This window comes from Antechinus flavipes, chromosome 4 (assembly GCF_016432865.1).
Source record: "Antechinus flavipes isolate AdamAnt ecotype Samford, QLD, Australia chromosome 4, AdamAnt_v2, whole genome shotgun sequence".
Taxonomy (NCBI): Eukaryota; Metazoa; Chordata; class Mammalia; order Dasyuromorphia; family Dasyuridae; genus Antechinus; species Antechinus flavipes.
The window spans coordinates 152945641-153017729 of record NC_067401.1 but is presented as its reverse complement, the minus strand read 5'-3'; positions in this window follow the sequence as shown (position 1 = coordinate 153017729).

Here is a 72089-nt window from a genome sequence, read left to right as displayed (position 1 = left end):
ATAACAGTTTCCTCAGCTTTAGTGTTAATATTATCCTATCCAATCTTAACATAAGTGACAAAGCAGTTCTCCTAATACACAGATCTGACCACATCACCTCTCTGACCTAAACCTTAAATGATTCTCTATTGGCTTCTAAATAAAGTCACAGAGTCACAGAATGTTAGCACTAGAAAGGATCTTAGACTGTAATTACAAAACCAATAAGTATCAGATCCAAAACTTAGACTGAAACCTTCTTATTGCAAGTTCAATGTTTTTCCAAGTTCATTTTTTTATTGGGGCAATTAAGGTTCTTCCCAATCCTGCACCAATGTATCTTTTTAATTTGTTGTTTCATTTCTCACCAGACTACCTTCTGGATGTCTCCACCATACCTCTGGAACATTTCCATTCTGGAAGATCACTTCAACCCTAGAATTCACATTTCAGAAATACTCTCCAATTGGATAGTTCTTTCCATATTTAAGGAGAGGGCCATGCAGACTTAGCTAACTCTCTATCCTACTCTCTTTGATCTATTTTTAATGTATTTTCTTCCCTCTTTAGAATGTAAGTTCTGAATTTTCAGGTTTGGGGGTTTGTCCTCTGCATTTATCATTCTATTTTGTATAAAATGTATCTTCACACATCTTAGCTACCCCATTAGATCATAGACATTAGCAAAAAAAGATCATGTTTTCATCTTTCTCTTCCTCATTATATAGTCAGTATATAATAAATGATTGATGAATGAATTTTGTTTTTCTTATTCTACACTTTTATTTTTATTGCAGATAGAGAAATATCATTTATTCATATCATGATTTTTAACAAATAATTTTCATCAATTTTTATATCACTGAGAAGTCAAGGCATAACAATACAGTATTCTAATTTTAAAATAAAAATAATTAAGATGCATTGGAAAATGTCAAAGTATTTTTAACATATCATTTCAATTTTTATTTTTAAAAATAATGATAGAGGCAGCTAGGTGGTGCAGTGGATAGAGCATCAGCCCAGAAGTCAGAAGGACCTGAGTTCAAGTCTAGTCTCAACACTTAATACTTCCTAATACTCTGAGGGAATTGGAAGTCTGGACAAGTTATTTAATCCCAATTGCCTCAGCAAAAAAATAATAATTATGATAGCTTTTTTATTTTTCAAAATACATGCAGAGATAATTTTAAACATTCATTCTTGCAAAAGTCTGCTTAGCCCCCTCCTCAAGTGGAAGTTCTGGAAAGAACTGTCCAATTGGAGAATACTTCTGAAGTGTAAATTCTAGGATTGAAGTGATCTTCCAGAATGAAAAGGTTTCTGTGGCATGGGTGGAGACATCCAGAATGCTCCACCTCCTTCGGTGATCCAGTACAATGAGTAACCTATTTTATAAGTACACTAGAAATAACACTGGACTCAGGTTCAGGTGATGTGGGTTTTAGTCACAGGTCAAACAATTTCTTGCTTTCTACCTATGGACAAGTGATTCAAATTTTTTGAGTCTCCGTTTCCTTTTTGGTAAAATGGGAAACAACATTCCTTATATTATCTTCAATTGTTATAATAATGTGAGATATTATGAATGCTAACCTAAATTCCTCATTACACAATTTTATCTTTTGACTGGAATTAAAGAAGAATCAAGAAATATCAGTAAATTCTAGTTAATTGGCTGAGTGACTAAATTGGGAAACAAATTCCACAGTTATGATTAATATTACAAAATAATTCCTGATGTCAATAATTAATGATGATATCTAGCATTTATATGCTACTTTGAGGTTTATAATATATAGTATGTACATAATCTGATTTGATCATCAGAACCATTTAAGGAAGTAGGTATTATAGCTATTTTTTCCTCACTTAACAAATGGAAGAACTGAGGCACAAATAGATTAAAGTGATTAAATCAAGATGACAATGTGAATAAGTATGGGAGAAAGAAGCACTGATTTCAATGCCAGTGCTCTTTCTTCATTCCGGTTACCTCTTAACAAGCATTTTTTAACATCAACTTGTTCTAAGCATTAGGAACATTCCATTGACAAGAATTAACTCAGGTAAGAAAATTTCCTCTACCAATTCAGGTTGACTCTATGTAACCTATAATTTTCTTTTTTGGCATTTAAATTGGTTTCTTTTTTTCTTCTCTTATTGCTAAAATTAACATTTCTAGAACAATACTGAATCATAGTGGTGACAATAGGCAACCTTGTTTGCTTCCTGATTTTATTGGGAATGCTTCTATCTTGTCCCAATTACATATAATGCCAATTTTTTTTCTCACTTAGAAATTTAAAAATTAACATTTTTTTTTATTTTGAGTTTCAAATTCTTTCCTTCCCTCTCTCCTCTAACCTTTCTTGAGAAAAGCAAACAATTTGGATGTAGATTATACATGTACATTTCCATATTAGCAAAATATTTCCATATTAGCCATGTTGCAACAGACCAAAAAACAACAACAATAAAGAATAAAGGAAGTTTAATAAATACTCAATCCATATTTATACTCCATCAGTTTTTTCTCCAGAGTTGCATAAGTCATAATTTTCATCATAAATCCTTTGGAATTGTTTTGGATCATTGTATTGATCAGAATAGCTAAGTCATTCACAGTTGATCATCATACAGTATAGCTATTACTGTGTACTATGCTTTTCAGAATCTGCTCGTGTCCCTTTGTATCAATTCATGTAAGTCTTTCTAGATTTTTCTGAAAGTATCTTGTTAATCATTTCTTATAGCACAGTAGTATTCTGTTACATACATATACCACAACTTGTTCATCTATTTTCCAATTTATAGTTTTCTCCTTGATTTCCAATTATTTGCCCCCAGAAAAAGAGCTGCTTTAAATATATTTATACAGATAGGTTCCTTTCCTTTTTTATTTATTTATTTATTTATTTTTGATCTCTGATTTATTTGTAGTACTGCTGAATCAAATGGTATGCCCAATTTTATAGCCTTTGGACATAATTCTAAATTGTTTTTTCAGAATATTTGGATCAGTTCACAAGTTCACTAACAGGAACTGTCTCTATTTTTCCATATCTCTTCCCACATTTGCCATTTTTCTCTTCTAGTATATTAACCAATTTAATAAATGTGATGTGGGATTTGAGAATTGTTTTAGTTCACATTTCTCTAATCAATAGTGATTTGGAGCACTTTTTCTTAGGATTTCTTCTTCTGAAAAATGCCTTTTCATATCCTCTAATCATCTATTAATTGGAGAATGACTCATAGTCTGATAAATTTAATTCACTTCTTTATATATTTGAGAAATGAATTCTTCACAAAGAAATTTGATGTAATTTCCCTCCCTGCATCTGTTTCCTGATTTCCTTCGAATTTGGACTGCATTCATTTTATTCAGAAATTTTTACATTTGATGCAACCAAAAGTATCATGTTCTTTTCTTTCCTTATTCACAAATCTGACAGGTAAAAATTTCTGTGTTCCTCTTATTTACTGATGGCATCATATTTATATCTAAATTCATTTTGACTTTACTTGGTATACAGTTTGAGATGTTGGTCAATGTCTAGTTTTAGCCAAACTGCTTTCTAGTTTTCCCAGAAATTTTTGTCAAATTGTGAGTTCTTATCCCAAAAGCTTGGACTTTTGCATTTGTCAAACTCTAGATTACTATGGTCATTTACTTCTGTATCTAACCTAATCTATTCCATTGATACAACATTCTAATTTTTAGCCAGTACCAGATTATTTTGAGCACTGCCACTTTATAAGACATGCTAGTACTAAGCTACTTTCCTTCACATTTTTCTTCATGGCTTCCTTCAATGTTCTTGACTTTTTGCTCTTGCAGGTAGATTTTGTTACTAATTTTTCTAGCTCTATAATTTTTTTTTGCTAATTTGATTGTTTTGGCATTGAATAAATAAGCTTATTTAGGTAGAATTGTCATTTCTATTAAATTTACTTGATCTACCTATGAGCAATTAATATTTCTCCAATTGTTTTTGTAATTGTGTTCATATGGCTCCTGGTTTTGGCTTGTCTGGTAGACACCCAAGTATTTTATATAGTCTGAAGTTATTTTAAGTGAAATGTCTCTTTTTATTTATTCCTCTGGACTCTGATAACATAAAAAAAGCTGATAATTTATGTCAGTTTATTGTCTTGCATCTTTACTACTAATTATTTAACTATTTATTTATTTGACTCTCTGGGATTGTCTTAGTACACCATCATATCCAGCTTATAATTTTAAAGAGTTAGAACACTGAGAAGTGATTCTTTACTAGATGTACATAGTCAATACATGCTGTAGGCAAGACTTTGATCTTAGGTCTTCCTGGCTCAAAGGTCAGCTCTCTGTGTATTTGACCATACTTCCTCTTATGCTCTGCAGAGACAAAAACAGAAAGGGAAAAGTCTTTGCCCTCAAAAGTCTTATATTCAGTAAGGATAAGAGAAATTATTATTTTACTATCATATTAACAACAAATTATTAATTTGGGATCTAGGCTTTTCTCCTTTATTTCTTCATTTCAGATCCAGCTCCTACAAAGAAACTTTCCTTTTGGTTAGATTAAAAACAGAATTCAATCTGAGCAAGTTCTTACCCCGGAGAGAAGAATCTCCATTAAAATTTAGAGTGACTCAGATTGTGAAGGAATAAACCAGAAAGAATAATCTGGGTGGAGATGGATTATCCTGTTGAAATTGCTGGCAGTCCACGAATCTTATGATCAAGCCACACCTGAAGGAGCTGAAGTCTTCTAGCCCACCTCCTCCTTAAATGCTGATTAAGTTTGATTTTTCATTATCAGGAGCATTCATTTTTGCAAAAGTATTTAGGGCAGTCAGTGTCTCAATAAACTTATTTTGTTGTGGTTGTTGCTATGGAGAGAAACTATTAGTCATCAATTTGCTAATTATTGGCTAATCTAATAAATTGATGAGTGATTACTGAGAAACACTCTCTCGTTCTCTCTCTCTCTCTCTCTCTCTCTCTCTCTCTCTCTCTCTCTCTCCCCCTCTCTCTTTTTTTCTCTCCCACCCATATGTATGCTTTTTTTTTTTTTAATCACAACTCCTATACACAGATATGTAAATGAAGAATCATGAATAACTGACTAAAGGAAAAAAGGCTTCATGGAACTTATTGGACTCAAGCTGAATCTTGAAGGAACCTAGAGGTTCTGCAAGGTGGAGGAAGAAAAGCATTCTGGTTTTGAGAAAAGGGAAAGTAGCCTAAAAAAAAAAAAAAAAAAAAAAGGAAGAAATGTGATATGAAGAATCATCTACTAGAAACAGCATTTATGCAAATTTGACTAAAATGTAATGTATGTAAGTACGACTCAGATCTTAAAAGAATTTAAATATCAAGAAGAGGTCCTAGAGGCAAAAAGGAGCCACTGAAGCTTCTTGATCAGGACAGTGAACTTGTCAGATCTGTATTCTAGAAATATCAATTGGGTAACTGTGTGAAATATGGATTAGAGAAAAGTGTGATTAAGTGCTAAGGAAAGCAGTGGCAATCTTCTTTTACATATTTAAAGTATGCTTCCATTTCCAAGAATTCAATGACCACATTTTTTTTCTAATAGTCATATTGTGTAAAGGGAGATGCATTTGGATGCATGAATAACTAAAGCTATGCTTTCTAGATAGTCACTTCCTGTGTTATTGTTTGACCATAAGCAACAATAAAAATTTCTAGATATATATTAACATGTTCATGTCTCTGAATGTCTAGACATATGAGAATCTGTGCACGAATGCATCCATATATGAATATAAGACTGGCTATGTATGGAAAGATAAGTTTAGCAATTATGCGATTTGGTAGGGAGGAGGAGGGTTGTTGGTTTTTTTTTTTTTTTCCTCTGCTTAGCCAGTGAATTACTAATCTCCTGATTGGAACCAGATTTGAGTGAATTAGGAGCTGAAATTGGAACAGCCACTGCTGTGTGCAGGATGTAAAAGGAAGAAAATGAATGGGGTATTAACCTTCAACCACTGAATATTAAGCAGCTTTTCATAAGAAAGAAAATATAGAGCCTGCCACACTAAATATTTGGAGCACTTATTGACAGAATATGATTTCTGTCCTCCCTCAGTCACTGCTCTTCCACTCAGGAACTTGAACAGAGGATGGTGAGGAAACTCCAGAAAAGACTAATACAGAACCAAAAAAATATTAGCTCCTGTGGAGGGAAGAGGAGGAGGAGTGGGGCAGGACAAAGTGGTTGAACTGTACATGTGCATTGAATTTAATGAAAATATCATTGCTTCATCAAAGACTAGACTTTGCCCATGAGATTATTCTTACCAACATTTATCCTCATAATGACCCAGATAGAACACAGAGAAAGGCTTTGCATAGGAAGTCTTGATGACAAGAACATAAGCACATGGAAAGGCATATATTTCCAACATTCTTGTAAGGCTTTTACAATTACGGGATGCATCTGTTTGGAAAACACGTGTCCCTGGTCTAGCCATCAGGTGTTCCTGTGTAACTAAATTGGTGAAGTGTCACTCTTTTAATTGCTTCGGTTTCTGAGTATTGTGTGAATATGATTCTATTTTCAATTAGTCTGACCAACCTCCTTCCCTTTATCCCTCCCCAAATCCTTCCTCTATGCTTTTTTTCCCTCAGGCTTCTATACAATTCAGCGTGTACCTAGAACAAGACAAACTCCAGAACAGCAACCACTTTATTTGCAAATTAAAACAAAAACAAATAATTAAAAAAAAAAAAACAGGAAAAGAGAAAGGAGATGAATCCCCCACTAGGCCATACTTTTCTCTGCCCACTGGGCCACTCAGTGTCCTACTTTTTATTTGGTCACTGCCTTTACCAATCTTCTTCTTTGAAGGCTAGATTTTTTGCTATGGTCCCCATATTCCAAATGATGATTATTCAGTCTGCTATCTCTCAGAGACTAGCTCTCGACAGATTAACTTTTGTTCTGTCACAAAATGATTCACAATCACTCACTTAGTCCATAAGCATTTATTAAGTGCTTACTCTATACCAGAAAATGTGCTAATCATTAAGGATATAAATATAATGAAAAACAGTTCATTACCTCAAGGAGTTTACATAATAACTGAAAGACAACATATAAAATAAATCTGAAAAAAGTGATAGGTTAAGGAGGGTATCAAGAAAGGAGGAGTGACTGAGGAATTAGGATGACAACTTGCTTAGAAATGAAGAGATAACTAGTCCAGCGTCCCTTTAAATGGAAGTTCTGGGAGAAGTATGAATTCACAGAGACTGAGGATAATGCCAGGATATGAATTCCAAGGTTGAAGTGATATTCCAGGATGAATAGTTTTCTGGAGCATAATGCAGAACTTCAGGCTGGTGAGAAATGAAGAGACAGTTAGGTGGTGCAGTATGGGTAGAGTGGAATCAGAAAGACCTGAGTACAAATCTAGCTTCAGACACTTACTAGCGGTGTGACCATGGGAAAATCATATAAACTCTATCTGGCTCCATTTCTTCATCTGCAAAATGGGCTTAATAATAGCAGTAGAGTTGATGTGACAACAAAAATTAGATAATGCTTTAAGGCACCATATTCCTGTTAGCTATTATTAATTACAATTAATTAATTAATCACAAGCATATTTCCCATCATTCAAAATTAGCTCTAGCTTATAAATATCAGATTGTCATTTCAAGTTCTATCACATTTATTCTACTCACAGGGAAGGCAGAATACCCAGTTACAGTAAGATAACTACAAATGTCCCAAGTCCCCCAAAATAATCATAATCTCAGGAACAGATAGAGCACTGAGCATGGAGTAGGCAAGATCAAAATTCAAGTCTAGTCTCAGATATGTAGTAGCTGTGTGACCCTATGCTTTATTTGCTTCATTTTTCCTCAATTTTAAAATGAAATTAATAATAATTCCTACCTTCCAGTGTTGTTCTGAAGATCAGATAAAATAAAATCTGTAAAGTACTTAGAAAGTACCTAGCGCATAGTAGGTGCTTTATAAATACTGATACCTTCTCCTTGAGGAAATTAATAGGTTTTGATTTGGGGATCATTTAAATACAACATCTCCTCCCCACACCAATACCACCAATTAATATACATCTATCTATCTTCTATCTATTTATCTACCTAGTGCATATTTAATATATGTATGTGTATACAAATACATATACAAATATGTGTATAGAGATACAGATATCTAGATTTCAAGGATATAAAGGGACTTTCTCAGGATCACAGAAGCAACAAAAAGAAGAAACAGAAATAGAATTCATGATCTCTGTTTACACTATCTTTTCCTCTGCTTACCAGAAAATTGTACAATATAATTGGACAGAAAAATTTCAATATCCAACATTTCTCTATTTTGTAAATGACCAAAAAAAAAAAAAAAAAACCAAAGAGGTACTTGTTAATTTTAACATAATATCTTTTTTTTTTCCTGTTAGAAATCATCTCTATGGAAATATGTGGCTTTTCTATACTTTCTACATTAATAGAGATCTATTAACTTGTGGATTTTATACATATTTCTATTTGCATGTTTCTTGATCAGTCATGGGAAAAATGTGGGAAATAAAGAAGTTGAAAAAGATGATCTTAGATGTTCTTTCCAATTTTGGAAGAGATAGATATTAGAGCTTTTATTTTATTGGTATAAACAACCTCCAACAAAGGAAACTCACTCTATCAATGCAGGTTGGTAGTTGGGGTGTTTTTAATTGATGTTGTCATTGTTTTTTTTAATTGTTGTTATTTTCAGTAACATATTCTTAAATATTTTCTGCATGGGTCTTAAAAAATACAAGCAATCAGCAGCCACAATATTCTTAATTTCACTATCCATGAGCAAAACAATATGTTCAAAACTATGCTTTAGACATATTCCATTGGCAGAAGAGTAGAGGATAAATTTCTTTTTTTCTTTCTTTCTTTCTGTCTGTCTGTCTTTCTTTCTTTCCTTCCTTCTTTCTTTCTTACTCTTTCTTTTTCATGTTTTTTTCTATTTTAATTTTTTCTTCTTTTTTTATAGTTTTTTATTTACAAGATATGTGCATGGGTAATTTTTTGGCATCTATTTTAATTTTTATATAAAATAACGAGTATAAATATGTTTTGTTTGATTTCACATGTATGACCTATATTAAATTGGTTACCATCTGAGTGACAGGGAAGAGATGGAAGGGAGGGAGAAGTAGAATTTGGAACACAAAACTTATAAAAATTGTTTTAACGTGATTGGGAGGAAATAAAATATTATCTTAAAAATGATAGGACAAAATGAAGGTGTGGAAGACTTATGAACTCAGGAGATAGAGAAAGAACTAGTGGATATATGAATAAATTGAAGATTAGAGGGAGAAAGAATGTGGCCAAGGGAACAATACCCCTGAGAAGATGAAAGTAGACAGAAATCTAGGGTTAGAAATAGAAGGTGTGACCTTGCTGAGGGGCAGGTCACCCTCTTCATCATAAAAGAAGAAAGAGTGGGGATATGTCAAGTGATATTTAGGTGTGAAATAGGAGCAAAAGGAGAGTTCATGAAAAAAGACTCCTCAGTAAAATATGAGATGAAATGTTCTGTTGAGAAGGGGAGAGTAGTTGGACTACTATGCTTGAGGAAATAAGATTTGATTGAGAAATAATTAAGGAAGATTTAAAGAACTATCTTACAGTTGAGAATCCAGCTGAGATTAGATAGCATTCATTTTTAGTTAGCCCAGTAAAGATGGCTGTGTGCCTTCTTAAGCACTCATTAGCTTACAAGTAGTGGTATGAGGAGATTGATGATAGGGGTCATATGGGAATAGAACTTTGCAAAACATCCATGGTGATAGGACATGGGATGTCCTGTGTCCAATGGCAACAAGCCAAGGGATATGACAATATAAAATATTTAAAGTTGAATTGTTTGTCTGGAATTCTCAATATGAGGTCCATGAACTTTTTAAAAAATATTTTGATAACTATCTCAACACAATTGGTTTCCTTTGTAATCCTATGTATTATACTTTATGCTTTTATAAACATTACTCTGAGAAAGAGTCCAGAGGCTTCACTACACTGCCAAAGGGGTCCATGACCCAAAAAAGTTTAAGATCCTCTCATCTATAGCTGTCTAATACTTAATTTGCTCACACTACCTTGAGTGCTCATATATCTTCTGGGTATCCCTTTTACTCACATTTGGGGAAATATAGAGACAAGTTATAATATAAGTATATTGGAGGATTTTTCTGGAACAACTCCAAGTAGAAGCAATGAGCCACAAAGAAAATAACTTTTAGGGTCAGGTCCCTAGTAACAAACATGGTCTATATGAGTCTAGAATCTTGGGGGGCCTTAGGCCATTTGTTATAAATGTGAAAATATATTTTAACATTTGAAACCTGAAATCACAGCATGGGAAGGTCCTAAGTGACTATATAAATGCTGAGTAAAAGAACTTGTCAATTCAGAACAGTCAGAGAATGATGTTATGGAACCTTAGGTGGCTGAATGTTCTCTGAGACTGTCCTTTCCTAGTTGTGCTAGCTACTGATGCAGTTCTGAAATCATTCTTCCCTATTCTTTTATTCTATTTGGGAATATGATTCAGTGCACATAGTAGCAAATATGCTATGACTTTTTCATTTTTTCATTTTACATTTTATTTTCAGGGCAAGATAGAAAAATGTCCATAGCAAAAGATGACCAATGTGTTGTTGTTTGTGGGATGAGAGGAAAATATTTTATAAAGGAGAGAAGAATGCAAGTCCTTGAGGGTAAAAATTGGGCTGCTTCTTTTTATTCCTAGCAGCTACCACAGCTCCTTGGATGTTGCAGATGTTTAATAAAGACTTGCTGAATTGAATTACATTGAATTGAATTAAACTGGACAATGAATTGGACTATAAAGAGAAGTGGATTCCAGTCTTTTTTATATATGAATTTGAGTTAAATTTTATTTACCTTTTGGGGGCCTGATGTGATAAATAAAGAGATTGAACTAGATGACCTCAGATTTGTTTGGGTTTTTTTTTCTTATACATAATATTCTAAGATCAAGCTAAAAGAGTTTTTCCTTCCAAATTCAGGGTGACAACAGTTTTAATTCTCTCCTTTACATCTCTGGATAATTAGAATAAGGATAAGGAAATGGAAAGTAAAATGGAAAGATAATTGACAGTACATTGTAGAACCAGGAGAAGAAATCTACAATGACAAAAACATTATTTTTGTGGGGCAACTAGTTGGTACAATGGATAGAGCACCAGCCCTGAAGTCAGGAGGATGTGAGTTCAAATCTGGCCTCAGACACTTAACATCTCCTAGCTGTGTGACCCTGGGCAAGTCACTTAACCTCAATTGCCTAAGTAAAAAAAATATATATATATATATACATATATATATATATATGTATATATATTTTTGTGACTCTCAAATAAACATTATCTAAAATCGTAACCTTTGTTAAATATATACAAGCAAAGGGTAAAAAATACATATTTATCTCAGTTTATTTGGTTGTGTCTTGTGAACAACTTTTTGTTTTTGGTAGTTTTTGGTAGATACAAAATCATCCATAGCAAGTAGAAACTGACAAGTCCTCACTTAAGATATTTTGCCCATACTTCCCTGATTTATATAAGTAAAACAACAGATAACCAAACAAAAATGTTTTAGACTGATTAATAAAGATGAAAGGTCCTCACTGTGTAGCTTCCTATATCAGCCAGAATTCATGTTTTTATTGACTCCTAATTGAGTTATCTGAAGCTAATTACAAGCACACAATAGTAAGGAGAAAATGTATGAAGGTGGTATAATAATAAATATGATTGCCTGGCCCAAGGGAGTCTGGGTTCTTGCTATATCCCATGAGGGATTCCACCTCTGGACACAAGCACAAAACAGGCTCAGTTTAAAGAAAGCCTAATCTCTAAGGAGGGTACTCAGGCTCTTTTTCTTGCATTATCTGGTTTTTTAAGTTCCTACCCTTGAACACTAGGGGAAAATCACTTACTGCTTAGTTTTGGATGGTGAATAGGATTTCTCAAAAGGGGAGCAGAAAGGTTGTCAATGCACACTACATATATATATGTGTGTGCGTGTGTGTGTGTGTGTGTGTATGTATATGTATATATGTGTATATATGTATATGTATATATGTGTGTATATATACATGTATATATGTATATTTATATATATTATATGATAACACTACAAAAAACATACTTAAAACACAAAATACACATAAATACATATTGACAAATATTCTAGGAAGCTAGCACGTAAAACATTAAAACTGAGGCTTTGTTCTGTTTAAATAATTCTCTCCATGCCCTCCATGTTTTCTATCCAAGAAGGGTAGGAATTGATCTCATCATAATTTTGTGGTTGTCTTCTCTGAAAATTGTGAAGTTAGAGAAATCTTGCTGCTCAGTTATGACCCAGGAACTTCCAATTTCTCAAACTCACTAAACTGTCTTCAAGGTTACAAACATCCATTTCAGTATTATTCTTGGAAGAAACACAAACAAGGGCTTGAAGGCCAGGTTCAGTTTCACTCAGGCAGCACATTTACCTATTTCCATGAAGAAGCAGAGCCATCATGGCTGCTAAATGGAAAAAGAGACAGAGAAGCAAAGATAGAAACAGAGGAGACAGAAAAATGAAACAGACCAAGAAATACAGAGACAAAGACAGAGAGAGACAGATTAAAACAGAAAAACATTGAGGCAGACAAACAGAGCCAAAAGTTTTTGGTCCACAAGTTCCAGAGAGAGAAAAAAAGTGAAAGTCATCTCTCCTTTTAATGTCTGTTGAATGGGAGACGCTTTTTAACTTACTGATCAACTCTCTTTGACAAAGGGACTCCTTGGTATCATCATATGGACCAAGATATCCATAAGAATATTTGTCATCTCAAAATGTCAAGTCCTTCAGCAGAGAACCAGTACATGTGACCCACCAAAACTGGCCTTAGGGAGCCCTTAGGACAAGCCCTGCTTGTCCATGGTCCACAGGATGATTATTGTCTACTAGGTAAAACATTGGAACCCCAAACAAAAATGGGTTGGCTCAATTAGTGAAGTTGACAGTTCTTCTGCCCATCTCTTCAGTGCAGATGGAATTCATTTGTTTTTATTAACTTCATATGGAGTTATATGAGTTTGATTCCAATCATAAAATTTGTTTTTGTTTTTAGTCAGTGGTCAGTTTTGAGAAATATCAAGTACTTCTGGGCTAAACCAAAAATCAGTTTGGCAAGCTACAGCGAAAGTCTTTTAATTTCCATTAGAGGAGAAAAAAAGGTTAGGGGATGGATGCTAATAAAATACAAAATAGTGAAGGGTTTATTTGTTTATTAATTTTAAATCATACCTCATTTTTGAAAGCTCAGTTTTAGATGACTTTGAAAGAAATGTCATTGCTATTCTGAGGATTATGTCAAAGTTGGGCTTTTATTTGACTGAAAAATAAAGTGAGCAAGAAGTAATATGACATTGGATGCTAGACTCAGGAAGATCTGAATTCATATCCTGCCGCTGACACTTTAAAGTTATATGATTCTATATAAACCACTTAACTTCTCCCTGAGTCTCAGTTTCCTCATGTAAAATGAAGGAGGACTTATGTCTCTAAGGTTCTTTACAGGTTAAAGTCTAGTCTAAATTAAAGGGCTCAAGACCATTCTATTTGTTCTTTTACCCTTAGCTTTCCCATCTACCAATAGAGGTCTGGAGCTCCTTTTGCCAACATGGATAGAATGTGGCCAACAGGATAGAATCCATATAACCAAAGGTTCTTTCTCCAACTACTTTCTCCAACTAACCTGCTCATTCAAAGTCAAATTATCTCTACCATCTTCCTCCATGCAGTCCTCTGATCCATTTTCAGGCTGCTAATAAATTTAGAGGTGATTCAGTTTGGTATTGTGAAAAGGAAAGAGAATGAGAACGGAACGGGGGAAAAAATAAAAGGGAATGAAGGATTGTAGATAAGTCCTGGACTTGAAATCAAGAACACCTGACTTTGGATCTTCTTATTTACACTTACTAAAATAATTTTTATATATACATATATAATTATATATTATGTATAATATGTGATATATGATATAAACTAATACTAATAATCATAGGCAAATCTCTTTACCTCAGTGTGTCTCAATTAACTCATCTAAAAATTAAGGGAAATAATATTTGTCATCAATACTTATCTCCCAGAATTATTATAGAGTTTACACAAAATAATGGCAAACTCTAAAGTATTATTTTAATGTCAGTAATTTTTTCTTAAATAGGAAAAAACAAAGCAAAAAGCCTGAAAGATATATCTACTGGATAATCAGATCCTGGAGAGCTGCTCTGCTATTGTTTGGATGCCTTAACTGATTACAAAAATAAAGCATGTACAATATTTACACAGGGTAGCCAGATAGTGCAGAGGATAGAGCACTGACCCTTAAGTCAGGAAAACCCGAATTTAAATCCAAATTCAGACACTTAACACTTCCTGGATGCATCACTCTGGGGAAGTCACTTAACCTGATTGCCTTGCAAAAAAAGAATAATCATAAAAATCAGGAAATCCACCAGAGAATTATGTGACTGATTCCTTTAACTTTATGAAGTCAATATCTCAAATCCTCATCTCCCTTAGATGCCACATTATTGGGAGTAGAGGGAGGTGAAATAAGGATCTTTTTTTACCCTCAAAAGAACAGAGGGGAATATGTGGCAAACACAAAGCAACCAGCACCATTTGCATTTATCCAGGACATAGAACAGAATGAGCTGAACTGGAAACTGCCTGGTTACCTTATTAACAATGTGCTCCACCTACTTTGGGGAAAGTCCTTCAGAGAAGCATTATCTATGGTTATAAAGCTGGGTTGCCAGCAATCTGTTGCTGCCAGCAACCTATTGCTACAAGCAATAGATTCCAAATTGCTTCCAACATAGATGTGTTTAAGGTAAGTCATATCTGGATTTCCTGGTTGCCAGGTTTGGATTTTTTTCTTTCTTCCCTTTGCTGCAAACACATGGTTTCTATTAGAATTCACTGTTACTGACACACTGGAAGCTCCCCCAAAACAGTCATATTCCCTGAGGAATGAAAACTGCATGTCCAATAAGGTTCTATGGGCATAATTGGCATCTATGCCAGGAAAGGAGGGACATAGGAGCTGGTAAATCTAGGTAGGAAGGTAAATTTGGCTCTCGTTTTAATGATCATCCTATCTACACCTGAAAATAAACTAACCACACCTGGTAAAATTCCTAAATACTTCTAGAACCTTCTTCTGATGTCATTGTGAATATGTATCCCTCATTAATCAGAGTGAATGTCATGTGGGTGTGTATTGAGCAGAGACCAGGGAATATTTAATAATTCGCACTGTACACACACACAGACTAAGCTGAATGTTTTAGTCCTAAGTATAACTCAATTTAAATGCTCTTACTTTTACTCGGGGTTCTCAGGACACTCCTGTTTGGTTGCCTTCTTAGAAATAGGGTTGAATTCTAATTTGTATAATGTTAAGTGATACATAATGGTGATAACTTTCCTGGCATTTTAGTCACCTGGTTCTCATCTTTAAATGAAATCCACTATTTGCATCTCCTGTGCAACAGAGATGCTCCAAGCTTTTATGTCTCATTGGAACAAGTGTACAGTGGTGAAGTTTGGAGAGGAGGGAATTGTGACCTGAAATGTTATAAATAACTCTTACTTTTAAATTTTGTTCCCAAAGGGATGACTCAATGACAAGAGGTTTAGATTTGTTCAACAGAAAAGACAAATTGAACAGAATCATGACTGATATTTCTCAAATTTTTTTTAATTTCAAATATCTATAATTATAAGTGGCAAGGATGAGATAAATATATTTGGAGAACAACTCAAGAAATCCAAGTCATAGAGAGAAAGAAAAAAGGGCCAAAACTGGCATGGAGAAGTAGGGGCTTTATATCAGGTACTGGTATTTATATGGTAGCCTCAACCTATGATCACTTCTCATAATTTGGCTTTCCAGTTCCTTTTCTTCAATCTTCATGAGCTCTTCTCTAGTCTATCTCAATCATGAATAAGCCTGATCAAACCATGGGTCCTTCCTCAATCTCCAAGTAAATTTGCCTAAGTTACCAGAATTTCTAGTTATTATTAACATTTGAATATCAGAAACAAAGGAGGAAAAAAACAATGGAGATAAAAATGTCAATTGATAAGAAGAATTAGCCTGAGAGAAGTCTACATATATTATCATAGAATAATAGCATCTTAAAGATGGGAAGCACCTCATTTAAGAGACCTAAGCTTTGGTTTGATTCTGTCAATAACTAGAATTTAAGAAAAAGTGAGTAAACCACCTTCTTTAGCCTTCTGAGAAGGTCAGAAAATTGGAGAATGAAAGTAATTCAATCTAATAATTAATATGTGTTATCATGTCATGAAATCTAAAGAGCATATAGGATGTGTGATGTTTTAGGGAGGGAGTAGAAAGGGGAAACAGGTTAGTGGATCTCTCGGGGAGAATTGATAAGTGAGAATCATGCAAATTGGGTAAGGTTGGATGGATTGTGATATATATCTCTGTAAGAGAGACTTACGTTGTTGAAATCATAAATCCATTGGCACATCACAAAATCACAAAAATACAGAATTTGAGTTGAAAGGAACTTAATCACATGTGCAGGAGAACTCCTTCATGAAAGAAATTCTCATTCTACTTGTCCTATGTATAGTCATCCAAAATCTGCTTGAAGACCTTCAACAATGAGAATGTGCAAAGATCTATCCAGAGGTATCCTGAAGCTAGCTCTAACTAGTTTTTGAGGAGGGATTGTTTAATTTTCAGTGTGAATATTTACATTTAGGAATCAACAGTCAGGTAGTCATGTAACATCTTTTTTCTCATTTGAACTTTACAACATTCTTGGTTCTAGGTTATGTTCTATTAAATTATTTCTGAGGCTCCTTTAGCATTAAGACTAATCAGTAAGTCAATTAACTAGGGGGAATAAACATTTGATTTTGTCCTTTTTAGTTATAACTTTGGAAAGTATCTAAAGATAACAGCCTCCCATCCCTACACTACTATATCCTGTCTTATTTATGATATAGAATTTCAGACTTCCACCACTTTTAGTATCCTGTACTTCAAATTATCACCCATAGTGCTCTAATCATACACTTGGCAATTTTTTTACTGTGCAGTTCTGGAATGGAATCACCAAAGACATAATTTAAAATACTGGGAAAAAGAGAAAGAGAACATATTCTCTTCCACTAGAAACTTCAATTTTCCAACATCTTCCAGTGTGTGTGTATCTATGTGTATTTCTCTCTTCAGAGCCCATTCTCTATCTTTGCGGGAGATGAATGAATGAAAAAGCATTTAAGTCCCAATTATATAAAAAGCACTGTGCTAAGCACTGTGATTACAAATAGAAAAGCACCACAGTTCTAATATGAGGAGATAACAAAAGGAAAGGCCTAGTTCTCTTTAGTATTTAGCTACAAAGTAGATTATTTAATAATGCATCTTCTTTAATGCGATTTTCATAGATAAAAGTCATATCTCTTGAACTATTTGATGGTGTGAAGAAATTAGTGTCAATGAATTTTTTTTATGGCTACTGGGAGTTAGAGGTGGAGCAGGAACAACTTTAGACTTTGCCTGTCTAGGGGAAACAATTGTTGGTAATTGTAGCTAGATTAACAGAAAGGCTACATATCAGGGGTTGCTCTTCCTGAATTATAGGTATAGGACATAGTCTAGAAGCAAGATGGATTATCTTGAAGGTTCTTGGATACTGACTCTACACAAATCTCAGAGAAAGCGGTAGTTAAGATGGTGAAAGTGGTTTACTCCAACTGACCAACTGGCACACACTTCATCCTGTTTCTCCTTCAGTAACCCTCCCTTGTTCCTTCAGCTAGACTTTTATCTGTCCTATTGGTAGGTGGTTGGCAAATAGCTTTGGTTTTATAGAAGATGGATCCTTGTTCAAAGGAGTTTGTGAGGGAAAAAAGGGCTATGGATGGAGCAGACTGGAATAAAAACCTGTCATATGGTGGGATGTTGCACGAAGACCCTAGGAGAGATAGTCTAACATGGGTAATAGGCATTGTGGAGAAAGAGAAAGAGAACATGGTTTCTTCCACCAGAAACTTCAATCTGACATCTTCCAAGACTGTTTCCTCCCAAGCTATCCCAATATTTGTAGGTACTTTGTCCAGTTGTCTGATGAATGACTGAAAGGTGCAGAACCTCTATCCTATAATATAGGCAGAGAGCACCAAACCTCCTTCCCCATGGTAGTGTGTCTGTGGCAGAGCCTCAGCTACCCCCAGTTATAGTTCTGCAAATTATTGACAAGAAAGATGCTCATGCATCCTGAATCTCAGAAGTATGCTCAGAATATAATTGTTATTGTGGAGTAATTGGTAAAGTGTGGCTCGTTGACCCTTACAAAATGAAAAAAAAAAAAAACTTTTAGGGAGACTAGCAAAGATGGCAGAAAAAAAAAACATAAGAAGTCTACTCTTCTTCATAACTGCTCCAACAAAGATCTAGAAAGAGCATCATCCTAATTAATGATCAGGAAATCCAATGGTATACTTTTCCAGTTGGAAACAGGCAAGAATTTATAGGCTTTGAGAGAAGGGTCTAAGTAGGAAGGTCCCATATAGAGCTTTCAAGAATAAAGAAAGCTGAGCTGGGGACCTGTGGTATGTACTGAGGCAATGTGGATCAGAGTTCACATGAGTGTGTATTAATAAAGAGCAGGAACAAAATTGAGCCAGTAGCTGTGTAGTATTGACTCTGGAGTGGGGTCATAGAGTCAGCCCATAGACCTATGCTAGTGCCAGCAACTGAATGATGAGAATCGGCAGATCAGAACAAGGGGAAATCTATTGGTTTTTTCTTTGAATATTCAGGGTAATATTAAAACAAAAGATATTTTCCACCCTTAAAATAGAAATTATTTCATTATCTTCTTCCCAAAAGCAATTTAAAGTGTCTCATGTGTTCTCTCCTTACTTCAATCTCTTAGACTCCAGTGCTTATTAAAGATTAACTCAATGATTACCTCCAAAAGAAACCTTTCAAGATCCTCCGGGTAATTTTTAAAAATAAATTTTATTGATATCATTTGTATTTATATGACCTTCTTCTTCCACTCTATCCCTACCCTTATTCTCAGGTCAGGGAAGGTTCAGAAAATGAAGCAAGCAAATTAACCAAATATAAATATAAATATATATGTGTGTGTGTGTGTATGTGTGTGTGTGTGTATTGTTTTTACTGATGTATATACATATTGACTCTCACCTACATGAACACAAGTTTCTTAATGACAGGGATTAGTTCTACTCTTGTTTTTGTATATACAGTTTCTGACACTGATTACATTCTACATAGTAAGTGCTTAACAAATATATTTTGATTTAACTGAATAACTAAATAACTGAACTGTATTGAATTGAGTTGAGTTGAGTTAAGTTGAGCTGTTGAATTGAAACGAGTTGAATTGATTTAATTTCTTTAGTTTTTTTTTTTAATTTTTGGAAATGTTCATTTTCTCTTTTTTCTTTTTAGGGAGGTCAAATTTTATAAATAAGAAAAGGCATCAATTTGAAAGAAGTAGATATATGCAGAGTATTTCAAAAGTTTAATCCAAGTTTAGTTAACTTCAAAAGGATAAATGCTATATACCTTCAAAAAGTTGAAAGGCTAATAATTGATATGTGTAAGTATGCATATTTTCTTACTAAAATTGACCATAATCACTATTTAGTTCACTAAATAGTTCACGGTAGTTGATTTTTAAACTCTGTGGAAACTTTTATAAGCTTTTATAAATTAGAGGTCAGCTATTCAGGGACACAATTAACCTTTTCCTCATTGTTTGCCATCTTCAATCCAGAAAAGCTGAAACAAAAAAATTCAAGTTAAGAAATTATTATTCAAAATTATTTCCAAAATAAGTTTAAATAATTAAACATCCAAAGGATATTTTTGTAAGCCTATACTTCTTAAGTTCTTTAATTATCAATGCATGTTTAATTGACTTGAGATGCCTCAAAGAACCTGCACTACCATGTCATAGTGCACTCTCCTAAATTATGTCCTCTGGGTAGAATTAGTCTGATATTTTCCAGTAATAGCTTAAAGGAATTTCAACAGGAACCCATGATCATATTAATAAGATGAGCTGTGAACCAGACTAAGGAATTACTTGTTGAAACACACAAACCTCAAGGAGACATGAGTTTTCTGGATCTGATTGTAGAAGACTACCAGCTGGGTCTTTCCTTAAGCAGAATATGGTGGCCCTTACTCATTTTTCTATAGATATGCCTTACTCTTAAAAAAAAAATGAAGAAAAAAATCCCTAGGTGTGAGATGATTAAAGTTTTAGATCTGGACATTTTAAAATTGGAAACATATTTGAAATAAATTATGTTGGCTGAAAGCCATGCTCTTTTGTGGGTATGTTTTTGGTAAGGGCTCTTTGTTGGGTTATTGTGTGTGTGTGTGTGTGTGTGTGTGTGTGTGTGTGTGAGAGAGAGAGAGAGAGAGAGAGAGAGAGAGGAGAGAGAGAGAGAGAGAGAGAGAGAGAGAGAGAGAGAGAGAGAGAGAGAGAGAGAGAGAAAGAGAGAGAGAGAGAGAGAGAGAGAGAGAGAAAGAGACAGAGAGAGAGAGAGAGAGAGGAAGAGGAGGAGGAATTTTAAGAATTGTTGTTTTAAAAGATTGTCTTTACTGAAATAGAGAATAAATGCTATAGAAGTCTCTTCTGATCTCCCCATGATCAAATACATTTCACTTCTGTAATTCTCTACTATATCTCCTACATATGCTTTGGCTGGATTCCATAGGATAAACTCACTTCTGGTTTCTTAATGATCAGTTTTCTGTTTATCTGTGCCCAGGCTGAGAACAATCTGTGCCTTTACAGCCACTCTGACAAATGCAAGACTCCAAATTAAACATCAGCTGTCCTGAGACAGCAACTTCAATTCCCAACTTGTCTTGACACGTTCCTAACTCTCCACTCATAGTAGCGAAACAAAGTTCTTACTCCAGGCTTGACACCCACTAATAAAGTAATAATTTCATTATGGCTCATCACTATGGTATATTGCAAAAGGAAAGGATGCCATATAGTTTCAGATGCAACTAGCATCAAATCAGAAAAATGTCTAAAAATTCAGTTTGGAAGTAATTTGTATTTATTTTTCTCACGTTTGTCTTTAAGTGCTATCTGATTACTAATTCCAGTATGTTAAAATCTCAGATATAGAAAGTTCCCCAGCATCCATCTAGACCAATCTATGCCCAATTCTCTATACAATGTACTGAATAGCCTTCTTCTGAAGAACTCCAGTAAGAGGAACCCACTATCTCTCAAGGCAGTTCATTACCTAATGCTTCTGAAATTTGTGCTGACATCATGACTAAGCATTCCTCTTTATAACTCCTATCCAGTGTTTCTAATGCTGCTTTATGGGATCAAATAGATCCCTCTTTTACATTTTCAATCCTTCAAATATCTGAAAGTAGCAGTCATGTGCTTCCTAAGACTTCTTTTCACCCTAATTATTCCTAGTTCTTCCATTACATCATAATTTGAAATTATATTGTGGCTCTTCATCATCATCATCATGATTGGTTTCATCATAAAAAGTGATATACATCATAGAACACATACTCCAGATGTATTCTGGCCAGGGGAAAGTACAACAGGAACTATCCCTTGCCTAGATCTAAAGTCCATGCTTCTCTTGATGCAGCATATGATGACAGTATTGTCAAGGTTTGTTTTGGGGTTTGGAAGGAGGAGGGCCAGAGGGGTCCATATCACACTGTTTACTCATTTTGATCTTGCAGTTTTCTAATATTTTCAGATCTTTTTTTAGAGAAATTGCTATCTATATAGGTCTTTCCCATTTTACTAAATGGGAAGTTGATTTCCTGGATCCAAGTATATAATTTAACATTCCTCCCATTATATTTCATCTTGTTGAATTCATGCTGATATTCAAGCTTTGTTGAGATGATTCTACCATTCAAAGCATTGGTCATCTTTCTAAGTTTTGTGTCAATGACAGAGTTGATAAAGATGTCAGACCTTTATCCAAGAGATTAATAAAAAATATTAAACCATGTAAAGTTAAGAACAAATTCCCAGGATATCTTACCAGAGATTTGGTTCTAAGTTGACATTCAAGTTGGATCCATTGTTTACTCAAAGTTAATTTTTAGGTAAAGTTATTTTGCAGGATCATAGCTCTCAAGCTAAATGGGACTCAGAGGTTATCGAGTACAACCTATCTATTTTAAAATTGAATAAACAGGTCTAGGGATGTTAATAGCTGTGCCCAAGGTCACAAAAGTAGTAAATGTCAGAGAAGCAATTTTGAATTTTGATCCTTTAACTTTGGAGCCAATGTGCTTCCTATACTCTACAGCATTGCTTCCTAAATATCTTTTCAAATGTTTGATATTTAAAAAAAAAACAAAAAACAAAAAACAACTCCACAGAGAAAATGCACTTTGGGGGTTGGGTGAGGAAATATGATAGAAGCATATATTTTCCTCTCATTTGATTTAAACTTGATTAACATGAAACCTTTGAAGGCAATAGCCAGGAAACCATGGTTCATATACATACATACATATATATATATATATATATATCCAGCTCTAGAATAAAGAACTTACAAGTGTACTTTGATTTATTATCATTAGGTAGAAGTGAATAATCTCACAAAAAAACCTGCCTTTGGACCAGTAAATCTGAGAACTCAGGAAAACTCAGAAAAACTCAGAAAAACTCAGAAGAGCTAATAAAAGCTAATCTCAAGAGAGACTTCCAGTTGAGTCAGGGAAGAAATTTCAAATTTTATTTGCCTCCTAGTGCTGGGAAGATCTTATAGGATTGACTTTTGCATCAGCTCTTTGGAAGAGCTGAGCTCAGCAGACTAAAGAAACAGTTCCACCCAGAGAGAACACCAAGCGGTCCAAAAGAGTGGAGCAGCCAAGAGAGAAGTAGCTTTGCTAATTAGTGAATTGTTTTGTAAGCCTTAATCACTTAATCACTGATTGGGCGTTGCCTCTGTCAAACAGAGACCTGTTAAAGACTTTAGCCTAAAAAGACCAAGATCTCCTACAGCATCTAGGGTCTTCTCCAAAAAGACATGGTCTGTATCTGGCTACTGGACCAAATGGCTCTGGAGGGGAAAATGAGGCTGATAACTTTGGTAGGCCTAACTAACTTAAATTCAATTCATTTGCATTTCATTGCATCACCTCCAAATTGTTATGGTCCTCTTTGAGAGCAAAGGACAAACAACAACAATCTAAAGAAAACCAGAGTCCATCTGGGCCCCAAATGCAGAGTTGTGAATTCCCCCAGCCACCTGTATTACCAAGCTGGGCGCCTCTTTACTATGGTTCTCTAAGTTTGTGCTCACCTTTCTTTCTTCCCTCATGGACATCATGAATGTCTTCTTCTACTTTTGTCTTCTGTTTAGTAACCATTTCTGATTAAGAATTCTTGGCTTTCTCCTGACTGATTTATTAAATGGGAAGCATATTAATAGGGTCTATGGAGCTCCATTATACATTATAAGAAAGTATTCTCCCCTACAGGGTTACCTCCTAGAATCCTGAAAGACTGAGGATGATGAAATTAACAGACTTCTTGGTCCTTCCATTTTTTTTAATAACTTTTTATTGATAGAACTCATGCAGGGTAATTTTTTACAGCATTATCCCTTGCATTCACTTCTGTTCTGATTTTTCCCCTCCCTCCCTCCACCCCCTCCCCCAGATGGCAAGCAGTCCTTTACATGTTGAATAGATTACAGTACATCCTGGATACAGTATACGTGTGCAGAACCGAACAGTTTTCTTGTTGCACAGGGAGAATTGGATTCAGAAGGTATAAATAATTCGGGAAGAAAGACAAGAATGCAAGCAGTTTATATTCATCTCCCAGTGTTCTTTCTTTGGGTGTAGCTGCTTCTGCCCATCTTTGATCATTTGAAACTGAATTAGCTCTCTTTATGGAAGAGGTCCACTTCCATCAGAATACTTCCTCATAAAGTATCGTTGTTGAGGTATATAATGATCTCCTGGTTCTGCTCATTTCACTTAGCATCAGTTCATGTAAGTCTCGCCAGTCCTCTCTGTATTCATCCTGCTGGTCATTCCTTACAGAACAATAATATTCCATAATGTTCATATACCACAATTTACTCAACCATTCTCCAATTGATGGGCATCCATTCATTTTCCAGCTTCTAGCCACTACAAACAGGGCTGCCACAAACATTTTGGCACATACAGGTCCCTTTCCCTTCTTTAGTATCTGCTGAATCAAAGGGTATGCACAGTTTGATAACTTTTTGAGCATAGTTCCAAATTGCTCTCCAGAATGTCTGGATGTGTTCACAATTCCACCAACAATATATCAGTGTCCCTGTTTTCCCACATCCCCTCCAACATTCCACATTATCTTTCCCTGTCACTCTAGCCAATCTGACAGGTGTGTAGGGGTATCTCAGAGTTGTCTTAATTTGCATTTCTCTGATTTATAATGATTTGGAGCATATTTTCATATGTCTATAAATAGTTTCAATTTCTTTGTCTGAGAGTTGTCTGTTCATATCCTTTGACCATTTATCAATTGGAGAATCCTCCCATTCTTGATATGTTTCCCCTCCCTCATCATACAATCCATGTTCAAAAATGGCAAAAAGTTAATATTAATTAACTCATTAAGCATGTACACTCAGTGCTTGCAGTTACCTTTCACCCACTTCTTGTTTGGGGGTCATCTTTAGCAATAGACTAGTTCAGTGACTCAAGGAACTTGAACTTGGTTCAAATGGCTTGTTTTGTACAACTAATTCTGCCAGCTGATGTGCCTTTTCTCTAAGACTTTGTCCTTATTTGGAAATAAAATTCTATAGGTTGCTCACATCCCATGTGACCAGGAGGATAATTATATCCTCATCGGTGGTAGTGAGGTTAGAAAAAAAGAGAAGGTTTTGGGGGAAAAGATAAGTTCAGTTTTGGACAAATTGAGTTTAAGATATCTAAAGAATATTCAGTTTCAAGTTATAAAAGGCAGTTGAAAATGTAAGATCCAAAGATGGAAAAGAAGTTAAAATTAGACAGGTATATTTGAGAGTCCTCCTCATAGAAATGATTACTGAAATCATGGCACCTGGTGAGATTATCAAGTGAAATAATATAGGAGAAAAGAATAGGACTCAAGAGAACCTTGGGGAATTTTCACTTTTACTGGGCATGACCTAGATCAGGATCCAGCAAAGGAGTTTGAGAAGGATCAGGAGGGCAAAAAAAAAAAAATCAGAAGAAAATAGTATCAAAAATGTACATATGTACATGCATGTACACCCACACATACATACTACATACAGCTATATAACATATATGTATATATCTGTATATATGTAGAGAGAAAAGAGAATGTCAAAGAAAAGAGGGTTATAGTTTCAAAGACTGCAAAGAGAACAAGAAGGACAAAGATAGGGAAAAAACCATTACATTATGGCAATTAAGAGACAATTAGAAAAGTGTTGGATGAAGGATGATGTAAGAAGACAGACTTCAAAGAGTTGAAAGAGTGAGAGGAAAAGAAATGGAAAGATCTAATGGAAGTGCCTTTCTCAAGGAGTTTGCTGCAAAAAGGGAGGATGATAGCTTGTGGGAATGTATGCAAAATAAGGATTTTTTGAATATGGACAGTAGAGAAGTAGTCAGTAGACAGCTAGGCTATGAAGATTTATGAGGAATGATAGAGGGAGATATGCTGGAGAAGAAGAAACGGAATGACATCATTGTGCATATAAAGGATAGAAAAGTCACCTCTTCATATGAAAGAGGTGAATGAGGAAATAGTAGCAGAAGGCATCAGTGGTGTGAGATCAGGAGGAGAGAAGAGATTTCTAAGCAAATGATCTTTTTATTTTCAGGGAAATGAGGCAAAGTTCTCAGTTAAGAATTGGAGAGGGGGAGCTTTGGGAAGTTTGATGAGGGATGATAAAGATCAAAATCCATTGTAGTGAATGAGAAAGTAAATCTGTTAGGGAGTAATAAAAGAAATGCTTAGTCACAATGAGGGCCAGTTAAGATTGTTAACAGAAATTTGTAATGCATCCAGTTAGCATGATTTTCTCCACCTTCATTCAGCAATGAGACTGGGCTAAAGCAATAAATGGGGGGAGTGGCCTAAAACTGAGGCTTTGCAACTCAAATTTTGTGATATGATAATGGTACAAAGGACTCAAAAGAAGAAGATGGGGCAGAGTTGAACTCATTGAACAAGGAGTCAAGAAGAGGAAGGAAAAAGCCTAATCAATATAGAGCCTGGCAAAGAACTGAATGGGGGAGAGATTGGTAATCATAATAAGGATGAAAAACAGAGCTTGGATTTTTCAGGGCAGAGAGAGAGGTGAAATCTCAACAGACCACTCAGTTTCCAGTTTCTGGCCACTACAAAGAGGGCTGCCACAAACATTCTTGCACATACAGGTCCCTTCCCCATCTTTAAGATCTCTTTGGGATATAAGCCCAGTAGTAACACTGCTGGATCAAAGGGTATGCACAGTTTAATAACTTTTTGAGCATAGTTCCAAATTGCTCTCCACAATGGCTGGATGTATTCACAATTCCACCAACAATGTATTAGTGTCCCTGTTTTCCCACATCCCCTCCAACATTTGGCATTATTGTTTCCTGTCATTCTAGTCAATCTGACAGGTGTGTAGTGGTGTCTCAGAGTTGTCTTAATTTGCATTTCTCTGATTAATAATGACTTGGAGCATCTTTTTATATGGCTAGAAATAGTTTCAATTTCTTCATCTGAGAATTAGCTGTTCATATCCTTTGACCATTTATCAATTGGAGAATGGCTTGATTTCTTATAAATTAGAGTCAATTCTCTATATATTTTGGAAATTAGGCCTTTATCAGAACCTTTGACTATAAAAATGTTTTCTCAGTTTATTGCTTCCCTTCTAATCTTGTCTGCATTAGTTTTGTTTGTACAAAAGCTTTTCAATTTGATATAATCAAAATTTTCTATTTTGTGATCAGTAATGATCTCTAATTGTTTGGTCATAAATTCCTTCCTCTTCCACAGGTCTGAGAGGTCAGCAAGATATTGTTGACTTATACCCAGCCACTGTTTGGATATTTGCACTGATGGGAAACTCACTGCCCTAATAAAGTAGTCATACTATTCTGAAGCAGTTCAAATTCCTTAAAAGTTTATTCATTACATTGAACAGAAATCTGTAATTATTATACCACCATTGGATTTTTTTTTCAATACTGCTTTCCCTGCCAGAAAAATATAAAAGGTAAAGAGCAGTTGTTCAACTATTGCCTTGGGAAGTCCTCTACTTTCTTCCTGAGTTTAGCTAATTATGTGGCAATTTTAAAGAGCTTCTTCATTATCAAGTTAATTAATTAATGTGTGTGTGGCTCTTTAAACATAAACTGCAACATGTACCTACTAAGTTTAATTATTTACCATCAAACTAATGATTACCTAATTAGTATTTCCTAAACAGTATTTACAGGAGCTTGCTGCTTCTGCTGATGCAAAACTAACTGCCATTGACTTGAGCTAGAAATAGAAGGAAGGGCATAGATTTTGTTCTAGGCATCTGAAAGTGACTGTGATGTTACAGTTTTTAGACTCATAATTTCTCTCTGAAATATCACCTTGAACTTCATTTGTTAGCCACCAAGTAATAAAATAACCCTGGAGAGATGGAACAAGAGAAATTATTTTAAAAATCCTAACAAAAAGGTCTGCTACAAGATAGTAAGGATTTTCTGAGGAAGATATTAACTACTATTCCCTGGTAGGAAAAGGAAGAAGGAGGAACTGATGTCCATTGTGTTCCCAGAAGAGAAGAGCTCTGTTCTGATTGCCTAGTCAAAACAACTAAAAACTTTAAAATGATTTGGGAGGGAAGAAAGAGGACAAGGAGTAATTTCCCCCATGAACCATTATTTTATTTTTTCTCATTCTTAAAACAAAACCCTGTAGATTCTGAATTTTTATTAGAATGAAATAAATGTATGTAATAAGATTTTCCTCTAATAAACCCTGGATTTTCTTCCCCTAAAATAATTTCTAAAAGCTATATAATATGGAAATTTTATGCAAAACTATTATCTAGAATCAAATTATTGTGTTTTCTAAGAACAGATGTTTTCAGATAATGCTGAAATGCAAGACAATTATTGTATTTTCTTAGAACAGATGTATTCAGATAATGCTGAAATGCAAAAGAAATACATTCTGAGGGAAGACACTCTCATGTTCCCAAGGTAAGAAGGGCTCTACACTTTTTTTTTTTTTTTTTTTTTTTTGCGTGTGGGATACCTTCATGATTCTTCCTCTAATAGATGGTAGGTATGTTTCTGACTTCTTGACTAGGTCTTAAATGGTTGGGAACAGAATGACTCCATTTATTTCTATAGGAATAATATAGGTATAGTTTATTGCCCCAATGACTTAAAAGATCCAAAAAAGTAGAATAAGAGCAAGTCTAAAGTTTAGAAGTTGGAAAGACATTGGAACCTGATGCCTCCCAGCCTTGTTGCTATAAACAGGCACAAAGAGAAGTATAAAAGCCTACTTCCTTATTGAGTTGATAAAATAATCATAAATCAGAATATTAAACTCAGTTTCAGAGGCATTAGCATATTTTCATAACCTGTGGAAATTATAATTGGATTTCTACTAATTCAGTATTTTGGCAAAATAGTCTACCCTTATTTTGCAGGGAGGTGAAGCCTGCAGGGCTGCAAAATCATTTAATCCTAATTCAGAAGAGACACCCTGACTACATGTGTGCCTGTTGGAATACAGTATTTCCCTGCCATCTAGCCACAACTCTATCTTTTCCCCCTTTAGCAAAATGGTGAGACCAATTTATACCATATGGAAACATTTTCACACTGTAAGTGATTCTGGGAGTGGGGAATGGGAAAGCAGGGAACTGGTTTACAAACACAGCCACTTGCAATTTGCCTTTCAAGATAACCACTAACATGGCCAAACAAATCCTAAAGGATAAAACATGTCCCACTAACATTTTACAATCTTTCCTGGATGAAAATACTGAGCACTATGAAAAAAAGGAACATAAATATGTGTTTCTGGTATTCACCTTCCTAAATCACTCTTTACGCTGGGTCTGCTGCTTCTAGAAGCTTAGTAGTATTAAAATGTTGCTTTAAAATAGAAAATGAAACATGAAAATGGCTTTCATTATAAGAGATAGATGACACCTAAAGACAAAGAGGAAGGGATAAGGAACTTTGTAAGGTAGATCAATTCAACCCCCATTGATTCAAAATTTGATACTAAATATTGGCCTAGAGACTCATAATACAAAGATTGCCATCTTGGTTGAAGGACCTCAGGTACTTAAACTGATTGATTGACTGTCCCTTAGAAGGACCAGCTCTCCTGGAGGAATGACCCCTCTCCATGGCTTATAGAAGTAAGGTATTATGCCAGTTTCCTTTTCACAGAAACTTGAAAGCATATTAGAGCTATACTTTTATGCAAGCAGCCTGAAAGAGTGGTTCATGGCTAATATTTGTGAATCTCAGACTATGTGGTTAAGGAACAAATTTGAATTATCTGGACAGCACAGTGCCAAAACCAGAATTCCAACAAGAGAAGGGAGTTTTGTCATAGGAAAGCTAAAATTTGAGAGTTCTAAATTCAAAAGATTGGACAGCAACTTCCTAGAAGGATAGAAAAAGGAGCAGGGGGAGAAGGGGAGAATCTCATTCTTGGTCTTCCTCTTTTTAGAAAACATACTAGCATTCAGCAAAGCACATTTCCCCAGGAGTATTCAGAGTAGTATTAATGAGGCTATAACCAAAGTAATAGACATGTGAGGGGAGAAGAAAAGTTAAATATGAAAGACATCATAGAAGTAGAATCAGATAAAACTCAGCAACTGATTAGACATAGGGGATGACAACGGATGGAAGATAACTTCAAGTTTGCAAACCTGTATGGCTATAAAGATGATAATGCTCTCCACAGGAATAGGAAAGTTGGAAAATGGATTAGATTAGAGTAGGAAAGAAAGATTATAAGTTATGTTTTGGACATAAGTTTGAGATGTTTATGGGGCAACCAGTCAACAATGTCCAATAGGGAGTATTTGACATGGGACTAGTTCTGAATATGTAAATCCTCTAGATATCTGAATAAGAGAACCTTTAGAAAATGATGTAATCACTAAGAGACTTGAGAGAGAGAGAAAAGAAGAGGAGCTAGGGCAAAGTATTAGTAAGCAATCACCATTATGAGACAGGAAATGGATGACGTCCAACAATAGAGACTATTGAATGGCCAGATGGGTTAAGGAAGACCCAAAAAAGAACATGCATAAAAATCCATAGAGGAGAGAGAGTCCATGAGGAATGAGCAAGCAACAAGTCAAGAGCTCCAGAGAGGTCAAGAGTGTTAAAAATTGAGAAAAGACACTTTGGAGGGAGTAGTTGTAGTTGTCATCAGTGATGCTAAACAACAGATTGCAAGAATTGAGAACTGAAAGAAGGGAGAGTAAATAAAGACAAGTAATATAGATATCTTTTTCTATATCTAGTTTGGGAAAGGAAGGAGATAGGGAATAATTGTTTAAGGGGATGGTAAGGTCAAGTGAAAGATTTTTTATTTGTTTGTAAATACAGAAGAGACCTAAATATGTTTCCATGGGTGACAGGAAGAGCTGCTATTGTGGCTTAAGTAAAGGGTTCCACCATGGCAAGAAGGGTCAACTCTTTAGGAGAAATCAGTGTGAAGAAAGAGAGCAGATAGGTAATGTCAAGAGGTTTAAAGATGTATAATAGGGGAGAAGAAGGAGTTCCATGATGAACAGACTTTTTCTGAAAAATGTAATGCAAAGTCTTTGCCTTCAGAATTAGGAAGGGAAATGGGAGTGTGGAAGACTTGAGACAACAGAAGATTTGAAACAGTTATTGTGAGGTAAGTTGCAGAGATACATTTAGGAAAAAACAAAAGGATCTCCTTGTGGAAGTGAGGGTTTAGTTGAGATTAGATAACATAAATACATCTTAAACCCAGTTAGCATGGTAGTTTCCCTCTAAACATTAGGGAAGAAAGTGTTCTCCTGGCATGATATTCTCTATAATAATAATTCACATTTATATAGTGATTTAATGATTACAAAGTTTTTAACTGACCACAATCTTGTGAGATTAACAGAGCATGGCTATCCTCATTTTACAAATGTAGAAACTGATATTCAAAGAGATCATTATCTTGACCAGTGAGCAAAACAGAATAGAATTAACTCAAAAGAAACGTGAGATGTGCAAACTTAGACAATCCACCCCTAATGTTCACAGGGACTATTTGTGCCTGACCTGTGGCAGAGTATTCTGAGCTCTTATTGGTCTAATTAGCCACAGCTGGACACACTAACATAGTGATGTCATTTTGGTCCTCTTCAAGAATAAAGAACAAAAATCAATCAACCAAGTGTTCTGGGACACAGATATGATTTAAATCAGGTCTTCTGACTTCAAGCTCTTTTATTTTACAGTACATCTCATATTCCTCATCAGAATATAAGCTTCATGAAGGCAGAGACCATAATTCATCTAAATTTTGCATTTCTGTGAATACCTAGAAGAATGCTCCAAACACAATCCATACCTACTTCTTCAGCAAATTAAATTAAAATTAAATTTTAAGACCCTCATAGAAGTTATAAAATAATAATGTCTAATGGGGAGGTTTTGTTTTTTTTAATCCTAGATCCTCTCCCCTTATTATAAAAGAAAGAGTAGTGACAATGTAGAAAATGGCCTGACCATGTATTCATTCCAACAAAGGAAGTTGTCCAGCCCTTTCATCCAAAAGGATTGATAGTAAAATGGATCCTGAAAAATAGGTACTACTGTGTCAGGATATTGAAAATGGCAGTTGTGTTGTAGTGGGGGGAGCTGTGTGAGACAAAAGAACCTTAGTTGCTATAGGAAATAGCAAAACTCTACAGAGAGAAAGTATGCCCCATTTATGGATGTTGGGACCCTGGGACAAAGCTCCTTGTTAAAGAAGTCTCAGTAACCAATATTCTTTTGGCAAACTTCTCTGGGAGTTAAAATATGAACAGATAATAGTGTCCATGAAACACACATTTTCTTTCTGTCTTAAAGATGGATAAACATATGGAATAAGGGATTTGAAACTATTCACATTAACTTGTTCTTTACAGAAGCATACAGAAACAGGGGAGGGAACGGATAGCGCCAAATGTATCAGCTGCAAAGTATAAAAAGTTTGACTGAAGATAGGAGATGATTAAGTATTTGTTTTGCTGCCTGGGAGAGGAAGATCTAGCATGGATTGCAACAGGATGTACCTCCCAGGGCCTAAACTTGCTTTTCATGACATCATGGTACTGGACAATTTCCAAAAGAGCCATAGAAAAGGGGAAAAAGTTATAGAACATGTCAGAGCTATTCACTATGCAGCTGCTGTTTTCTAGAAGTAAGGTGAAAAATGCAAAGGACCAAAATAATAAAAAATGAAACAGTAGCAGTAATGTGGCAGAGTTTTGATGTCCTTTGTGTGTTTATAAAAGGATAAAGTTCTTCGAGAAACAGAGATAGATAAGGATGTCAAAAAACTCATAAATACAAGGGACATTACCCCTGATGAGGATTGGATTTCTGGGAGTCATTTTCTTCCTCTGGGAATGTGATGTATGATTTCTAAGTCACCTCCCAGCTCTTATGTTATAATCCTGTAATATCTTCTAGCTTAAACTATAGTATCTCTTGATCATTATAAAGCCAATTTGTTCAGCAATTATTGTATAGGAATCACAATATTCTTATTAGGTATTCCTTCTAAAGTAGTTCAGATAAGAATCAGCTCCTGAAAATTTTCATGAAGTTTCAAGCTGAAAGAAATAAAAGAAACAAAAATGAAAAAAAAAACTTAAAGTGAAAAGTTTTCATTGTCAATATATATATTTGTCAATATATAATTTTTATTAGTCTTGGATCTATAACAAATTTAATCAAAGAAACTTTCATTGAGGGTGGAGAAAAGATTGCCTTTCTGGCAAGAACTTACCTGAACTCTCAAGCAGAGGATGGTTTTTGGACTTGGAACACAATGAGCTGAGCTGCAGCAACACTAGCAGCAAGCAGGTCTTGGAGAATGCTGCAATATCAGCAGCCACAGTTTTGGAGCTCCCAGCACACAGATATGGGGGTCAGACAACTCCTCAGAGAGATATTACTGTATTACAGCCAGGGGATCCCTAGATGGCACTAGGTTCAGGATCCTGTTGCATTGCCCAGACTCAGGTCCATGTCACAGTTCAAGAGTATAGAAGAGTGCTTGTGGTCACTCACAAGGGAACAGAAGAACTGGTCACAGATCCAGGGCTAAGAGAAGCACCAATCAGCACTTGCAACTGCAGGGGAATAAGGTCCCTTCCTAGATAAAGAGCAAAGGCCAGAATAACAGTGAGCAAACTTCTCCTTAGATCATACCACCTTGTAAACAATAAAAATCCAGAACTAACTCTCAAAAAAGCGATAAATAAATAAATAAAATCTGAAGTTGTCAATAGTGCTCCTTCCACTCTCGAAGCAGAGCCTAACTTTAACATAAAGTTAAAAATCAAAATATAAGCCGTGAAAATGAGCAAATAACAAAGAATCCAACTATTAAAAGTTATAAGATCTAAGATCAAAATACAAACTCAAAAGAAGGTAAGAATATCAATATAGTTACAAGTAGAACTTTAGAAAGAAAAATCTGAATTGAACAATTCAACCAATAAGAGATTCCTGGAAGAGTCCAGCACTAATAAGAACTCCTGGAAGAACTCAAAAAGGATTTTCAAAATTGAATAAGAGAGAAACAGAAAAATTGGTGAATGAGTGATGCATGAAAAATTATGAAAAGATAATCAATAGCTTGGTAAAAAGATACGCAAAAATATTAAAGAAAATAGCAACTTAAAAATAGAATTGATTAAATAATCAAGGCACAAAAATCCACCATAGAGAAGAATTTCTTAAAAAGCATAATTGGCCAAATGGAAGAAGAGATACACAAATTCACTGAAGGGAAAAACTCCTTAAAAAGTAAAAAACTAAAATTGAGTCAAATAGAAAAACTGGTACAAAAGCTCACTGAAAAAGAAATCTCTTAAAAATTAAATAGGGCAAGTGGAAGCTAATGACTCCATGAGACATCAAGAAACAATAAAACCAAGCCAAAAGAATGGGGAAAAGAATATGTGAAATATTTCATTGGAAAAAAAATTGACCTGGAAAATAGATCAAGAAGAATTATTGGAAGAAATATTAGTTAACCTGAAAGCCATGATCAAGAATGAGGACAAGGGAGGAGGAAGAAGAGAAAAAAGAGATAAAGAAGGAGGAAGAGAAGGAGCAGCAGAAGAAGAAGAAAGAGGAGGAAGATGAAGAGTAAAAGGAAAGAGAAGGAGGAGGAGAAGCAGGAAGAAGAAGAAAAAGAAAAAGAGGAAGAGGATAGATGGAGAAAGTAAGATGAAAGGAAACACAGTATTCATAATTGTGAGTATGAATGAGATGAATTCCCTCATAAAATAGAAGTGGATAGCAAAATCAATTAGAAACCAGAAGCCAACAATATGTTATTTACAAGAAACATACATAGAATAGAAACAATCACAGTACAAATAAAGTATTGAAGCAGGATTTATTATATCTCAATTTGAGATTTTTTAAAAGTAAGATTAGCAATTATTATTTGAGAAAAAGCAAAAGCAAAAATAAACCTAATTAAAAGACATAAAAAAGGAGACTATGTTTTGCTAAAAGGTACCATAAACAATGAAGTAATATCAATATTAAAGGCATAACTGTTCATTCTTCCTTTTCAATGAGGACCAATGACCAATCATGGGGTGATATCTTAACTTGTGCATAAATTGTATTTAAGTGAGGCAAAGTTGCACAATCATTAGCCTTACTTTTTTCTCTCTTTTCCTGAGTCATTGAAGTTCAGTATCATGATAAAAGTCAGCATGACTCATTATGGCCCAGGATATAATGGATGCCATCTAAAATATCTGACCAAACTCTAAGCGCTCCTCAGCATTACTTCAGCTGCCTTCATGGCCATTGGAACAAATTGTTCTCATCCATCCATTCCATTGGGTTAAATGTTCACATGCTTGGGGTAGATATTCCTACAATTTACCAATAGGTTTGAAAAAACCAATTGGTTACCCCCAACTTGGTTTAGTTTATCTGCTAAGATGGTCTTATTAGGATAAGAATGCTACACATATATAGTTCCTTAGAGTGTTCAGTAAAAGGTGAACACCTAGGGTGGGTAAATAGCTCTGAAAAAGGTTTTTCACACCAAACCTGTTAGTCCTCGCAGAACATATACCCCATTATAGATTTTGCATCAAATTGCATAGCATCCAAATTCTTAAAGGAAAAGTTTAATGAATTATCAAAGGAAAACTATACTATTAGGGTACCTTAGTGCTCCCCTCTCAGAACTAGATAAATCTATCAATAAAATAAATAAGAAAGAATAGAATGAATACAATTTTTGAAAAGCTAGATATGATAGACCTCTGGAGAAAATTGAATGGAAATTTAATAGAATGGAAAATTGAATAGAAAGATGAATATCTTTTTCTAAGCTGTACATGGCATCTTTACAAAAATTGACCATGTATATTAAAATATAAAAACCTCACAAACATATACAGAAAAGCAAATATATTATATGCATCTTTTCTAGATCATAATGTAAAAATATATGAACTAAACTATCATGGAAATATGGATTAAAATTTAATTGGAAACTAAATAATCTTATCCAAAAGAATGAGTGGTTCAAAGAAGAAATGATTAATTTCACTAAAAAAAATTATAACAAGGATACATACTAAAATTTATGGAGTACAAAGTACTTATAGCTCTAAATGTTTGTATCAGTACAATGTAAAAATTAAATGGAATAATGAATTGAACTTGCAACTTAAAAAAAAATAGAAAAAGAACAAATTTTAAAAACCTCAATTAAACACCAAATCTGAAATTCTGAAATCCAAAGAAGAGATAAATAAAATTGAAGGAAAATGATTGCACTGATAAATAAAACTTAAGCTGGTTTTGTTTGGAAAAAAAAATAGATAAACCATTGGCTCAAAACATAGTATTTTCACCTTTTTTTGTTGTTTGTTTCCTTGTTTTTTTCTTTCACCTTTTAATCTGATTTTACTTGCCCAATATGATGAAGATGGAAATATGTTTAGAAGAATTGCACATGTTTAATCTATATTGGATTGCTTGCTGTCTTGAATAGGAGAAAAGTGGGAAAGAGGGAGAAAAACTTGGAAGATAAGGTTTTGCAAAGATGAATGTTGAAAAATTGTTTTTTGTGAGTATTGGGGAAAATAAAGCACTATGAAGAAAAGAAGAAACTGAGATATAAGAATGAACAGACCTTAGGATCAAACATAAGTGATTTGTCTCACAAAAATGTTACTCCAGTGAAAAAATGTGTGAGGATACAAAGAGAAGAAAAAGAACATCAGAGTACTGGGATCACAGATTTATAGCTGGAAGAGACCTTAAAAGCCATTTAGTCCAACCACCTCATTTTAGAGATAAAGAAACTGAGGCCCAGAGAAGTTAAATAAATTATACAGTTTGTAGTGGCTAGAAACTGGAAATTGAATGGATGCCCATCAATTGGAGAATGGCTGGGTAAATTGTGGTATATGAATGTTATGGAATATTATTGTTCTGTAAGGAATGACCAGCAGGATGAATACAGAGAGGCTTGGAGAGACTTACGTGAACTGATGCTAAGTGAAATGAGCAGAACCAGGAGATCATTATACACTTCGACAACGATATTATATGAGGATGTATTCTGATGAAAGTGGATTTCTTTGACAAAGAAACCTAACTGAGTTTCAATTGGTAAATGATGGACAGAAGCAGCTACACCCAAAGAAAGAACACTGGGAAACAAATGTAAACTATTTGCATTTTTGTTTTTCTTCCCGGGTTATTTTTACCTTCTGAATCCAATTCTCCCTGTGCAACAGGAGAACTGTTCGGTTCTGCAAACATATATTGTATCTAGGATATACTGCAACATATCTAACATATATAGGACTGCTTGCCATCTAGGGGAGGGGGTGGAGGGAGGGAGGGGAAAAATTGAAACAGAAGCGAGTGCAAGGGATAATGTTGTAAAAAATTACCCTGGCATGAATTCTGTCAATATAAAGTTATTATTAAATAAAATAAAATAAAAAAAAACAAGATATATGCATGGGTAATTTTTCAGCATTTACAATTGCAAAACTTTTTCTTCCAACTTTTCCCCTCTTTCCCCCTACCCCTTCCCCCAGATGGCAGGTTGACCAATACATGTTAAATATGTTAAAGTATAAGTTAAATACAATATATGTGTACATGTCCAAACAGTTATTTTGCTGTACAAAAAGAATCGGACTTTGAAATAATGTACAATTAGCCTGTGAAGGAAATAAAAAATGCAGGTGGACATAAATAGAGGGATTAGGAATTCTATGTAGTGGTTCACAGTCATCTCCCAGAGTTCTTTTCCTGAGTGTAGCTGGTTCAGTTCATTACAGCTCTATTGGAACTGATTTGGTTCATCACATTGTTGAAGAGGGCCATATCTATCGGAATTGATCATCATATAGTATTGTTAAAGTATATAATGATCTTCTGGTCCTGCTTATTTCATTCAGCATCACTTCATGTAAGTCTCTCCAGGCCTTTCTGAAATCATCCTGCTGGTCATTTATTACAGAATAATAATATGGAAAATGTTTTGAAGATGATATATTTACTATGCCATCCTAATGTAACAGATTTGAGAACTGACTGACATTCTGGGATTTGTTCAGATTATAAGCAGTCCCTTGCAAATCTGAGAATGATTTGGATTATTGTGATCTTTAAGTGAAAAAGGTCTTTGAGTCACCCTTGAAATTTTAAAAAGAGTTGTACACAGCCTGCAGGAGAAGAGATTGAAATAATGATGATAAAAAGGAATAAAGAGATAATAGCATACAAGGTTCTACTTGGATCTTAATAACTGAAGCAGAAGGCAATGACCAAGTGACAATAGTAGTCACAATTGACAAGAAACCCAAAATGAGAAAATGAAAAAAAGAGCAGATATGCAGAAGGGAAATGAAAACTCAAAGTGGATCTTCAAAGTAGAACTTCTGTAGGCATCTCAAAGCAAAAGAAATTAGGATTCTGTATTCACCTCTTCAAGGACTAAGGGACCAAAAAAGATCTGCTCTCTACATAATTCCATCGATCCTATGCCTATTCATTAACAAGCACTATAATATACTCTACATGCTTATTTTACCTAAATGTTTCCTGTATCCTGATCTTGCTTCAACTATTGAAACCAGGAATTAGTGGGAGATCCAAACTCAAAAATATAATTTATGGCAGAGAGCCAGATCTCTGTCTGAATGTTAAGAATTTTCCTAATTGGAAACCCTGTGTTATCTTGATTATGGTAATCACTTTTTCATCTGATATTAACTCCATAAAACAGAAAAGGAGGGAACTACATGGACTTGAGAAACATCATATTGCCCTTATGCTAAAAAGCAAATTAATTGCTCTAAGATGATTTGACTGGTCAATTTTCTGAGTTGAGTTGAGGAAAGGGAAAGAAGGAAAAAATAACTCGACCATTACCACCAGCCTCTACCTTGGAAAAAAGAGAAAAAAGCCTTGAGAAAGATTACCCTTTGCCCTAGCCAGAATTGAGGAAGGATCAGAAAAGGTCAAGAAACAGCTGTTAATTCTATACTTTACATGATACCCAAAGGTATCACATTTTAAATAATTTTGCTTTGAGATAATTGTGTCCATTGGATAACTATTAAAAGATAAGCACATACTTGGGAGATAATGAATTTTAATTTTGGAAGTGTATGCCCACAGAATACCTTTTAGGTAGTAGTTACCTTCACTTGATAAGTGAAAATATGAGTTGAGTGGGAAGGAAGCTCTCAAGGAGTCTACTATCATAGAATATGCAAGGAAAGAATAGAAATGTTATTTTTAGTATGTGCCTCTACTATAATTATAACATTATAGATATCTTACATAGTTTTATAGCCAAAGATATCATATTACCCTTAGTCAATTATTTATTCCCTCACCTCCAAATCATTAAGCAAAATATTGCCAGTTTAGTGCAGGGTAATCATCAAAAATTATTTCATTCCCAAAACTAGATTTCATCTAATCTAGTAGACAGCTTCCAAATCATACAATCAAGAGAACCCTGGAGTACATGCTAATAAAGAAGTCAAAAGGGAAAAAAAAACTCATTTTAGAGGAAAATATAGTAAGTTGTTAGACACACAATTTTGAAATGTTGCTTTGGTTAGAGTTATCCTGCACACAGTTGAAGATGCAGAACAGGAGCTCTGAAAAGATGTCATGGCTGGAAATTTTGGGCACTTTTCTATATTGAGTCAATAATTGGAGCCATATTATTACCAAAGAAAGAATGTACATCTAGAAGAAAGCTGAGTACAAGACCCTGAATTAGAAAAAGAATGAGGAGTCTACGAGACAGAGAGGGAAAATGGAGAGGTATGAATTGAACCAGGTGTCCTCGACCCAAAGGCAGAAATAGAAGTGTTGACAGTAATGTTACTACATTTGACCAGATTGCAAAACAGGCTAGACTCTTGGGAATTAATAGTAAAAAGGAACTTTCAGATGATGCTTATACAGACTGTCTCAGATGTTTGCCTGGGTTTCTGCCAAGCACAGTCTCCCAAAACATCATGTCCAAACCTTGGATTCGTATTTCCTTCCTGCATCAGATTGCTCTGTCTTTTGCACCATGTATGTAAAAGAACTCAGGTCATTTGAAAATGCTTAAACTAAATCAGAAATGAATTAATACAGAGAAAGGTCTCCATCTTAGCAAAATATCAGTTTTCAGAAGGATGTAAAGATTAAGAAGCATCAAAAAATCAGAGATGAAAACTCTAATGATAATATTGGCTAACAAAGATCCCTTGGAGCAGGAATCAAATTCAATTATTTGGGTGATCAGAAAAGGTCTTCTTTCTGTGTTGGTGGCCTTTTTCTCAGTTTTCCTGAAAGCAAACGAATTCTACTTTACAGTAGAGAATAAAGAAACTATAACAATCTTTGGTTTGCTGTGGGTGATTCTCATATCTAAAGTCAGGAAGAGATGAATTCAAAACCCTCTTCAGACCCTGGACAAATCAATTAACCTCTGTCAGCCCCACTTTTTTTAACTTTAATAAGAGATAGTAATAATATTTACTGAACCAAGTAAATATGAAGAATGTTTTTAAGCTCTTACCACAATGTAAGAGTAGGCAATAAATCGTCTTCTCCTCCTTTCCCTTTTTCAAAGTTTTGTCTGTTTCTCATAAACTGGCAAAATGTAAAGAAAAGTCTGGATCCTTTAGTTTAGGAGCAGCTTATACCTTAATTTGTAAGAAAATAGAAAAATTTTAAAAGAAAATTAAATTAGTATATATCAAATTGTTGTCTGAGCAAACTATGTTTTATTATATCAAACCTCATGATATTAGCAGCAATATGTGTAGCATTTTATATATGCAGTGTTTCTATATGTGTATGTATGCACATATATGTATATATGTATATATATGTGTGTGTTTAAGAACCATAAAAGGTATTTAAATAAGTACCAAAGATATTTCAACTTTCCTCCAAGATTCGTTATCTAAAATTGTTTACAAGAAAAAAAAAATAAATCCCATAAGTTTGTTTGTTTTTTCCCCCAAAAGATTTCAAAATTTCCAGAAATTTTCCACTTCTAAAAGGAAATGCCTCATCAGTGTGAAAAGAAAGTAAAGGTGAAGGTTGTTTAGTCTGGCCAACATCACCTTTGGAGATGTGCTCACTCTATGTTCTTTCTTTTCAAACAAACTGAGACTAAAATTATGCAGCCCATCTCTAGTAGAACTGACAAGCTTGCTGTTACAATGGAAAGAGTGCTGGATTTGGAGGCTGTGGATTCAAATCCCGGTTTTATCATTTTTGTTTGAGACAATTCAGCTCACTTCTCTGGGTCTCATTTTTCCCTCACCTGTAAAATGATGGAGTTGGATTAAATAACCTTGAAGATTTCTTTTAGAGCTAATATGTGCAAATACGTAAAGTCCCTATTACATAATAGGTGCTTAATAAATGATTACTCCCTTCTCCTCCCTTCAAATCTATTAACTGTGAATTGAAGGCAATTTCCTAAAATGACTTCTATAGTATAATACAAAGTCAAAATTTGCAAAATGTCTATGGTCAGACATTTAGTGTCACTTGAGAATTTCAAAGACAGTAGAAACACTTTGTTCTGAAAATAATAATAGCAATCATTATTTTTATTATCAACATTAATCATAAATCTAATAATTAGTATCATAAATGATAACTAGCATTGATATAGTACTTTAAGGTTTGCAACACTCTTTATATGTTTTCTTGTTTTGTCCTCACAACATCCTTGTGAGACAGGAACAGTTATACTCATTTGTAGATGAGGAAACTGAGGTTCACAGAGGTTCTATGACTACCTATAATAACAAAGTTATTAGTTGACTGAAGCAGGATTTGACCCCAAATCCAGCTCTATCCATTGTGTCACCTAACAGCCAAGAAGTCTGAATATGATTATATTAGGCGGATAGTTGGGACGTGTGTCCTTGTACACATATCAAATGTCATTAATGCTAAACATGACATATTGGCTTATATTTCCTTTTTGAGATTAAATAAATTAAATAAAAGAGGTCACATTTTAAATATAATAGTTTAAGAAGCAAGGGGGGGAATCAAGGTTTTGTTTGGAAACTTTGATTCCTTTCATTGATGTGCCTCTCATTTCTTATTTTCATTACAGAAGGAGACTTCAGTCATTCTTTGTTGGGAGAATCTTGCTTGCTGAATAATGCATCATCTCATCCAAAATTCTTAGCTGGAAATTCAAAATTTTCTGCAATTTGACTCAATTGATTTCTCTAGGCTTATCTCATACTATTCCCTTTCTCTTTGCCCATCACATACTCTGGCTGGAACAACTTACTTTTTGCTTATTGAACAAGTCACAAATTTCCTCAGTCTTTCTTAACTTTTTCATTCTCTGAAACTGGGATTCTCTCTGCCTCTCTCAATCTCTAGCAGTTGAAAATCTTCTCATTCTTCAAGATCTTGATCAAATATTACCTTCTTCATGAAGTCATGTCTTATTCCTCAAGTCATCATGTATGAATGCTCATAACACATAATTTATATTTCTCTTATATACTTTGATACACAATGATATCGAGATTTTCTGACATAGAAACTACCTCCACCAATGCAGTTGACAGTTTTTTTTTACTTTTTAGTTTAACTTTACTGAGCTGCAGAGGTATGGTCAGTATGCTCATTATCATACAACTCGTATGTGTGGGTGTCTCAGGAATCACTTAAATCTAAATCTTCTTGACTCTAAAAATCAATCCTCAACCCATTCTGCCATGCTACTACTTCTGTGATATGGCATTCAAAAGAATGACCTCAGTGAGCTTACTACATGAAATGAATATGAATCAACAAATATCCAATTCATAAAATATTTATTAAGCCCTGACTTGGTGCAGAGACCTGAGTAAGTAAAGCACTAAGGTAGTTATAGTTTTGATAGGCTCTTTTTTCATGGATCTTGCATTCTTAGAAGTCAATAAGACTTTTGCAGATATCTACCATACAGATGATACAGATGTTGTATAGAAGTACAAAATAATTGCATTAGAGAAACACCAAACAATTTTATATGAAATTGAGGGGAAATATTCTTCCTGATGGGGAATCAGGGAAGGCTTTCTAGGAAAGATAGCATTTGAACCAGGCTTTACAGTTAAATAACCATTTGTCATACCAAGAAAATTCTAATTATGAAACATCAAATCTAGCACATAATAAATGCTTAATAAATGATTATTGATTGACTGAATAGTATGTTCTTGAGGTCAATGAGTTTTTTCCTTTTGCTTTTACCCTTACATCTCAAACATAGTAGATACTTAATAAATGTCTTAAATTTAAATGGCTTAACCATAGACCCAGGTTCTGAATACATACAGGACTTTCAGTAGCTCCTGCTTTTATAGGTATTCTCTCTGTCCCTTAAATCAGTACAAAGAACTATGATCCCCTTGAGTTTTTAAGATTTGTATCAAATTAGAGGTGAGAATATAAGTCAGAATCTGACTAATCTAGCTGAGTAAGTTTGAGTGTGCTATATTTTAGACGTGATATAAGCACATAAAAAGCACATCTATGAAGGTAGCTTACTTATTTTGTGGTGCTTAAACAAGAAATTGTGCGTTCTTGCAGAGGGGAATGGTAAACTATTTTTTCCTTCCAATCCCCTCAACTTGCCCTATTTTAATGCAGTTCTTCATATCAAATAAAGTTGTGTTGAAACCAGCTTTAAGAGTTGATTATTAAATTTCAGTGTGAGTATTTTCCCTTTGAAAAATCAGCAAAAGCTGCAAATCAGGACTTGATTCATTGTTTTTGTTGATTGTCTAGACTTAAGAAAGTAATGACAGAGGTAAATAATGCAGTTTGATCTTAAATGTGCGTAGTGTAAATTATTCTTTCTTTCTTTCTTTCCTCCCTCTCTTCCTTCCTCCCTCTCTTTCTTCTTCTCTCTTTTCTTTTTTCTTTCTTTCTTTCTTTTGTTTGTTTCTTTCTTTTTTGTGTGCTATAAAAGAAAGAAAGAAAGAAAGATTTAATTACATTGCCCCTATGTTCTGGTTTAAACAATCTACTATTGCATGTACCTTTCAACTAGGATCCCAGAACACCTGGGCCAACATACTCAGTACTCACAAAGTGTGGGAAAGCTTTGTTAACCTTATTGACTTATAAGCTCTCTGGACTATGATTTGTTTCAATTAAACAATCAATCAATCAAAGAATATTTATTAAGTCCTTATAACATTTTAGGCAGTGTATTGGACATTGGCACATACAAATCCAAAAATGACATAATCCCTACTCTCAACAAGCTAATATCCTATTAAGGGAAGGCAACATTTGCATATGTAAGCACATACAGAATAAATATAGATAGAATTGGCACAAAATTAATACATTTTGATTTCAAAATGATGAAAACCTGTTATTTGTTAGCTTTAATATTGAATAAATTAACTTTCATATTGTCCTCCTTTTTATCTCCAATGTCTTGGACTAATGGATTTTTCTAAATAGGACTGCCTTGATTTGTGATGCAGTGGACAAAAACTATAGTGATTGAATCAGAGGGTCTAGGATCAAATTCCAAGATACTTAAACCTCCTTGTCCTTGGTGTCTTTATCTGAGGAAGTGGACTAGTTGATCTAAAAAGTCTCCCCCAAATTCTCACTAAATCTATGTTCTTATGATTATTGAAAAGGAGAAACTACAATGAAGGTGGCACTAGGCTTCTTAGGGTAGAGTAAAGAAAGCACAGGTTAGGAGATAGGATCACAAAAAGAAACAAGAGGGCAGCTTTTTAACCTTGTCCTCCCTAAAATAGCATAATTAGAAGAAAGAGCAATATATAAACCACAGTAATCTGGCTCAATGGTAATAAATATATATAGCTAGGAAGGGAAGATACCAGTAATTGGAAATAGGAAAGACTTCATAAAGAAGAAAGTGCTTGAACTGAATCTTTTTTTTTATGTTAAACATATGCAATTCTTCAAACATATTTCTGTAATTGTCAGGTTACACAAGAAAAATCAGGTCAAAGCAGGAGCAATCACTAGAAGAAAAAACAAACAAACAAACAACAACCAAAAAAAAGGTGAAAATAGTATGTTTTGAACTACATTCAGTTTCCTCAGTTCTCTTTCTGGGTGCATATGGCACTTTCCATCACAATTGGAATTGCCTTGAATAACCTCATTATTGAAAAGAGCCAAGTCCATCACAGTTGATCATATAATCTTATTGTTACTGTGTACAATATTCTCTTGATTGAGCTTGCATCTTAAAGGAAAAGAGATTCTATAAGATGATGATAAGGACAGAGGAAATGGATTCCAATTGGAAGATATAGAAATAGGAAATAGAGTATTACATAAGGAACAGAGAGAAGGCCAATTTGGCTGAATCCAAGAGAGCTGGAGGTTCAGTAATAGCCAATGAATTTAAAGGATAGTCTGATGCTATGCTATGTAGGACTTTAAATGTTAAAAAGAAGAGATTTTTATTTTAACCTACAAGCCACAGTATTGAATGGAGGAATCAAATGAGCATATATGCATCTTTGGCAGCAGTGTGTCAAATGTAGTGGATTGGAAAAAGATTTTAGGCAGCAGTCTCATGAGGAGGCTTCTATAATATTCTAGAACAGATGAGAGGTGATGACCACCTGAGACTTGGAAACAGAGAGGAGTTGGGTGTCAGAGATATTGTGAAGATAGTTTATTAAAGGGATATCTATAACTCATGTTTAGCCTCCAATTTGTTTTTTGGGATTTTGTTTTTGCTTTTTTTGTTTCTTTGTTTTGCTTTGGATTTGACTGAAAATGGGACTGAAAAATCTGAAACAAACATAAGTTGATGTAAATGAACTTAAAGTTTTGTCAGCATATTTAATAAGAATAGAATGTAATTCTCTAAAGGCATAACAAAATTCATTGATTTGAAATAAATCTGGAGTTATATCTTTCACTGAATCATTGTAATTCTTTGTCTAGTCAATATGAAAAATATTGTGTATCCAACTTTGATCAGTGGGAATTATTCTTTCCTTTTTTATTTTGTACATCATAGGATTTATTATAAATAATAACAAATAACATTTCTATAATGTTTTAAAATTTACAAACTATTTGCTCTATGCCACAATCTTATCAGGTACACAAGTATTATAATTTCCACTTTACAGATGAAGAAACTAAGATCCAGAAAAGTTTAGTGATTTTCTCATAGTCACATATTTAATAAATACTCCAATGAAATTTCTAACTTGGGACTTCTGATGCTTGGCTTCCTTAAAAATTCAATGCAAGAAATTATTCTTTCAACCTACTTCCTTTAATTTTTTTTAAGATCCTTTTTCTATTCTGCTTCTGTCTTCCTCACCATTATTTCTCTAATCCAAATTTTCTCATTAATATCTTTATGGTATTTTTTAAATGCAATTTCATTATTTGCTAAATATTCACCACACTCTTTTGACAAGTTTCTCATGACCCATAAGAGTAACATATACCAAAGGTTGGTGAAGATGATAGAAATGCTGAATTTAATGTGAGAAACAGCAGGATTTGAGTCATACCTCATACTTAGCTATGAAACCAATGTCCCTAAATTTCTCTGAATATCAATTTCCTCATTTGAAAAATGGAAGTATAGTAATAATGTCTGTAGTACCTATCTTCCAGGTTATTGTGAGGTTCTAATGAAATAACTTCTATGTATTGCTCTCTTTGACTTTTATTATTATGTGCAACTCATCTTTAGATTATCCAGATGAAATTTAAACCTTCTCCCTGGTCCAGTCTGTCTTCTCCCATTGTCTATCCATTTTGGATTCAGAGAAAACTAAATTCATCTTGTTATTATAATTACAATTAATATAATAATTATATAAATAATAATAAGGAAGAGAATGGTGATACATGTGACACATTCTGATTTCAAAAAGATACATTTTGTGAATTATTGACTTAGCCCTTTACTGACTGATGATTAAACATCCATTTGAATCACAGGTCATCCATGAGGAAGGAAATCTGAATTAAAAGCTCTGCTGACACTCTGGTGGTTTCTTTAATGTATGTTCTGTCTATGTCCCTCCCTCATCTCTAATCCCAGACCATCAGTTGAATTGCCACAAAACTTATCCCATTTTTTTCTTTGAAATGCAACTTGTAACCACAGTGGGCTACTAAAGAAAACAAGCCCACTGGATTCTGATTTCTCTCATGCTCATTGCTGTTAATCAGCAACACACGGCTGCCACCTAATCTCGGGCAGGTCCAAGTTTTGCATGGTAGGGGTGAATGGCAGGGGTTCTTTATTCTTTCTGTTTGATACATCCTTCCTTCCACCTCTCAGAGTCCACCACTGGGAGAAGGAAAGGGCGGACAGGAGGGAGAGGGGGAGACTTGCAGAAAAGTCTTTTCCGTTCTAACCTTTCATAGGCTGTGCGGTCATGACCCTGGAGACATCAACTTGCAGCCCCATGATGGGATTGGTTACTCTCCCAGAGCCCTCTTAGGCAAAAGCCCTTTCCTTTCCTCAAGTCCTTTCTCCTCCTGTCTCCTGTGGCTTCACAGCAGAGTTCAGCACTTCAGGAAGAGAAACAGAAGGTTCAGAATATAGTGAAATTTCAACTCTTCCCTGAAAATTCCCCATTACTCTCATCCAAATAACCAGAGAGTTGGGAGGGGGGTTTAAATTTGGCTTTGAGGTCCAAAAACACAAGAATGATTTTTGCCAGCCCACAAGTTTCTATTATGTGCCAGGTACTATGATATATGCTATGTTCTGACTGCTATGATCTGAGTTTACAAAAAAGCAAAACAAAAACAAAACAAAAACAAAAAGCCAGTCTTTTACCCTGAAAAGTTATACATTCTCTTGGGAGAGTCAACCCATAAATAATTATATTCAAGTAAAAAAATAAACAGAATAAATGAAAGATAATCTGAAAGAGGAAGGTACTTGCATCTAAGAGGACTAAAAAAGGCCACCTACAGAAGGTGAGACTTTTACTGTTTTTAAAAATTGTATTATTTATTTTTAACATCTTTTTTAATTTGGAGCTCTAAATTCTCCCTCTTGAGAAGGCAAGCAATATATCACTTATATATGTGAAATCATATAAAATATTTCTCCATTAGGCACATCACAAAAAAGTAAGAAAAATAAAGTGAGAAAATCACACTTCAATTTGCATTCAATGTTCATCAATTCTCTCTGGAGGTAGATGGCATTTTTAAAAAATCATGAATCCTTTGGAATTGACTTAGATCATTGTATTGATCTTTATCTTGAATTGCTACAATGTATATCCTATTTTTTTCTTTGAAATGTAACTTGTATCAATAGTGGGTTACTAAAGAAAAAAAGGACACTGGATTCTGATCTCTTGATCATCTCTATAATTTTGCTGCTGCTTTGTATAATGATGATCTGGTTCTGCTCACTTCATTTTGCATCAGGTCATCCTAGGTTTTTCTGAAACCATTCCCTTCATCATTTCTTATAATACAATAGTATTCCATAATAGTCAAATACCACACAACTTGTTCAGCCACTCCCTAATTGTTAAAGGACCCCTCATTTTCATTTCTTTGCCACAACAAAAAGAGCTACTACAAATATGTTTGCACATATGGCTAATTCTCCTTTTTCTTTGATCTCTTTGGGATACAAACATAACAGTAGTATTGCTGGTCAAAAGGTTTTCACTTTTTCAGCCCTTTAGACATATTTCCAAATCGTTCTCCAAAATGGTTACAATTCCATCAACACTTCATTAGCATGTATCTACCTTCTCTCATTATCTCTAGCATTTGTCATTTTTGATAAGTATGAGATATTACCTTAGAGTTGTTTTAATTTGCTTTTCTCTAATAAATAGTGATTTAGAACATTTTTCCATGTGATTATAGATAGCTTTGATTTTTTTCTTCTGACCACTGCTTTTTCATATCTCTTGACCATTTATCGGCTGGGGAATGGCTTTTATTTTTATAAATTTGATCCAGTTCCCTACATATTTGAAGAATAAGGTCCTTATCAGGGAAATTTGCTTAAAAATTTAATATTACCTCATTTTCTATACTTTTCATCAAAGTGTAGTTTTCCTGATTATCCCTTTTAATTAGGTCTATTATTACTTTTGCTTTGTCTGAAGTAATTTTTTTTCACTTCTGCTGAAGTATAATAAAGTCTTCTCTAATCCCTATATGTGTGCTTTCTATTTCAGGTATTTCTTTCATAAACAACATATTGGTAGAGTCTAGTTTCTAAGCCATTCTATTTGCATCCATTTTATAGATGAGAAATGAGCTGACTCAATGAGGTAATAGTGATTACTTTGTTGACAAAAACTTTGCATATATACTCTCATTGGGTACTTATTCCTTTTCCCTTTAATCATGCTTAATAACTAAATATTCCTGTACTCTTGGAATCTCTATGAGGAAAATAACTTTTTAGTTTAAATATGAGTTTCCTTTTTATCTTCCTGAGGCTAAATCTTAACCTTATTGCTTCTGCTCTTTCTGTAGAACTCCTAACCCTCTCCACTTCCCATCCCTTCATATACTTGATAATGTATGGTATCACATATTCATGCACGGGGCACGCACACACACACACACACACACACACACACACACACACAGAACTACTGTTTAGAAATACTTCCCCTGCTAGCACCAAGAAATGCAGCTGATTTTACCATCCTGACCTATGTAGACTTAGACAGGAAGCTTTAGAAAAACAATCTATTTCTTTAGCTAGTACACATACTTCTCCCTGAGAAGTAACAGTTTGGTAATACCCCAACCAATCAACCAGAGATTTAGAGCTTGAAATGACCTTTGAAATCATTAAGTCCAAATCCTTTATTTTACTTCTGAGGAAATTGAAGCTCAGGAACATTGTGACTTAGCCAAGTTCACACAGCTAGTTTGTACCTCATTCAACAAATATTTGTTAAGTATGCCCATTATATCCCTAAATGCTGGAGATCCAAAGGCAGATTTAAAGACAGAAAGGAAATGTTCCCTTCCCTCACAGAACTTCTATTCTAATATCACAATCACTGGTGTGAAATAAGTCCCTATTCCTTTTTTTCCTTCATTTATTAAATAAATTTCATGACCAATGAAAAGCAGTTGTGCATGAGTACCAATTTGTATCTCACTGTTAGATGATTCACATGTTAGTCTAAAGTCATGTCTATTCAGTAGTTCCAAGTTTACCAGTTAGCTTCCCTGTACTACATCCATAAATTATACCTTTTTATAGGTTATATAAAGCTATTACTATTAGGGCAAACTGTTACTGCTAATGGGTATGCCCTGGTTATGGGTGATATTGTAGGAGAGAAAACAAATTGCTCAGTTCAATCCATCCCCAATACTCAATCCCATGGGTTGGAACAAGCACATGTAGAATGAAAAAATCTTAAATTTGAGGCCAATGAGCAGGTCCTTGGGGCTTTCGGTAATTATCATATGCAGGGTGTGGGATTCTTAGGCCACAAATACTACTACTGTTGGCTCTTTGCCCATTGAATTTAAGTAGTTGTGGGGTATGATTTCAATGCTAACAAGAGAAATGCTCTCATTGCAACATTTCTTTGCATGCATTCAAGAGAAACCAGAAAATCTTTCCTTCTTTGCATCTGGCTTCTCATAATCGCATCCCCAAACATATACTTATTGGCATGGAAAGAAACTATATCTGATGATAATATGCACTGATAATAATATATAATAGCTTAAAGATGTAAATAAGCATTAAAAAGACATCTGATAGGAAAGAGTGGGAAGTAAGACAGGTAAGGAAATTAGAGTATATGAGTTTCAATCTCAGGTCTTCTATTTACCATCTGTGTCACCTAGGTAAGCCTCTAAATTTCTCTGTCTTATTCCTCCTTATCAATAAAATGAGGTGATTTGATCTTATATGGTCCCTTCTAACTTTAATTCTGTGATTCTATGGTTATTCTAGAGACTATGACATGGACTCCAGGTAACATCTGTTGGCTTCCTGTTAGCTCGTCTCCTCTCTGGAGAGGAGAAAAGTCTCTGGTTCTTTACTCTGGTCTTGTCACCTGTGTAATCCACTTTTCCACAGAAGGCTATGTTCCATCTTTTTCCCCTATAGGAAACTAGGACCTGAAGGTAGTCCTTCCTTTTTCATCTTAATGGAGTTTTCTCCTGTGTTACTAAGATAATGAAGGTACAGGATTACACTAGATGAAAAAAAAAAATCAGAATCCACATTTTATATTGCAACAACAGTCCATGATCAATTCTCATTATAGTAATAAGAAATAAGCTGATTAAATTATCATGGGCCTCAAAACAGAGGTTCTAATTTAAACCAGTTCTAACAGAAGGGTTAGGGTATTAGCATGCTACTGATACTATAGGGTATTAGCATGCTACTGATACTATTCTAGGTGGAAAATGTGACCCTCCCCTCTCTAACTTTTGTTACTCTTTGAGTGACAGATGATTGTGGACATCAGACATTCTAAACAGTGAATAAGTCATTAAAATTCGATGAATAAGTAATGAAAAAGTCATTAAAATGAGCTGATGCCCTGAAGAATTTTTTTTACCTTTCTTCAAGGGTCAAGCATTTCATGAGTAATCCTATCCTTTCCCTATCCTATACCCAGAGATAGACATCTTACAAGTGTCCAGGACCACAGCACTGATTTCCACCTTCAGTGATTTCCTTAGTTCTATAGGCTTTTCAATTCTTTTCTTCCTAATGCATAACTTCCATCTTTTATTTTCAGAGTCCCCTCAACTATACCTGCTTTAAATTGTTCATTCTACATCCATCAGATTTCACTGGTTTTTTAGCCCCAAACTCATATGCGAGTTATATCCCTCTTTTTTCAACCTGAGTTTTAGTCTACAATACTCTGACATTGACTCTACAAAGTTAATTTTAGTAAAGGAATTAATAGGATCAATAATAATATGTGCACTGGTACACCTTCCTAATCTTCAACAGAAGGTTGAATTATCTTTGTAGACATCTCTGAAGTTTGAAATTTTATATGTAGACTATCCAGCTAAGTTTTAAATAATTGTAATGCTTAGTATTTTCATGTTTTTGCTTTCTTCTTTTTCATGTTTTTTCCCTTTTTTATCTGATTTTTCCTGCATAAAATGACAAATATGGAAATATTTGTAAAAGAATTGCTCATATTTAACCTATATCAGATTGCTTGCTTGTCTTGGGGAGGGAGGAGGTAAGAGAGGAAGGAAGAAAAATTTAGAACACAATTTCTTATAAAAATTAATGTTGAAATCTATCTTTGATTTGAAAAAATAAAATACTATTGAAAAATTATAATGCTTGTCTCCAAGACTCTTCTAGATAATATTTCTTTAGTGCTAGTTCTCAAATAGAGACCAGATTTTGTTCCAGAGTCTTCCAGTTAAGTGATCTTTTTAGAACTTGGATTTTGAGGCTTTGGGGAAAAAAAAGCCAGATCTTTCATCTTGTTCAAGCCACATGGGAGGAAATGCAACAGTCAGGGTAATGCAGAGCATCTGATTTCTAGATGCCTGCTCCTGTACCTTTTTCCATGATCCCCTTTGCAAACAATGGGAGGTAGAAACTCGCTGATTGTTGCACTAATGCAATTACAGAGAAATCAGGGAGATTTACTTCCCTAATCTTTAACTAAAATAGGGAATTAATTCAAAGATCATACCTTATCAAACTGGAGGAGAATTTCTTCTGGTCTTATCTTCCTGAAGAGAAAAATCAAATTCTGCTCTCTATAACAACCATTTCTTTAAAAACTTGCCTTTTGTTATCACTTACAAATTTGTCTACTCTGCCCTTAAAAAAATTAAACAGACACGAAATCCTTATCTGGTGTGCTTAATGATTGAAATAGACAGAGTTAACAATGAAGTTTTGATACCTTTTAAGGAAAAAAAAAGATGATATTGCCGCTTCATTAGAAGTTGAAGAAAAAGATGAAGAAATAGTGGAATATTCCATTTGGAAAAAGAAACCTATCACAAGCCAGGCAAACATAAGTTTCCCACAGATTAGAATCAATATAGATTTTATGGATATATACATATGTATATATATATATATATATATATACATATATATATAGCAACACTTTATAGTTTACACAAATATTATATATGCATACATAATTACACACACACACACACACACACACACACATACATACATATCTATTTCCCTGCAGGGAACTAAGATAGGGTATGGCTTTCCTGAGAAAACAGAAGAGATACATAGGTAGATAGATACATAGAGACATACATATCTCAGAAGATATACATATATAAATATACATATACATATATACAAATGTACAGATTTTATATATGCAGTACATGTATATAAATTCATGTTTAGTTTACAATGTATATATGCATATATGTGTTTATATATTTATATATTTGTAAGTATATAGAGATAGATAGATACACAAAATATATACACTCATCCTTATTCTTACCATGGACAAGCCCTTCGGGCAAATGCAAGCTTGGGCAGGATCAACCTCAACTAGAGAGTTCATATTCCATGGGAAATGTTCACATACCACTGTGGATTGCTTATGTACTCCATTCAATGCCCTTTCCAGAATCTTAAGCTAAAATGAGACATGAGAAAAATGTTTCTGCACATTGCTAAAGAATGGATGAATCATAGATTGACAAAGAGCAAAGATTTCTTAGGGAGGGACAGATAGGAAGTCATAAGATCCATATGGGTCCAACCATTGCTAATATATCAGCCATTTAGTACTCTCAGATTTAGATGGAAATAAAATTCCTTAAAACAGCAGTATTCCAACAACAACAACAACAATCCCAAGTATGTATTAAAGTCACCTCTCACTGACTAGGAGAGCTGGTTGTTAAATTTTTAGTGTGAGACTCAGAAATTGGCAAATGCTACATACAAATCAGGGCATGATTTATTATTTTGTTGATTGTCTCTGTAAGAAAATGGTGGGTAAAGGAATTATAAATTCAGGTAAAACTTTTTGTGGAGGTAACTAGGGTTAAGTGACTTAAGTGCTCAGAATCACATGTTAGATTTGAATTCAGGTCCTCCTGATTTTAGCATCTCCTAATTGGCCTAATTTGAGTTAAACTTAAAAGTATGTCCTAGATAAATTTATTTTTTGGAAAGTTGGTTGTCAAACATTTACTATCACATCACTGACCAGCCTTGTTTCCAGCCTGCCACTAAAGCCATCATCTAACTGTCATTTGAAGAGTATCATGGTAATGCAAAAGACAGAATATATGAACCTAGGAAGATCTGAATTCAAATCTTGCCTCAGAGACACTTACTTGTTTTGTGATGCTGTTATAGGAATAAAATAAGTTAATATTTTTAAAACACTTTGCAGATCTAGAAGCCACATATCTAGCCTAGCCATAGTGCAGAAAAGGAACCTACCCTTATGAAAAAATTACCTGGTAGCTGCTGATGCAGTCACTGCTGTCCACATCTCCTCTACAACCACAGTTACTGGGACCCAGAAAAAAGAATCTTGCAACCAAAAATCCACATCCTTGGCATTGTAGAATGGTTCAACATTAGGAACAGATATAGTTCATCAAGGAAATGGCATGAAAGCAGAGATACCACCATGGATTTCACTGCTGCAACCTAAGGGTTTTAAATCTGGGTCTTTGCATCTGACTTCCTGTTGAAATATTTCTATATATGGTGTTCCCCAATCAGAATTCAAGCTCTATTACTTTTCTATTTATTTACTTAACATTTAGCACAGTTCTTTGCACATAGTGAGTACTTAATAAATGCCTTTTCCATTAACTCATCAAATCAAACCACAGTGAATGTTAAATATGTTGCCTATCAATATGTATTTATCAACTTCATTATCATCACTATTGTTGTTATTATTATTATTAAATATGTCCAAATTCTTTTATTATAATGAAATATCTCCACAGCTCAAATCAGAGGAGATAAATTCATCTCAATGAACAAATGATTATTTGGCCATTGCCTGGGGCATAGTAGTTATTTTGGTTAATCAGAAAACATTATTACTATATAGAAATCAAGGCATTTGGTACACAAATATTATCATACTAGACCAAATATCTCTAACAATGTGAGCATGATTAAAGACTTCAGCCTAAAGGGCATGTTAGTAAAAGTATCACTCTATTAGATGTAAAACTATTCCATCTGGTTAGAGGTTAATTTAATGTTCTCAATTGAAAATGTCTTTAAAATAGATATGATGGAAAATTCTCTGTCCCTGTCATGATCCTTCACAAATAAATTTAAAATCATTAGGCATCAAAGGCTAGTTGGGCTGAACCAAAGCCTGTGACTCCAGATAATGAGGCTCTGCCACTTTGTTTTACCCTAGAAAAAAAAATGGTAGAGGTGAAAAAGTCTGCATCCCATTTCTTCTGACTCAAGTTTAAATGAGTGCCTGAACTTCTCCCAAAGGAAAAAATTCCTTGATGATAATTCTTAAGGAGAAAACAAGATCAACAAAATAAAAATGCATGTGTATTTAGGCAAAGGGGAGGGGAAATATGTAGACCCCTGTGTATATAAGTATAAATGAGTTATGCACATATAGACTAGAAAGTAAAGACCTGTATCATACATACCCTTTTGTGGAGAATTAAAGAAGCAGCAATATACATTTTTCTGTGTGAAGTTTGTATTGTTACAAAGAGACAATTCTGGATTCAATGCATATTGATGAGCAATGTGGAAATTTAGTCTTCATTTTTCTTCAAGAATTATAGTACATTCATTACCTATTAAAAATAAAAAGTGCCCATTGAAGATTTTTTAAAAGATTCATTCTGTATGCTTTCCTTATGCAAATCCTAAATTTTACATGTGTGCAATTGTATATATGTTGATACCAATACAGTGTTGATCTCTTGGAACTGTTTTTGCCTTCCTTTGTAAATGCTCAATGTCTAACATTGTAGTTTTCACATAATAAGTGCTTATTAAATGTTTGTTGGGTGACTAGCAAACCTGAGATAAGCATACTTTTCATTTTTCTGTTGGTAATATTTACTTTTGATTTCAGGTATTTTGCATACATCATCTCCACAATTCCCAGGGATGGGCTTTTCAATATGTTCCACAGATAAGATTGTAAAAGGGTAAATGATAATTAATCATTTTAATCAAGTTACCCAAGTGTCCTCACTGCCTTCCCCAGCTGGAAATGTCTTCTCTTCCCGGAGTACTTTCCACCTACTCTCTAGTTGTTCACATGTTTTCTCTCCTACAAAACTGTAAACATCTTGAAGGCAGGAAATATTTTTTGATGTTCTTTGTATCATTAGTCTTAGCACAGTACCTACTATACTAAACACTTAATAAATGATTTATTACTTTTTGCCTTCTCCATTTCATAATATTCAGGTAGATTAAGGATTGTAGCCTGTGACATTCATCAAGAAGTCAATAGTAAACAATAGGATCCTTGAAATTCAGTCCCTGACTTTAGGATCTACTAAATCTCAATGTTATTAGAAAGGAAGCTGCTATTTATTTTATGTAAATCTCTCCTCTAGAACAGCAGGTGTCTAACAATGAACAAACCTTCTGTGAAAGTTAATGTTCCCATTTGGTTTCTTTGCTTTAAAAAAGTAAGAAGAACTATGGACTCACCTCTTGATAACTAGAATTGAAGGTGAAAAGAAAAGAAAATGTCAACAGACAAAGAGACAACACAGGTTCTCTCCCTTTCCTCTGCCCACCCTCCCTCCCCCAATCTAATAAAGATGATTAAATTACAAGTCTTTTCTTCCTGTTGAAATCACTGCACATTATTCAAATATTAGAACTCAGGAAATAAGGCAGGACAACATCCCTCATGAAACCTTAGAAGGCAAAGCAGGGGTCCAAGGCTAGAGGCCTGCCTGGCTAGGCTGCTCTAATTAAGAAATAACCCTGCTGAGCTGAATTTAATCTAAATAAAATAGAAAAGGAACTTGCTGGAAACCACTGCCTCCCCAATCCCACCCCTTTTCCCCCTCACCTCCTCACCCTCCTATCCCTCAGCTCCTTACATTTCATATCTCTGCCCCTGATCCAATTCAGTCTTAGCTGAGTTCTTAACAGGTGCATCTCAACCAAAGTCAGGACAGAGCCTTTCTGCTTCTAGACAAGTTTTTAATATTACATCCCAGCATTTTTATTTAATTCAAGTGAACAGACATTTATTAAGTTTATGTTAAATGTAAGATACTGTGACATTCTATATGCTTTTCACCGAGACTTTGAGGGCTCACTTTAACATTGGTTTTCTTTCTTTTTTCATTATGAATTTAGCAAATATCTATCTCAAACCATCATCATTTCAATATGAAAGATGAAAAAAGGATTACAAATGAAATTGTGAGCTTTTTGTCATATAATTTGTTCTTTTAAAAATATATATATATTAAATTTATCATAATAGTACTCAACTGCCCCTTCTGAACTTATTTTTGTTCACTTCTGAATATTGTTACTATTCTTTTTTTTTCATCTCTTCATTTTTTCCTTTTTTAGACATTATGAATATAACAAACTTTAACAGGACATATATACTCACATGAATAAACAACTGGGTAATATAATAGATTCAAAACTGAACATAGGATCAGAAAGATTTGAACCCCAGATCTTCTTAACTCAAATCTCTATCTCCTAATTCCATTTGACTTTAGGTTTGAATTGTATCAGAGATAGGCAGGTATTATAGGGCATAGAAAGCTGAAGCTCAAGTTAGAAATATCTGAGTTCAAGTCCAAAATCATATACTTAATCCTAGTTACTTATTTTGGTTTTGTGTTTTTCCTCTGAGGCCACTGGGATAAAGTGACTTGCCCAGAGTCACACAGCTAGGAAGTGTTAAGTATCTGAAACTAGATTTGAACTCAGATTTTCCTGAATTCAGGGCTAGTGTTCTATCCACTGCACCACCTAGCTGCCCCTATCCTAGTTACTTGTGAAACTTGTTTATAAATTTTAAGTTTAACCACTATGTTTCATAGAGTTTACAGTGCCCTCCTCTCCCCCCCCCCTTTGGAGGCAATATATGAATTCTTTCATTTGAAGTTTTGTTTTCTATGTTCAGAAGTTCTGGGCATTTTTCCTATAATATTTTTTGTATTATAATATTCAAATTTTTTGACTTGTCACATTCTAGGAGACCTATAATCCTTATTGTCCCTATACATCCTGTCTCTAAGATCAGCATATTTTCTTTTAATGTTTTAATTTTTGTTTCTCTTCTTCCAGACATTCTTTCACTTCTGTGTATTGACATTCCTAATTAATTGTTCTCTCTTTTGTTCCTTTACTGAGCTTTGCCATTGCAGATTTCAGTTTTCTGTTTTATTTTATTGATTTTTGCCAGAGAGGCCATAAATTCTACTCTCACAATTCTCCTTTCTCTTTTTAATCATTTTGGAATAGCATGTTTGGGTTTCATATTTTCCTCAGTTTCCACATGGTCCCCTGTCTCATCAAATCTTGGATAATTTTCCCTTATTTTATAACATTTCTTCATAAGCCTGAACTCATTTACTAGACTTTTAGAAGCAATATTTCATTACACTACATATTTAAGGTCTTTGAATTTTCTTTCTCCCAAGATTTTTAGTAATTTCAGTCTTATTCCCCTTATTTTTTTTATTGTGTATGTTGTTTTGTTGAGGAGTTTTTATTTGTTCCTTTTGTGATTTTTAATCCCTAATTTATTGATCTTTTATGTCTCTTAAATATTGATAAATAATTTTTGAAATATTAATAAATTCTTGACTTGTTTTGTCTGAATCCAAAAGTGTCTGTGTATTGTTGTCATTTTCTCAGATTAAATTTTGATCAGCATTCTTATATCTTTCAAAGTTATTTTCCTTTACATTGTTGTAATCATCATGTGTACAATTTGTTCTCTTAGTTCTGCTTATTTCATTCTGCATCAGCTCCTACAAATTCTTCCAAGTTGCTCAGAATTCTTAACTTTTGTCATGCTCTATCTAAAATAAATATTACAATAAATTTAGGCACCTTGATTTGTCAAGCTGCTTTTGTTAGCTGAGGAACACCTATTTTTGCTTCCAGTTCTGGTCTGGGCTATAAAAAATGTTACAATTAATATTTTTGTACCTATTTGACCTTTTATCCATCTTTAACCTTTTGAGGGTATATACCTCATAGTAATATTACTGGATCAAGGAGTGTGAATAGTTTCATAACTATTTGGATATAGCTTCAAATTGTTTTGTCAAATGGTTTGATTAGATCACAACTCCACCAATCTTCCCACAGAGCTTTCAAAATGGTTATTTTTTCTTTTTTAATATTTCCTATTTTTGCTGTTTTCTTACAGTGTGATGAATATAAGGAAGAATCTCAGAGATATTTTAATTTCTCAGTGGAAAACTTTTTTTAATATGGGTGTTATGACTTTAGTTTCTTCTTTTGAAACTATTTCTATTCTATGATAATGTATCTGTGGGAGAATAACTCCTGTTTTTATGATTTTTTTTGGTTGTTGGTGGTGGTGGTCAGTCATTTAGTCATATCCAACTCTTGATGACCCAATGGATCATAATACACCAGGTCTTTCTATCTTCCACTATCTCCCAAAGTCTGTCCACATTTATATTCATTGTTTTCATGACATTATCTTATCTATCTACCTCATTTTCTTTTTCTTTTATCTTCAATTTTTCCCACCCTCAGGGTCTCTTCCAATGAATCGTGTCTTCTCATGATGTAACCAAAGTATTTAAACTAATTTCTCTAAGCATTGACTTATTTGACATCTTTTCTGTCCAAGGGACTCAAAGGTCTTCTGCAGCCCCACAATTCAAAAGTATCAATTCTATATTTCCTTATAGTTGAACTCTCACAGCTATACACTCCTACTGGGAGAAAAACACAGCTTGGAGTATATGAACTTTTGTGAACAAGAAGAATCTCAGCTTTATAAGAATGCTGTCAAGATTTGCATAGCTTTCTTTTTAAGGAACAAGTATTTTTTAATTCTTGTCTGTAGTCACTATCTACCATGATCTTTAAGCCCAAGAGTATAAAATCTAGCACTACTTCTATTTCTTTTCCCTCTATTTACTAGGAAGTGATGGGACCAGTGACCAAGATTTTAGTTTTAGATATTTAGCTTCCAACCAACTTTTACAAACTCATCTCATCAAACGATTTTTTTTTAATTCCTCTTAACTTTATGCTCTGAGAGTAGTATCATATGCACATCTGAAATTAGAGATAGTTTTTCCTGAAACCTTAATTTTGACTTTTGATTCTTCTAATCTGGCATTTCACATGATTTTTGTATATAATATGCATATATTCTGCATATGTTCTTATATATTACTATCAATTTCCTAAATATCCTAAAAATATCAGATTTTTATATGAGAACACTTTCTAAAGATTTTAAAGTTTCCTTTATTATTTAAACTGAATCAAAGTTCTTTGTTCAAGATTTTTCAATTTTATGCAATCAAAGTTATCCATTTTCTTTTCCCATCATTTCTGTCTCTTGTTGAGGCAAGAACTCTCATTATATCCATAGTTGTGAAATGCATATACTCTTGCTCTAATTTGCTTATTATACAATTTTTATAACTTGGTCATTAATTCATTTGAAAGTTATTTTGATATAGTGTGAATGCTGGTGTGTATGTAATTTCTGGCAAGCTACTTTTAATTTTTTTCAGCAATTTTATTAAGAAATGAGTCTTTGCCTCAGTAATTAGTCATTGATTTTATTAAACATTGCTCAGTTATCAAATTTTGCTCAATTGGTTCCAGGTCTTGCTTACCCAATCTGACCTACATTTTTATTTTTTAATAACCATCTAAAGTTTTCATTATTTCCACTTTATTGAGTAGTTTGAGATCTATTAATGTTGCTCCTCTTCCTTAAGACATTTTCCCCCATTGTCTAACTTCATATTCTCAAAATTTTGTTCTTACTAGTTCTATGAAATGACTCTTTGGTGGTTTGTTTGGTAGATCACTAAATTTGTAAGTGAGTTTATGCAGTTATTTTTGTTATATTAACAAGATCCACATATGACTGATAAAGATCTCTTGAATTATTGAAATATTCTTTAAATTTTCACAAACACTAGTTTTTAGATTGTATTCATATAATTTCTGTGTATATCTTGGTAGGAGAATTCCCATATATTTAATCCTGCACTTATATTTCTCTTTTCATTGTTCAGCATTTTGTTAATAAAATTGAAAAAGGCTGAAAATTTGGTAGGTTTATTACATATCTTGTTATTATATTGAAGTTATGGTTACAATGAATTTTTAATTGAATCTTTTAGTTAGTGCCTCATTATTAGAACCATTATCACTGACCAAAAAGAAGTGCTAATGTTGATTCTTCTTTGCCTATGCTTATTCCCTCAATTTCTTTATTTCATCTTTTTATAATAACATTTCTATTATAATGAAAATTAATATATATAAATATATTATGTATGTTGTATATGTTAATATATTTTTTATTAGAAAGCTTTCTAGTGTTTTCTCTTTAAAGACAATTCTACATGTTCATTTTAGATAGTGTTTAACATTTTAAGAAAAACACACCATTAATTTAAGCAACTCTACATATTTAAAATAATCCAACTTTGTCAGAGCACATAATCTTTTAAAATGCTGCTGTTGTCTCATTTCTAAAGTTTTATTTGATACTTTACTTTAATATTAATTAGATACATTAGCCTTTAATTTTCTTTCTCTATTTATCCTCTACTAGCTTAAATATCAGAGCTATATGTATTCCACGGTAGTTCAGTGGTATTCCTTTCCCATCCCCATTTTTACATAGTTATATAATATTGGAATTATTCTTTGAATGTTTAATGAATTCATTTAAAAATTCATATAGTTTTATACTTTTTCTATCCTTCAGAAGTTCATTGTGATTTGTTTGATTGTTTTTTTGTTAGGATAAATTAGATGATCTATTTCTTGTTCTATTTGTCTGGAGATACTATCTTTTTATGATTATTATTTCATATTATGATTATTATAATATGATTATGATTATGATGAAATATAATTATAATAATGTTTATGAATATTATTAATATTATGATTATTCTTTAACCAGTTAGTAGTTGCATAATTGGCCAATGTAGTTCCTAATATTTACTCTTCATCTGCTATGAATTCAGTTTTATTTTTGTTGTTTGATCTTTCCTTTTTTAAATCAAATTACTCATTTTACATAACAGCTCCATATTCTAATTTCCAATTCCATGGTTTTGGGTTTGTTTTTTTTTATTTTGTTCTCCTCATTTATTCAGTTAGTATTTATGTGTGTTGTTGTTGAGGAGGAGTTTTTATTTGTTCCTTTTGTAATTTTTTTTAAATTCCCAGTTTATTGATCTTTTATGTCTCTTAAATATTGATAAATAATTTTAGAAATATAAATAAAAAGTCTTGACAATTGTTTTGTCTGAATCCAAAAGTTTCTGTGTATTATATTCATCTTCTCAGATTAAATTTTCTGTATTATATTCATCTTCTCAGATTAAATTTTCTCTTCTTTTTATAAGTTCTTTATTTCTATGGCTTTATATTGTTTAGGATTATACTAATTAGTCTTCATTTAACTTCAAATAACCTTCAAATCACCTTTATTGTTTGACATTTTATTGCATTTTATATGGTCAGTAAAGAATAAGTTTAATATATTTACATTTCTGATTTTTAATAAACTTTTTTGTATCCTACACATGATTAGTTTTGGTTAAAAAAAAATGTCTTGCAAAACTGAGGAATTCAGTAATTCTCACCTTAATAATTGAATGAAACTTAATTTTTATTTTTAATAGATTGTTTAGGTCTAATATGGGAATATTAAGGTACACAACTATTATAATTTTGTTTTCTCCTTTAGTTTGATTACTTTTCCCTTTAAATATTTAGATGCCATATAATTTTATATATATATAATATAATATTGAATTTTGTTATTATTTAATATCCCTTTTTATCTATTTTTACTCTTGCCTAGGATGAGATTTTGGTTTTCATCCTTACTTTTTATTTATTATTATTATTATGCTTAAGGCATAATAAATTCTGCTCCAGACACTAATTTTAACTGCATATAAATATTTATATTTATTGTACGCAATATGTTGTTGGATTCTATTTTCTAATCCATTCTGCTGTTCTTATTTAGATTACAATTGAATTTATCCTGTTGATAGATATGATTATTAATTGCACTTTGCCATCATAATCTCTATTTTTCCATTCTTTTCTCCACACTTCACTGCTCACAAGGAAGAATGTAAAAAAAGAAAAGGAATGTGAATAGTCAGTCAATAAGTTTTTATTAAGTGTTCACTTAGTACAAGACCAAACACTGAATACAAATTCAAGTAAAAAGAAAGATAATCCTTGATTCCAGGAGTTCATGTTCTAATGGGGAAATGATAATATATGCAAAGGAAATGAAAAGTGAGTGTGGAGAGGAGATGGGAGGAAGTAACAATGCAAAATATAATAGTGATAGTCAAAGAGTCAGGAAAGGCACAGCCAGGAAAGGTATGAAGGACAACTGCCTTGAGCTATCTGTATGAAAACAACTCATCTTTGGGAATAGAGAATCTCAGGGGTGGAGGAATCTGCCAAAATGAATAAGATATAGAAGAGGAAGGACCTTCCAAGGTAAGAATTCAACTGAGGTATAATGATGACGTTTAGCTAGAGAGAGATAGGACAAAAAAGGAGTGAAGAATTAATCATAACAGCTTTATCAAGGTAATCTTATCCCATTTCTTTGTCCCTCCTCTCTTCTTCCAGCTCAGAGTCCTAATTTGAAGTTTCAAAATCTTTCAAAAGTGGAGTATGTTTAATCAAACATTTTAGAAATAAACCTCTCCAAATTTAGTTTCATTGGTCTTTGATATCAAATAAACTATAGGTGAATTGCCCATATGTTGGAAGGTTTTCTTACTTTTTACTCCTGGCTTTCACAAGAACTGAGGGTAACCATTTCACCACAATTAATATTATAATAGGATTTATGTTTGGCTCAAAGGCAATAAGGGTTAGTAGACAGAAATTTGGCCTAACATACAAGAAGACATGGATCGAAGACCTGGTTCTGAACCTTATTGACTGTGGGACCCTGTATAAGTCACATTAACCTCTTAGTAATCTAAGGACTTCACACTATAAGATGCAGCAAGGTACATTGGCATAGGGAACTTTTCTATCTAAAAGTTTCCTGGAACAATAACAACTTTAGTTCCTATGCATGTTGTTATTCAGTCATTTCATTTATGTCTAATTCATGATCCCATTTTCTGGTAAATAAACTGCAATGATTTGCCATTTCTTTCTCATTCATTTTACAGATGAGAAAATTGAGGCAAACAGAGTTAAGAGATTTACCCAGGTTCACACAACTAGTAAATGTCTGAGGCCAAATTTAAATTCAAATCTTCCTGATGTTAGGCTCAGAGCTGTATCCACTATACTACTTAGCTGGTCCTACAAATGGCTTATTGTTAAAAATAATAATAATAATAACAATAATAATATTAATATTAATATGTGGTTATCTATTTGTAAAATGCTTTGAAGCTAGGTAGTTACTACAACAGAAACAGCCTACCTACTGTTTTTATCTGACCTGCTACTAAGATAGCACCATAATTCAGTACCTTATCACCTCTTAACTAACTTATTGTAATAGCCTCCTAACTGTTTTGTCTCAAGATTCTCCCTACTCCAATTCATTACCTCATTTTTAGGTCACTACTCCTAATCCAGGCCCTCAATATCTTATATCTAGACTAATGTAAATGTCTCCCAACCTCAAATCCCTTTTCATTCTCATGCATGCTCCAGAAAACTACCAAACTCCAAAAACTTCCTAAATTGAAGGTCCCATCATGTCAGTCCCCTACTCAATTAGCTCTAGTGTTTCCTTATCCCCTCTGATATCAAACATAAAATCTTCTGTTTAACTTTCAAAGCTCTTCCCAACTTGGCCCCAGATGACTGTATCCTTTTTGCACTATCCAGTTCCATCAACCCCATCTTCTTACTGTTCCTCATAAATAACATTCTACCTCCCATCTCTGCCTTTTCACAGGAAGTCATTGGACTTGATATTCCAACCCTCTTCACCTCTTCATATTACTATCTATTGTTTCCTTCAAGACACAGTTTTAAGCACATACTAACACCTTTAAACAGAAGACCTTTCCTGATTTCCCCAACTTCTAGTGTCCCCCCCAAAAAACACCTTGCAAATCTGATCCCCGATACTTACTAGCTGTGTGACTGTGAGAAAGTCACCCTATTTGCCTCAGTTTCCTCATCTCGAAAATGAGTTGGAAAAGGAAATGGCAAGCCACTCCAGTAATTTTGCCCCCAAAAAATGAGGCCACAAAGGGTTAAACAGAATCAAAATAACTGAACAGTAACAAAATTACACAGAGTAAGAGTCTGTAAGACTAGCCATCTCACTCTCTTGAGCCACCAAGGCAGCTGGATTTGGAGCTACTACTTCTTTGCGTTAGCAATGGTCCATTGCCACGAGATATGACTATCCACATGACAAAATTCTGAATGTATTGCTGGGGAGAACATATTGGGAACAAAATCTTTATAAATCTTCATTCTTGAGAAATTGTTTTTATTTTAATAGGCTACCTTGGAGCCTCCAATTTTCTGCTCTACAATTTAAGCAGCAGTTTGTTCTGGTGGCACTGGATATAATCCTCAGGAGAGCAAACAAGGGTCAGGTCAGGCAGGGCTGTGGAAAGCAACTGAGAAACATTTGCTGAGGCCTGAGCCACAAGAGGCCATGAGATGAGAGGACAGAATGAAGAGTGAGAACAGAAATGCTGGCAAGCAAACTGGTCTTGAGGTTTCTGTCATGAGTACAAAGACTAACAAGATTAAGGGAAGTAAACCAGTCAACATGCATTTATTAAGTGCTTACTCTTTGCCAAGCACTGTGCTAAGCTCTGAATATACAAAGAAAGGCAAAAACAAAGTTCCTATAGCACAAGGATATCCTTCACATTTTAATGGGGAAAAAATGCAAATAACTATGTACCTAGAAGAGAAAGAATAAATACACTATATGGGTATAAATTATATAATATATGTATATGTATATGTACATATACATATACATATATTATATTACATATATGTGTCTGTGTATGTGAAGTAATTTCAGAAGCAACGGCACTAGCAGTCACGGACCAACAAAGGACTCATATAAAAGATAGGATTTAGTTGACTATTGAAAGCCAGGGTATGAACACAAAAAGAATTCCGCCATTGTGGCAAGTGGTAAACCCTCCAACCCAAGGAACTTCCTGAAATAGATATTGCTGTAATATCAGATTGCAAAGAAATGGAGATTCTTCAGTCTGTTCTGAAACCATGAAGAGAATACCTACCCAATACCTACTACTTTATTTCTACTCTGATATGTCAAGATTTCATCTAGCTCTAAGTAATTTCTCAGTTAACATTAATATAATTAATTGATCACTCCTGAGTAGTTGCCCAGGGTCACAAAGTTGATGTGAGCTTTGAACTCAGGAAAATGTCTTCTGACTTTAGGCTCAGCACTCTATCCAATGTGACACCTAACTGTCCATATACAGATATACACAACACTACATCACAAATATACACAAATACTACATCACTAATAGCCTGTTGAAAATCTACACATAGAGGGACTGTCAGCATTTTAAATTCAGAACATCCAAAAAAGTCAAATTATCTTGCCACTAGGCCAATTTCTCTTCCAAACTTTGCAATTTTTTTAAAGGCATCAACATCCTACAAAGCAATCAAGTTCTCAAATTTGGACCTATCCTTGATTCTTCCTTCACTTCTTTGGGCATTCAGATGTTAATTTGAATCCATGATATCTCTATCATCTGTCCTCTTCTCTATATTTGTACAATTTGACTGGCACCTTTCTTCAAGTGCCTATCATCTAATTACAAAGTGCAAGATCAAATGGAGAGAAGGGAATGGAAAGGGAAGGGAATAGAAAGGGAAAGGAATGTAAAGGGAAGGGAAGGAAAGAGATGGGAAGGAAAAGGAAGAGAAGAGATGAGAAAGGAGGAAACGAGAGAGGAAGGGAGAGGAGGGACAATAATACCTCAGTATTTTTTGTGAAAAGCTTGGCACAGTGCCTATTATATAATAGGTACTTAGCAAATGCTTTTTGATTGATTGATTGGATGTCAAGACAACAAAGAGTCAGTTAAACTGAAAAGAAGCTATAAGATGTGCCCAATTTCAAAACACTGATGGAAAGATATCTGTTTATATCTGATTTGCTTTAGATGTGCCCCCCCAAAAAAAGAGGAAGGGAAAGGAAGGGAACATGAGGAAAGGAGAGCAAAAGAGGACAAGAAAGCAGGAGAAAAATGGGGAAAAGTGGGGCAAGAATGGGGAGAGAAAAAAGAAAGAGAAGAAAAAAGAAAAATAAAGTGTTTACATTTTATTCCAGGAGATACCTCCTGAATAAAGTTAGAACATATAGGATAATTTGACAAATGGACTAATTTGAGTCATGATATGAAATAATACCTGAGCTGATTCTTGAAAGATTATTTTGGCAACTGTAACAAGGGAGGATTGGAAAGAGGAAAGACTGGCAATAGAGAAACCAATTAGCAAGCTATTGCAATGGTTCAGGCTAAAGGTGATAAGGGAGGGGACTAGAGTTGAAGCCGTGTGAGTGGAAATGATATCAGTAGGAGAAACTTTAAAGACTTAGAATCAACAATACTTGAAAACTGATTGGCTATGTGGATGTGGAGTGGTAAGGAAGAGGAAAGCAAGCAGAATGATTCTGTGGTTAGGAAATAGGGTAATTAAAATGATGTTTGTATTTCATCAATCTCAACATTTCGCTATCAGGAACCATTCATTGTGTCTATCCTTCATAAGATAAGTGTCAACAGGACACTAATGAATGAATCTACTAATACACCATTTTGAACATGACAACACGAAGGAATTAATAAATATGCAGTTTTTCCTATTTTTATTGAATCATAAAAATTGTAGAATGTCAGTGTTGGGGGAGACTTTCAAAATAAAATCTAGAATAAAAATAAGACAGGAGAAGACCCTTTCCTCCAAGATAGCACCAAAAATGAAGGAGAAAGTGATTGTCTCTTCAACCTACTCCAGACAAAAGTCAAATCAAAGGCCTTGAAGACCAAGAAGGCAATGTTTTCATTGCACACCATATTGGCATAGAAAGAAGAAAATGTTAACAGTTCCCCACACTTTCTATGGGCCCAAGACAGTGACTCCAAAGACAATCCAAGTACTTTGGAAAAAGTGACCTCACAAGAAACAAATTTGGTCATCATGTTTTCTTTGACCACTGATTCTGCTAAAAAGAAGATAAAGCACAATGATATCCCAGTATTTGCTGTGAAATGCTTATTATGGTGCCTATTATATGATAGGTACTTAGCAAATGTTTGCTGATTGATTGGTTGGATGTCAAAACAACAAAGAGTCAGACTGAAAAGAAGCTATAAGATGTGGCCAAGATCAAAACACTTATGGAAAGATGTTTGCTTATATCTGATTTGTTCCAGGTTATGCTTTAGATCTGGCAAAAAAAAAAAAAAAAAAAAAAAAAAAGAATCTTCTAAACCAGAAGTGTCAAACAAATATCTGGGAGCCACAAACAGCCCACAACACTCTCCAGTGAAGTCTGAAACTAAATTAAAATGTTTTGTAAGTATTTGACAAAATAAATAAAAATACAAAAAAGTACCAATATCATTAACTTTAAAACTAAGTCAATATGGAGCCTATAGCAATCTTTATATTAATGGATCCTATTTCTGTTTGAGTTTGACATCACTAATCTGAACTATGTTCTATATAGAATAAAGTTTTCTCTAAACCAAACCAAACCAAACCATAAAACATCAAAGCTAAACGAGTTATTAAATATCAGGTAGCCCCAACTCCATGTTATACATAAAAAAACCTGACATGGAAATAGAAAGAGATTTGATCATCATAAGAGATGAGAAATGGGAGACAGGATTCTCTGAAGTCCAGGTTAGCTCCTTGGAAGCCTCAGAATCAGCCAGAGTCAGGATAAGCAAAAGTCTGCTACATGCTCTCCACCGACCTCCCTTCTTCTTGTCCTCCTCCAAAGTGACTCTGGCTTGTCTTACTCCCTCCTAAGATTATCTGTATACACCAAAAGATTGAGCCAGCACAGAATAGTGAGAAGGGCCATTTTTCCAAGCATATGCTAATAGAATATTGTCCAATAGGTAATTAGCCTTAAGTATTCAGTTGTCTGATTCCAGTGCACCTACTCGGAATTCAACTCAAAATCTTTTCAAATACTCTTTCTCCTCGACTAAAGGTTCTTAACCTTTTGTGTAGCATATGTATCCCTTCTTAAAAGAATTGTTTTAAAATTCATAAAGTAAATATATTTAAAATTATGAGTGAAGCCAATTATATTAAAAGAATATAAAATATTTGATAATTTTATAATAAAAATAAAATTTTTAAATATAGTAATTTTTTAATAAAATCTTATGCAGTATATATATATATATATATATATATATATATATTGTGTGTGTATACATATATATAAGTGAAAAGGAAATAGTTATAATCACTGTTCAGATGTTTTTAATCTAGAGTTAAAACTTTCACAAGAAAAATTTATATACATGTATATCACACATATGTATATGTATGCATGAAACATATTTTGTTTCCTCATTGAGACTATAAGGGAGCAGCATGCTTCAGTGGATAGGGCACCACGTCTAGTAGGGTCAAGAAGACTTGAATTCAAATTTGGCCTCAGACATTTCCTTAGCTGTGTGATCCTGGCAAGTCACTTAACCATGTTTGCCTCAGTTTTCTCATTTGTAAAATGAGCTGAAGAAGGAAATGACAAGTCACTCCAGGATCTTTGCCAAAAAGTTCCAAGTCAGAAGTGACTGAAGCAACTCAATAATAACAAGACTATAAGAATATACATTGTATCCTTTAAAGACAGACATTGTGTCATCCACTTCTTCTGTATCCTCTGTAGCACCTTTTATAGATTTCAGTACATAGTAGATGCTAAATGAATAATTTACATATCACTGATATACATTTTCAAGGCTTACTGTGGCTGGCTATAGTACACAATCTCCTGCCTCCTTCCTAAGCTTTCAGATGGCAGGATGATCCCTAATTACCCATAGCTTTCTTACTGGGAACATGTTACCCTGTTCATAGTTACTGAAAGAAGAGCTGCTAGGTAGCCTCCTATAACACAAAACTAAATCCGATTGGGAAGCTGATGGCTTTGCTGAAACCTAGAGGATTGACCTTGAACCTTCTAATCACATGTCTTCATCGATGGACCTTAAAGTTGCTCTGCCTGTATTTCTTCCTCAATGGTTAGCATACTCCCACTATCTCTTAGTCAGTTAAATTCTTGTGTTATTGAACCTTTGCCTGCCTCAAGGAACAACCCCCACTTTCTTGCTTTTGGTTCCCCCATTCCTTTTCATCTCAACTCCACAATCTATCCATTCCCCTTCAATATCCCACTCTAGATATGCCTTTCACCTTCTACAATACCCTTTAAAATATTTACTTCATAATTACTTTTTAAAAACCTCATATCACTTCTTCTTTTGCTGCTTCCATCTTTTTGAATTCAGCCAGACCAGGATCCTTGCCATGATACTACCCCTGGTCACCTTTTCTAGCTCTGGCTTCATTTTCATTGGTGAGAATTCATGAGCCCTTGACTCATTGGTTAAGTTGGAATCTGAATAATCCTTGCTTCCCTTATCCATTTCTAAACTCTTTCTGTACTACTATTTTTCAGCAGCGTATCCTCTAAGGTTCACTTTGTCCATATTCTTGAACATTTCCCATCCCTTTTCAGTCATATTTCACCCTCCATAACCCATTTAAGATTTTTCTTGGCAAAGACACTGGAATAGATTGCCATTCCTTCTCTAACTCATTTTACAGATGAAAAAATTAAGGTAAAAGAGGATTATGTGATTTGGTCAGGGTTACATGTTTGAGGCCAGATTTGAAGTCAGGAAAATGAGTCTTCCTGACTCCAAAACAAGAATTCTTTTCCACTGCACCATCTAGCTACTGCCTTGAACATCTCCACATATATGCAAATATGTTTACACCCTTGTCACAATCCTCAAATGTCCCACTTTTCCTTCCCATAATTCTTAATTTCCTTTATCTAATCATGATTTTTATTTTTCTATTTCTCCACATATCTTACTTCTCCCTAAATTTATCATTTGTCTTCATAGTAACCTCAGTCTCTTTAACTATAGTACTCATGTAGGCCTTCACCCACTCTCTGACTACATACTTCTTTCCCATTATGCACCCATTAGTGAATCAGTTCAACTTTATATTACCCTTTATTCTTTAATCATTTGTTCCCTTGTTCTATTAATAACTAAGCTGTCATAGCTCAACTCTGAATTGCTCCCACCATCTGCCTTCTTCACTCATTAGGATTGAAGTCCTTCATCACCTGGCCTTTCTTTCCACTCCAAGGTTTTTACACCTTATTCCCTCCATGTATATTCTTTGATCCTATGATTGTACACCTTGCTATCCCTTGTATAAGGCCTTTCATCTCCTGATGTTTTTTACTACTTCCATGCTTGAAATCTGCTCCTTCTAAATTCCCATTTCCTAATTATCTTGGCTTTGTTCAGGTCCCACCTAAAATTCCATCTTCTCTGAGAAGTCTTTCATGGTTCTTAATTTTAGTACCTTCTTTCTGAGATTATCTTCAATTTATTTTTTCTATATCTTGTTTGCATATAGGTACTCGCCTTCCCCCATTGTCTTCCCCCTTAAAAGATGAGTTCTTTTACACAAGTTTATATTGTGTGTTTATCTGTGTATGTTCTCAGACTTTAGTACAAGATAGGAGATAATGAAATTGTATTGATGTTCCTTGATGTGACTTGATTTCCTACATTCTGTAGTCTAGTAATACAGGTCTGCTTGTGCTCTTCATATATACATGTTCTATTTCCTATTTCCATGCTTTTACACTGGTTATCCCTCATCTTTGA